This window comes from Podarcis erhardii, assembly GCF_964252035.2.
Source record: "Podarcis erhardii genome assembly, chromosome: 5".
NCBI lineage: Eukaryota > Metazoa > Chordata > Lepidosauria > Squamata > Lacertidae > Podarcis > Podarcis erhardii.
In genome coordinates, this window is record NC_138509.1 from 27,045,093 (window position 1) to 27,117,181 (window position 72,089).

The 72,089-nt window shown below is 41.4% G+C and overlaps 1 protein-coding gene across 2 annotated transcripts; it reads left to right on the top strand.

Moving 5' to 3' along the window:
- The first annotated feature begins 3,110 nt into the window (after positions 1 to 3,110).
- On the top strand, positions 3,111 to 57,786 carry CABCOCO1 (ciliary associated calcium binding coiled-coil 1). Of its 2 annotated transcripts, none has more exons than XM_081861265.1 (8): positions 3,111 to 3,369; positions 14,882 to 14,982; positions 15,552 to 15,721; positions 17,623 to 17,767; positions 23,865 to 23,937; positions 52,005 to 52,127; positions 53,230 to 53,364; positions 57,494 to 57,786. In XM_081861265.1, the coding sequence occupies exons 1-8, from the start codon at positions 3,196 to 3,198 to the stop codon at positions 57,566 to 57,568; spliced, it is 996 nt and encodes a 331-aa protein (XP_081717391.1). In that variant the 5' UTR covers positions 3,111 to 3,195; the 3' UTR covers positions 57,569 to 57,786. The 2 variants fall into 2 exon arrangements, with proteins under 2 accessions (XP_081717391.1, XP_081717390.1); XM_081861264.1 differs by lacking the exon at positions 3,111 to 3,369 and adding an exon at positions 9,577 to 9,753.
- The last annotated feature ends 14,303 nt before the right edge of the window (positions 57,787 to 72,089 follow it).

Below are 72,089 nucleotides of genomic sequence, written 5' to 3' on the forward strand. Positions count from 1 at the left end.
TGGGAAATTCTCAATGGCAGACAGCTCATGGGTGACCGTTGAAGAGGCCATGGGGAGCCTCTAAAGCAGGAGTGGATAACCCCCAGTTTGGGGGCCTGATATTCCCACCAGCACCAAAGAATCTTTCTACCCCCACCACACAGATTTTGGCGCAAGCAACAAAAAGGGGAAGGGAAGAAATCAAAGTAGAAACAATGTTCAGATTGGTGGAGCCCAGCACCCTGATGGGGATGCAAATTGGCTTTTCCCCAGTCATCAGATCAATCATTTGAGTGGAAACAGAACAAAAATCCACTCTCTTCAACTGATCAGTACGGACCTGTGTGTGTGTTTTCTGTGTAAACATGCAGTATGAGGTAGCCATATCCAGTTTTGGTCATACCCACCACTGGTATAAGATTCCATAGAGGGTTGGCTAAGGGCAAACAAAGCCCTTAGCCAAGAAAATGGTGAGTCATCCCTACTCTAAAGCAGGTAGACCCACCAGGGGAGGGTGCAGAGCAGGGTCAATGAAAAATGTGGGTTGGGTAGGGGCCCAAGGGCTGGATAGGTAGGCCTGGATTTGGCCCCCAGAGGCTGAGTTTTTCCACATGATCGGCATTGGGATTGTGTATGGGAATTAAAGAAGCCAGACAGAGGATCAATAAGCAAATGGGGAGTAGCAGAAGAAGGCAGCATCAGGCCAGGAGTGTTGAACAGAGTCAATAAAGAAATGCCTCATACTTCTGGAACAATTCAGCCCTCAGCCACGCAATTTTTAACTAAGAAAGACTACCTTTTTTTCTTCTCAAAGGTGAGAGTCATCGTCTGCAATTTTGTCTAACAAAAAATATATCCCGCAGCCACACTGGATAGACTTCTCAGGATCTCTGCAACTCCTTCAATAGCTGCCATTGTTTCTGAACAGTGGGCCACTTTCTGAAGGTTGTCATCAGAGGCTCCATCCTGTGCAAAATGCAAGAACTGTACGCAGAGCCCTCCATCCCCTCAAATCCTTGTCACAACAAATGAGCAAAACCCCATTTCCTTACTAGCAAAGGCTGTGATTTAAGGTTTGAGAATCACTGTGTGCGTTGTATCATCTCTTCTTCCGCTGCTCCAGAGCTTCTTTGACCTATCTGCATCCCTAACCACCAATCAGATTTCCCCCAAACTAAGTTTGTCCATTAGAACAGGACACAGGGTACCAGATCCTGCGGTGTTTTGTAGAATTAGTTATAGCATTTTCGAGAACTGTTTAGACGGTGCAGATGAAACCCCTGTGAATTTTTATATAAATTCCCTGCAATGCTTTTACAGCTGATGCTGGCAAAGCTGCAGTTATTTCCTCTTCTACTAAATACACATATATTATTGTCAATTAAAGTTACTATTTTGAGCTGCAGACGCAGCTAGCTGTAAGACGGAAGAAGCATGTGAGGAATTAGATGTAACTGTTGGAGGATCTCCCAACATTCTCTGTATCCTTCTGCTGCTAACTATGTATGAATATAGTTGAGTATATCTGTGGATGTTTCTAGATTTCAGCAAAATATTCTTGATGTGCATTGTGTGAACTTGAGAGCATATGGTCGAGCTGATTATTAAACAGCCCTGTGGGCATAAACTGTGTGATTACTAGTAAATTTAAATTGCCCTTGAAGAATTTTCTCACCACCCGTTCATACAACCAAGATAGTTAAAGGTAATTTATAACACAAAGAAATATTAGTTAAAAGTGTGTGATCATGTACAAAAGATTGATATTACATGATAGAGCAATGGGAGGGGGGTTGGTAAAAGACACCTGGGGGACACATTTAACACGCATGACATAGATAACATAGCTTTCCCTTCTTGAGCCGCCCTCATAGTCACAGAGAGGATGTTTAGTGAGTGGTTCCTTTTCCTTTACCTTTCGCTCCCATTTTACCCTTGACTGTGTGTATGGAACCAAGAAGTGATAGTTATTCTGATCAGCAGCAGACTAGTTTTATGTTGTACCACTGGAGCAACATGATTATCACAGGAAGAAGGCTCTACTCTTCACAATATTGTCTAATTTGGATTTACTTTTGAATAAGGTGGAAGAGCCTGGCTAGGAAGTGCCTGCCAGAAGTACAGCTGTTTCAAAACACAGCCGTGCCATCCAAACTAAAACAGAAATCACACCTGCTGCATAAAATTATTTACACCTTAACCACCGTGGGGGTCTTTTCTTATTCTCTTTGTCCTGCCTTTTCAATATGCACACTCTGCATAATCGATCACAAAACACGGCACATGTGCATCATTTGAATGACAATACCCAGGACTGCCAACTTGAATAAAATATTGGGGGGCAGGTAAGCCCCACCCCCACATAATTGAGGTGGCCCACAGACACCATCTGAATGGGAATTCCCCTCAACTATAGGAGGCAGCCCCCTGCAAATATTTTATTGGGGGGAAGCAGGCGGCGAAGGGACCTGACCCATTAGGAGTTGGCTCCTAATGCCTGGCCCTTGCATCCCCACTCCCAGGGCCGGATTTAGGTTTGATGAGGCTCTAAGCTATTGAAGGTAATGGGGCCCTTTATATGGGATATTTTAGGGAGCAAGCTAGCAAGTGGGGCCCATTACTTACACCATAGGAGCCTAGACAACACAAAACACTGTTGCCGTATGTAGGTTGTATTTTATTTGTCCCCCTCCCCCCTTATATTTTGGAAATGTACATCCAGTGGTTTTTTTCCTTTAAATTTTTTTGGGGCCCCCAAGAGAGTGGGGCCCTAAGCTATAGCTTGTTTAGCTTATACGTAAACCCGGCACTGCCCCACCTAGAAACGTGCCCCCCCCCCTTTATGACAAGGCTATAGGCTATAGGATGGGCGCTGCTCTTGTCACCTGTGAACAGGAGCGCAAAAGCATCCGGAGTGCGCCACGTTGGGGAAAGGCAGGTTGAAGCAGCCCACGTCTAAACCCACCACCAAGGGGTTGCGCCCCAACTTCGGATCAGATTCTTCCCCGGGTCGAAGTGAGTTCGCTTTCCCCTTCGCGAAGCGGAGGCGTAGCCCCAAGAGGTAAAGGAAGAAGACCACGTTGGAGGAGGAGGAAGGAGAAGCGGATCAAGGGCCGCCGCCTCCGGGCGGAAGGGGCTCCGTCGCCCTCGGAACCCGGCGCGCTCCGCTTGGAACGCGGCCGGCCTGGAGGAGGAGGAGGAGGGCGGGACGGAGACATGTCGGGCTCGGCCCGCCCCTCGCACCCCAAGGGGCATCCCGGCTCGTCGCCTAGGTCTCACCATGTCCCCGCCCGCAAGATTTCCACGGGCAGCGCCGACATGCTCAGGGCAGTCGTTATGGCAGCCAAGAAAAACAAGGCGAAGGAGAAAGAGAAGGGAGCCAGCCGGCAGGTAGGAAGAGGCGAGCCAGCAAATAAAAAAAAGCCTGCCTCTCGGCCCCAGGGCCCCGGCCGGGCCCCCTACGCGAGCCCCGCCGCCGCCCTGAGGCCTCGCCAGCCTTCGCTCAGCCACCCTCCTGGGTTCATTCCTCCTCCCCAGTCTGGCTTTTTCCCCTTTTCCCACCTAAGGGCGAAATGCTCTGTTCTCCCCATTCCCTAAAATATTCTCTACCCTTCCAGTGTATTGAGGGGCTGTGGGAAGGCTCAAATCCTTATATTTATTCTAATGGTCTGTAGTAGTAGTAGTAGTTATTTTATTTTTATTATTTATACCCCCCCCCCACTCTGGACGGCTTCCAACACTTATGGCTCTAATTAATAATAATTTTATTAGTGTTGTTCCAAAGGGTGGTCATATGTTACATTTGCCTTTTGAAATAATAACAATAACATTTCAAATTATTGTTTTATTTATTTATTATTTATTGAATTTATATACCTGCCGCTCTATACCCGAAGGTCTCGGGGCGGTTAACACAGAACAAAATCAAAATATAAAACCACTCTGTGTGTGTGTGTATTCAAAATGCAAACAACAACCCAATGACTACAAAATTGTTTTGTAGAAATATATTGTAGAGTTTGAAGGGGTCCCGAGGGTCATCTAAGCCAACCCCCTGCAACGCAGGAAACTCAGCTAAAGCACTGATGGCCATCCAACCTCTGCTTAAAAACGTCCGAGGAAGGAGAGTCCACAAGCTCCCAAGGGAGACCATTCCACTGTTGAACAGCTCTTGCAGTCGGAAAGTTTTTCCCCCAAATGTTTAGTCAGAATCTTCTTTCTTGTTCGAGTCCCACCCTCCGGAGCAGGAGAAAACATAGCATACACATACATTATAACTGTTATTATTATCACCCTTAAAATTGTGCATATCAGGGCACATTAAAAATAAAAGAAGAGCCTGCTGGATCAGGCCAGCGACCCACCTAGTCCACCATCTTGTTCTCGCGGTTGTCACACAGGTGTCCGTGGGAGCAGAATCCAAGCACAAGACTACTATCCCCTCCTGTGGCTTCCAGCAATTGGTATTCAAAAGCATTACCACCTCCAACCATGGGGCAAAGCCAACAGTCATGCACACTTACCTGGGAGTAAGTCCTGCAGAGCTCAGTGGGACTTCCATCCAGCGCATGTGTAAAAATCCTTGCACCTGTGTCATGTCTCTGTCTGTCTCTTCAGCATCCAGCCCGCTTTCTTCTGTTTTGCTTACAGTGCAGTCCTATGCATGTCTACTCAGAAGTAAGTCCCACTAAGTTCATTGGGGCTTACTCCCTGCATAGCACTGCAGTCTTAGGTACATATAACATGTAAATGAGCCTTTTATTCATTATGGAATGCTATGTTCTGTATTCTTCGTTATATAAACAAATATTTCTTAAAGCATAAAAGGAATTTTAAAAAACCAGAATGAAAATACAATAATTTCAGCAAAATCTCTAGAACAGCAGGGTAAAAACAGCATGATTTGAAACTCCCTCAGATGGCAAAAAACTACAAGAATAAGAAAGGCCTTGCCTATCAATGAAAATATCTTGAAGTAAATAGATGTTATTTCGCACCTGCTTTACCTGATATGGCAGAGGTACCCTGAAGATGACCTGAGTACATGGCCAGGTCGGTGAGGAATAATAATGGTTAGCATTCATATGGCCCTTCAGAGTCGTGGCTTGTCCTGCTGCTGCTAAAGGAGCCCTGCTAGCAAAAGAATGGCAACCAAGATTCAGATGTGATTCACATTGTGACATAGCTGATGACAGTGGCATCAGCTATGTCATAAGGGGATGTAGCTCCATTATGACATAACTGATGACATAGCTCTCCTTCAGCCTTCCACACTGTTATTTCCTTCACTGTGCTACCTCTCCACTCTATACAAACATGAGATTTTCACCAAGATGCGCCTCTCTGGATTCTGGTAGGGAAACCATAAGTTTTGTCAGTATATACATGTTTGCATTAGCACTGATTTACATAGTGGTTTTTAGATTAAAACAAATTGCCATGCTTTTCTCCCACCTTGTTAATTTCCCTGAACTTCAGAGGCAGTGGAATAGAGAAAAGGAAATTCGCATCTACAAAATTGCTAATGATTTCCCTATCTCTTATTAATTTTATGAGAGGCCAGGGGATGGGAACAGTAAAGAAAATGGCTGTGTGGCAGATGTCTTCTGCCATAGTAAAAGAGGAGGAATCTGGGGTCCATCCTTTACCAGTTGTGATCAAAGAGATTTACATAGACAAAGACCGTGAAAATGTGACAAAGCCACTCCCAAATTGGAATGATTCTGTGGGGGGAGATGGTGTGTTGAGAATTAAACATTCCCTCCAGATAGAAAGCATTTGTATACAGGTGATGCAAAAATGCAGAAAGATTGAATGAATAAATACATATTGCTAGATGACCATAAAAACTGATGCAAGCACATTTAGTATTGCATCTTTATGTTTTATGCGTGCATACCAAGAATGGGAAAGAAACTCGAAAGCACTTCAAGCGGATAATGTGAAATGAGTGAAAAGGGCAGAGTTAGCGTGGTGGAAGTGTTTGAAGTAAGCTTTAATTGTGAAGGAGAAGGAGAATGAGAAGAACAGAAGTTGTGGAGTGCCAAGCTAGTTGCTAAAAATAGTGTACAGGCAATGCCAAAGAACTTTAGCTAAACGCGTGTCAAATGCGGAAGTTCCCAGGCTCATACCTTGGGTTAACTGCCTGAAAACATGGAGAAGTTCTTACAGTCAGCTTAGAGACAATAGCAACCTAAACGGACAGGTGATCTAACTTGGTATAAGGCAACTTCCTATGGTCCTGTAGATTGGTAATTGACATGTTTTAATGGTATAAATGCCAAGAGACTTGTGCAGCTATTTAAAACCTTTTGACCAGCCAGTCACTTTAATGATCACTCTGTTCTGTTTTTAATTGTGTTTATATTTTATAGTATACATAATGTACACCACCCTGATATTTTATGAGAGGGTGGTATATAAATACTTTTATAAATAAATAAATAAAAGACACAAACTTTTTTTAAAAAAAACCCAAAACCCTTGATGTCAGTGTTTTGAAGCAATGTTTGGGCCATGACTTGGAAATCTGACAACCTGATCCTATGCATGTTAATTTTGGTGTCTGAGACAGTTCAGTAGGGTTTTACTCTTTAGTAAGCATGTGTAGGACTGAAGACTGAGTAAAGCTGGCTTGCTTTTTAATATAATTTATTTGGCAGTGTACAAAAATCAAGAAGAAAACAGGCAGTGTCCAAAGGCTTACAATCTGAAGTTAGACAGAGCACAATGGGGAGAAAACCAAAAGGGAAGGAAGGGCAGTTAGGAGAAGCCTGCGTGAATCATGTGTATGAAGAGCTTTAATTCAGAAAATAGAAGGGCATGAGATGTAAAGGAAATCACTTTTCTGTTGCTGCTGGTAGCTGGGATTAAACCAGAAAGATGTATGTGTGTGAGATAGATTTTAATAGTCTGTGTTTTATCTAGAAGTTCAATTACACCTCTCACTAATGATTTTTTATTTTAATTTTTTTATTAAATTTGTATACAACTCATTATTTGTAGATCTTGGGGAGGCTCACAACATAAAAATACATTGGAAAATACAATGGGAAAACATTGCATCTAATAGTACAGATGTGACATTTTTATTCTGCCAGGCTTTCGGTTAATTTTAATTCATACCTGCCTGTGGCATGAATTTGTTGGTTTGTTTTAATGCTCTCTGGTTTTATAACTTTTTAAATTGGCACTTTAATGAGGACCAAAGTGTGGTATAGAAATTATGTTATGAATAAATGGATAAGTACATATGGGAAAGAGTTAAGAATCTGATTTTTTGTGATAACCGAACCTTGGCTTCTGATTTGTTATCCCCCAAGAAAAGTAAGCCAAGAACAAACCTTTGTTACTACTTACGGTTTATTGGGAGAGAAATGAATCACAAGCTAGGATTTGAACATTAAAACAAAACAAACTCTGACTTGTTTTCTGGCAGTGTGGCAGAAGCAGAGAAGTAGTAAGGCACCAGCATGCTGCCCATTCACATTAAACCATAGTTTGTTTTTAACTATGGTTTATAATGTTTGAACCAGACCAATGGTTGTGAGATGGTGAAGTGCATTAATTCAGATTGTGTAAGAATTAAAATTGTAATTCATTGGAGTATGGTCAGGTAAAGATTGGACTTGCATTTCCTTGCATTCAAATGCTCTCTTTTGTCAAAGATGGGAAAGATGGGTCCATTTATCGTTACCTGGGTTTCCATCATTTTCGCAACAGTGTTGTAGAAAAGGGTCAGTTGCATTTACAGGTCAATATCCAGATGTGGCATCCCACTTGTGCAGCAGACTTCCTCTTGCAGGCCTTCCCCTTTCTCCTCTCTCTGCAGCTCCCTCCTGTGTACCCCCAAAATCAGCTGTAGGGGGTTTGGGGATCCCTTGGAAACAGGTTGGGGCCATGGGTGGGCTGCAAGGGGCAGGAGGAAAAGGAACACTGTGTCTGCTGGTGCAACATTGGATCTCACCCATAATACTAAGATTGGCTCTGTCTATAGACATCTGTACACTTAAAAACTGGGGCAAAATCTTTACCATATTTTCTTTCCTTCTGAGATGGATTTGCTTTTTTTTTTTATGAAACACAGTATTTTTCAAAAGATGGCTTCAGAAAATCACCTCAAAGTAGGAAAGCAGTATTGTGACTGTACCTAAATGACATGTCTATTTTTCCTGGATTTTTTTTCTCTTCCACAAGATTTGTGATATGACCATTATACCTATGTTCTCTCTTAACAGTGTGTCTCTATCTTGAATTGTTCTAGTACTAGCCTGTAAGTACCTTTACTCTGTGCCCCTCTCAAAATTGTCTCTTTGTGTGCAAAGTTCTCTTTGGCCTCTTCAAACAGCTGTCATTTCTCCCCCTCCCCTGTATGTTCATTGTCAAGTTTTACCCTATTGCCACTTTGATGACTAGAAATATTTACACCATCATCCCTAAAGGATGAATTGTCCTGAACCCAATGTTCCACAGCTCCTGTCAGCTTTCCCCCAGAAATAGGTTTAAAAGTTGCTCTGCGGCCTTTTTGATGTTAAGCACCAATAGTCTGCTTAACGAGCAGAGTCAAGGAAGCTATAAAAGGCAAGAAGTTTTCATTTAAAAAGTGGGAGTTTTGTTGAAATGGGGGAAATAAAAAGGAGTGCATACTTTGGCAATAAGGCAAGGGAAAAAGAACTTGGGGAGTTTGTTGCTGAAAACATTAAGACAAAATTAAATAGTCTAAATATATCAGAATCCAGAAACCAGCCCTGGAGGTGGTTGAATTGTTAAATGATCTACGTACAAAAGGATGACTGAATTAGGATTGGTAGATTTCCATAGAGCCCTGCCGAGGATACTACTTTGAAAACTAAGTCAAATAAAGGTGACAAGTTTAATTATCTGAGGTAATCAACAAATAAAAAATTAATGCATGGCTGGGTCCACATGGGTTAGGAATGAGAGTTCCTAAAAGTGAAATTTCTGATACTTTATTTAAAAAAATATATTTTATTAATACTTATATCCTACTTCATAGTCTCAAAAGGCAATCAAAGTGACCTACAAAAGATTCAAGCCTGTTACTAGGATAAGAGAGCACATGGTTAATCCTTTAAGCTGTATTTCAGTCAATTGCTGAATTTTATATTTTAATGTACCGTATTTTTCGCTCTATAAGATGCACCAGACCACAAGACGCACCTAGTTTTTGGAGGAGGAAAACAAGAAAAAAAATATTCTGAATCTCAGAAGCCAGAACAGCAAGAGGGATCACCGTGCAGTGAAAGCAGCAATCCCTCTTGCTGTTCTGGCTTCTGGGATAGCTGCGCAGCCTGCATTCGCTCCATAAGACGCACACACATTTCCCCTTACTTTTTAGGAGGGAAAAAGTGAGTCTTATAGAGCAAAAACTTTTATTTATATTTTGATACTAGCCGCCTTGAGCCCGGTTATGATTGGGGAGGGCGGAATATAAATAAATTATTATTATTATTATTATTATTATTATTATTATTATTATTATTATTAGCCCTATGGCACCAGGATTATTCAGGAGGTATTTCCTACCTTCATCCCTAGTTGTTTGTGGTGTTGCACTTCCATCTGCTGCCTACTGAGCAGCAGAGCCTACTGATGTCCTCGTTGGATCTCACTCAGACCATGATGGAGAGAATCTTCCTTTGTTGCCTGTTGGCAGTTGCCAAGCAACAGTTCCTATTGAGATCTTTGAGACAAAGGAATGAGACTGAGGAGCTGGGTCTTGTCCAGGTGATGATGGAGGCAGGCATGATGGAGGCAAGTGTTCCCTTGATAACAGTTGGCAGGCAACAGCTTACAGTAGGCAAGGGAGTGGGTCTAAGCAGCTGGGTCTTGCTCATTTCAGTCTTTGTGAGTAGTTGCCACGCAGCAGCTCCCACTGTGTGTTCTGAGGCAAGGGAGTGCGGATGAGTGGTTCTACTTTACTCAGACCTTGATTGATCTTTGCACTGAAATTGGCCTTCATGTTGGGGAATTTGAAAGCTGCTAATCTTATACCAGTTTTTAAGAAGAGGTCTTGTATCCTACTATCTGTTCCAGGTAAATTGATGGGAAGCAGAATTAAACATATGAAATAACAAGCTCTGCTGAGGAAGAATCAATGTGGCTTCTGAAAAAAGTTCTGTCTTACCAACCCCTAGGAGTTCTTTAGAAGTGTCAACAAACACAAAAATATGGGTGTAGGCATTATATGTTTGAGTTTCCACAAAGCTTTTGGCAAAGGTCCTCATCAAAGGCTCTTGAGTAAACTTAGCTGCCCTGGATTGGTAACTGGTTAAAGAACAGGAAGCAAAGATTAGGAGTATGCAGACATTTCTCACAATGAAGAGCAGTAAGAAGTGAGGTTCCCCAAAGATTTGGTTTGTTGCTATTGGATAGAAAATGCTGGCTTTTATAGGAACTAAGTCTTCTCCGGCAGAACCTCACATTGCTTTCCACCAATTTGCTGAGGGGATATTAGGTTAATTGTAGTTGCTGCTTCAGAAGTTGCTGCCAGATGATACTAAAACCTCAGAAGTCCAAAATACGGCAGCAATTTCTCCCAATACAGTGATTGCTTATGAACATATCTCCAATGAGACCATTGGGAATCTTTAGGTAAGGAAGATGCCAGTTCACACATTTCAGTGTTGCGGGCAAGCCACTGCAGTTGATAAACCAGCAGTAAAACTATGGAACCCTCTGCCACAGAAAGCAAAGATGATCCAACAGGCCATTATGTTCTTATACATGTACAGCCGAAGCAAGGGGGCGGGGGGACTTTTCACTTCTTGTTGGTAATAAGAAATGAATTGGTAAATAGTGGTATTTGGTGTTTGGTACAAGTAAACAGGTGAACATTTAATAAATTGCTAATAATTCCTATAGTACTACAGTGTGATTTACAAGCCATGGTTTATTTTCCCTTTCCTTTTTTTAAATTGCTTTTAACTATTAAGCACTGGTGGGGTCGGGGAGGGGGCTCCCTCCTTGCACTGACTTTGTCTTCTAGGACATGACTTGCTTCTATTTTGAGTGGGATTGTAAATCAACATGGCTATTTTTGGTGTGCTTCCTTGCTTAAGAAATAGAACAGCTCAAAAATAGATGCTATTGCACTTTACCTGCCTGGTGATAGCATGGATAATTTGAGACTTTCAGAAATTTATGTATATTTAGAAACAGTGAGTCTGTGTGCTTGAAGACTATGTCAGTTATGTGCAGGACGAGTTTGGGGTCTAAGACACTGGCCAGCTTCTCTGCCAGTGAATGTTATGTAAACCCTCCCCCCAAAGCCTGATGTGGTATCTGGTGAAGCACGTGAATGTAAGCAGGTACTCGCTTGGTGTTAAATAAGGATCAGGCAGACTCAGCAATGGAGAATAAGAAGGTGAAGTTTATTGCCAGGCAATAAGGACCCAGTTTGGAATCTCTTCCAAAAGGAACTGGGACCCCGATTGACAGAAATCCAGAGGTCCCTTCCAGTCGGGATTCAGGCCTCATCATGGGACTGAAACTGCCTTGGTCGCACTGGTTGATGATCTCCGGCGGGCTAGGGACAAAGGTGAGAGCTGTTTCCTAGTTCTGCTGGATCTCTCAGCGGCGTTTGATACCATCGACCATGACATCCTTCTGGACCGTCTTGAGGGGCTGGGAGCTGGGGGCACTGTCATACAGTGGTTCCGCTCCTTCCTCCTGGGCCGTGTTCAGAAAGTGGTGGTGGGGGATGAGTGTTCAGACCCCTGGCCGCTCACTTGTGGGGTGCCTCAGGGTTCTGTCCTCTCCCCCATGCTTTTCAACATCTACATGCAGCCGCTGGGAGCGATCATCAGGAGGTTTGGGCTGGGTGTTCATCAGTATGCAGATGATACCCAGCTCTACCTCTCTTTTAAATCAGAACCAGTGAAGGCAGTAAAGGTCCTGTGTGAGTGTCTGGAGGCGGTTGGAGGATGGATGGCGGCTAACAGATTGAGGTTGAATCCTGACAAGACAGAAGTACTGTTTTTGGGGGACAGGAGGCGGGCAGGTGTGGAGGATTCCCTGGTCCTGAATGCGGTAACTGTGCCCCTGAAGGACCAGGTGTGCAGCCTGGGAGTCATTTTGGACTCACAGCTGTCCATGGAGGCACAGGTCAAATCTGTATCCAGGGCAGCTGTTTACCAGCTCCATCTGGTACGTAGGCTGAGACCCTATCTGCCTGCGGACTGTCTCGCCAGAGTGGTACATGCTCTGGTTATCTCCCGCTTGGACTACTGCAATGCGCTCTACGTGGGGCTACCTTTGAAGGTGACCCGGAAACTACAACTAATACAGAATGCGGCAGCTAGACTGGTGACTGGGAGCGGCCGCCGAGACCATATAACACCGGTCTTGAAAGACCTACATTGGCTCCCAGTACGTTTCCGAGCACAATTCAAAGTGTTGGTGCTGACCTTTAAAGCCCTAAATGGCCTCGGTCCAGTATATCTGAAGGAGCGTCTCCTTCCCCATCGTTCTGCCCGGACACTGAGGTCCAGCTCCGAGGGCCTTCTGGCGGTTCCCTCACTGCGAGAGGCCAAGTTGCAGGGAACCAGGCAGAGGGCCTTCTCGGTGGTGGCGCCCGCCCTGTGGAATGCCCTCCCATCGGATGTCAAGGCGATGGACAACTACCTGACATTCAGAAGACATCTGAAGGCAGCCCTGTTCAGGGAAGTTTTTAATATGTGATATTTTAGTGTATTTTTTATCTCTGTTGGAAGCCGCCCAGAGTGGCTGGGGAAACCCAGCCAGATGGGCGGGGTACAAATAATAAATTATAATTATTATTATTATTACCTGAGCAGATCACAGCAAATCATAGATCATGAGGCAACCATGAGGCAGTCACGATATTGCCAGCGAAAATTAGCCAGTTAGCAAGCTTCTTGCCATGCTACCAGCTCCTGGTCAAGCACTGGTCAAGCACGGACTTCTAGTTCTGCTTTCCGCTGCTTGCAGTGATGCTCTGTCTAACCTCTCCCCTAGTTATGACAGGACAGGGAGTTTGGAGATTTTGTGGTTTTCTCTTCCTGTTCTGTGGATTAATTTAGCCTGTATCTGAGGGGATTATAAAATACTGTAAGCCTTGATTATGTGTGATCATATATGAATATATTGATTACTGATAACTGATTATATGGATAGCATAGGGGTAGCCCTTCTTCCTTGCCTCACTGGTACATAAAGATTGTCCAGCTACAGAAGTACTTACTCATCCCTAGCCATTGCTTTCTTTTGAAAGGCAGTCTGCTTCCTCCTTGGGAAGACATTTACTTGTGCAGTGGAACTTCCTCTTCCTCTCCTACTCATGCCCCGCATCTGTTCTGGGGGTTCCCCCTCCTTGAGCAGATTTGGGAGGGGCGTAGAGAGTGGAGGTTCCACCATGGAAGCAGACGTCTTTGCACTAACGGGGTGATTCCATTGAATACAACCAATTATTTTGAACATTGATGCCTGTTTTCCTTTATAGCTCGGGAGCCAAATGTGGTCATCCAGGCCACTCTATCCACTCCTCAGGACTTTGCCCAAGCCAATTCCCAGGCCACTCCCCCTTATTTTTATTCATTTATTAAATTTATATACCGCCCTTCATCAAAAGACCATTGGCCATGCTCCATACCCTTTTATGTGTCAGGAGTGTGCTGTTGAACCATGATAATCTCTCTTGCTTGCCTTCATGGAGGTTGTAGAAATGTGTTTGGGTGCAGAAATGTTTGCATGCTGGGATGTTGGAATTACATTATGTTGCTCTACCACTCTTACCCTGGCCCAACCAACTTTTTGTTTCTGGCCACACCTACTTCTCTCTGACCCTACCTACCACAGGCACCTGGTCTAGGGTTGCCAAAACTCCAGGTCTCCAGTTTTGCTCGGCCCCCTACAGGGGCCAGGTGGAGACCTGCATCTCCAAGTGGGCAAGAGTGCCTTTAATAAATAAAGATTGCAAGCTTCAGCCTGGCAGCAGTTCACTGCAAATTATAGCATAGACAGTCAGGGTGGGGAGGGGCTTCTCCCTCCCCCCTCCCCTTTCTCAGTTAAGTTCCATCTTCAGGACCTGCCCCCATGACATCATCAGGGGCCGTCCCCTAGGTCTTGGGTTAGGGCCCTGATATCACAGGGTCTCCTGATCTGTCAACCCTAATGTGCTCCTCTGCAGGTTTCCCACAGGAAAATGCTGGCCTAGGGCTGAAAAGGGTTCCTCCGCCTTTGCTTAATCAATATCTATATAATCAAATTTGGGTGATGCATTTTGAAACTAGGCAAAATATTTCAATGGTTTTTTTCAAGAAGGAAAAAAAAGAAGTTGGAGGGGGAAAGATAAGAGGAGACACCTTATAGGAATTGGATAGGTCAGGCATCCCCAACTTGTGGCCCTCCAGATGTTTTGGCCTACAACCCTATGCTAACAGGACCAGTGGTCAGGGATGATGGGAATTGTAATCCAAAACATCTGGAGGGCCGAAGGTTGGGGATGCCTGGGATAGGTTATTATTTCAGTATGTGAAAGAAGCTTCAGGGACGTTCAGCATTTATTGTCTATTTTCATTACCGTCTTGGTGAAGTCCCTGAAAGGGTGGTTTGTGTTGAACCTCTTGTGGTCCTTGGACCATAGTTTAATAACCTCTGGGATAAGAGTTTCATTCAAATTTAGCTTGTTAACTAGTATGAACTTGAATTTCTGCTTTGCAATGTTGCGTTCTCTGAGAAGTATTTCATTTACAAATGTAAGACAAATTAATTTCCACTTATCTGTCTATTCCCAAATCAGCTAAGTTAGCATTGGCAGCTGCCATTGTTTCTTTTTATGCATTGATGAAGAGAGATCCTTGAAATAAATAAGTTGTGTGTGTGGCTGCTATTGTAATGTAATGTAATTTGCTTTCTACAGGATGAGGATGCTGTTAAAGAAGAAGAGGCAATGGCTTGGAAATTGCTTTCCCTTACGCAGATTAATATTTTGTTGGAACAAGATATAGCAGGAGTTCAAAGGTAAGTCTGTTGAACTTAACCATAAGTATAGATTGATATTGTTCTTATTTTTATTCTCTGTTGAGTTGAATAGCTTATACCAGTTTTTGCCAGATTCTTTCCAAAGGACAGAGCAATGGAATCCTATACTGATTTAGGATCTTTTGACTAGTAGTTATCCACACACTCATGCTTTCTTGTGTTTGATTGCCATTGTAAGGGAATTTATCTTGTGTTACTCCACTTGTGGGTTTATTTAAAGTGACTACATAATCAAAGTGAGTTAATTACATTTATTAATTTATGCCCTGTCTTTCCAAAGCTCTGGATAGCTGACAACATGAAAATGTTATCGTAATTAATTAACGCTTACTTGCACTAAATTAGGCCTGAGCTCATGGTACAGTGCTTACAGTGAGGAATCACATGATAATGGTTTTCTATCAGGTCAACAGGATTTACGCAGATTACTAAAGTCTGGTTAAACTGCTCTTTTAAAAGGAGGATATGGGAAGCGAGATTGTTGTAGCTACATGTCCTAGCTTGGTCTTAATGCTCCAGTTTTGGATAACCACAATTTTTAATTGCAGTTATATGGAAATGTTCCTAAATCTGAAAGAACCTTTGACATCTTTGAAACAAGCTGCATTACTGGATTATTATGTCTCTGGATTTTGGTGGGCTAAAGCATTAGACTTCACACCTGTGCAACTTGGAGGACTCCTGACTCTGTTAAATATGCTGATGAATAACATTGAGAGTAAGTTTTGTTGTATTTTGCATTTTGGGTTTTCCGTTTGAGCACTTTAATAAATTAATTTACTTTTTGTTAGAAGTAGTTGTTTTCTCAACCCTGTTTTGTTTTTGAGCAAGAATGAGTTGCAAAAGCATGATTTTTGAGCATCCCAAGTTTCAGCAGGTAGTAAGTTTATTTTTGATACAACTCACTAGCCATTGTTATTTTGCTTAGTAAATTGAAAAGATGCATGGAAGCCAGAAATTGCAGAGTTAAAGGCAGTGACATACTGTGTAGGCCTGACCATGGTTTCATGTTGTTTGAAGCCTTCTGCACACCTTCTCACTAATCAAATACAGTTGATGTATTTTGTAATTAATTTATTTGAAAGGATCTGAAAATAGAATTAATTTATATGTAAACCAGATAACGACCATGATCATCATATTGTAAACTTGCTGCACTTTTAGACGTGTGTGTGTGTGTGTGTGTGTGTGTGTGTGTGTGTGTGTGACTGCACCCCTACTTGCTCCAATCACCAACTCCCCTGTCATTCTGTTCACATTAACCCCTGGAGCTTCCCCTTCCCACCTCATGCAACTATTACATTCACTTTTCACCCTCCCAACTCAATTTCTGAAGTCACTGCTTTGCACACGTTTTCGCTTTCACCCATGTCTATGTGCTCCTGCTTTTGTGTAATCCACCTTGAGCACAAACCATTCCCATGATGACCTTCTGCATCTTCCTCCTGCCACACAGTGCAACTACCAAGCATCCTTTCCACGTTCTGCCCAGTTATGAAGCCACCATCCTTTCCTATTCTTCAGACCCTTTCATGTCCCAGGTTTCAAGCTCAACCCTATTTACATGCCACCTACTCCCCACTTTTTTTTGGAACCTCCTTTGCACCCTTATTTTCACATTTACTCACTTTTTTCCTCCACCACTCTTCATATTTTTCTCAACTCTCATTTGCACACAGATTATCCCCCATTTCCATACCTTCTCCTTTCATTCTGAATCCCCCCTTGCACATACCATGATTACCTTTTCCCCCTTTTCCCTGCCACCTCCTTCATTTTTTTCAACTTCCCCTTGCACACAGAAACACCCCCCACCCCACATTTCTTTGCTTCCTCCTCTCTCCTTTTCTATAGCCACCTTTGTGCATAAAAACTAATCTTGACATGGGAGTATTTGAAAGCCAAAGCTTTGCAGATCTGTTTGCAATATGAAACAGTTCTCTGAAAAAGAGCTTGACATTCTTTTCAGTAGACTCAGTCCAAAGGTACAATCTGCTCTTTTGTGGGAATATTTTCCCAGTTGGTTCTTCCTGGTGTTCTTCCAGAGTTAGCTGCCTCATAATTGCTTTTCTGAATCAGCCACCTTGTTTACATTAACGAGGAATTCCATCCTGTTTGGGGCTGGCATAGTTATTTATTTATTTTTAGATGTATATGACTTCCATCAAAGACTATGCTCTGGGATAGCAGTATTGTTCACTGTCTTTGGTAGTTCGAACTAGAGTGCATTCTTACAGGGCAATTCACTCATCCCCACTTTAACATCCTGAAGAAAATGGCCATTATCTGATTTTGCCTTGGTTATTTTTTTGCCTTCTCTTAGTTCAGTATTTGATTCATCTCTTGAACACCAATCAAGTGAATTTAGGAGTGATTATGCCCAGAGAATTGCTTGTGCAATTTATTTCTTAATGTGGCAAATACATTGAGCTTTGAAAGCCATGAGATCCGGGTGAAATCTAGCTGAATTATCTAGTTGTTTGTATGTAAAAGATTTGCGACATAATGCCTTTCCAGCTAATAACTGGTTGTCAGATCTTATTTTCCATACTTGATTTAAAACCTTCAAAGTGTTAAAAATGAGGGTGGGTTGTGTGTGTTTTCTGGTATGCATTGCAGCTCAGCATATGACACTGGAAGATAACATCCAAGAACTCAGAAATGCAATGGCTGGAATTGGGCGACGTAATTCGGAGAAAAGCGGTGGCTTTGAGTTCTTCACAGTAGACCAAGCCAAAGCCATAATCAATTATTTGAAGATCAGGTATTTATCTTACATGTTCATTGTTAAGAAGCACTCTGTGATGCGCTGTACCAAATGCACGCAATATTCGGATGTCATAGATGTCTCTTATGAATAAGTATAGCTTCTTATGGATAAGAGAAACAGAGTGGTGTTGAATTAGGACTTAGGAGACCAGGGTTCAAATAGCAGCTCAACCATGTAGTTCAGTGAGCAACCTTGGGCCAGTTAATCTCGCAGTACAACCTACCTCACAGGCTTGTCGCAGCATAACCTACACCAGAGGACTGTGGTGTTGATAAAATGGGGAGAGCCATCCATGCCACCTTCAGCTCCTTAGAGGAAAGGTGGGATATAAAAGAAATGTAGTAATAATAATAGTAATTTATAATAATAAGCCCTCACACCACAGCAGCTAATAAACCATGAGCTCAGCGCGTCCAGGCTTCGCGGACCTCTCAGCAAGCAGCGGGAGCCAGCGCTGGGCTCCCACAGCTTGCAGAGAGCTTCCTGTTTGGGGGCTGGGGTTGGAGGAAGCTCGGGCGGGCCTCCCCCGCCCCAGCCCCGCGCCTGGGGGGGGGGAATAATTTTTTTCCCTTTATTTCCCCCCCAAAAAACTAGGTGTGCCTTATGGGACGGTGCGTCCTATAGGGCGAAAAATACGGTACATCTGTATTTTCTGAGGATCCTGATAGGTATCATACAGCCATTAAAATATAAAACCAAGTTAAATGGGAAAAAGAGGTCCTTTTAAAAATAAAAACGAATTTACTTCAAAATATCATATTCACAGGATAACAAAATATGATATGGGTACATATAACAGTGACAAAAAAGAACAAAGTCAAGGAGGTCTTGATGGGAAGAACCTCACATACAATTTCTCTCTGATATTTATATCCTTATTCACATTGATCAGTAGCAATGTCCAATTTTAAAAAATGTCTTGAATCATGGTGAGCTGTCTGAAGCTCAGTTTTGGCGTCTACATTTCAGCATTTCCCAGATGATGTGTTCCCACTACAGTTCAAAACAAAATGCTTGACTTTAGGCCAGGCATGAGTTCCCTGCCTGTGAACCCCAATATAAATGTTTGAAGCTTCAAAAATATTTCCACTGTATGTTCATCTTGCCACACTAGTAAGCAGCATTAACAATATTAGTTTGACCCAGGTTCCTTCAAAGTCTTTCTTTGCTCTTCCAGAGATAGGAATAAAGTTGGTGAACAGATATCTAATCACACTGGCAGATGCTGGTTAGAAAATACTGAGCTAAGAGGAAATACAGTAACTACCTGAAGAGGGCAGAGTGGAGAAAGTAAAAAACTACAAGTTAGCTCTATCAAGGTTACTATTACAGTGAATATAACACTCCCCCCCTCCCAATATTTTTGTGAGATAATAGACAGCAATCTCACCAGAAGGCAAAAGTCAATAAGCAAGCTATTTGTAAAGTTCATCTTAAACTAAATGAAATATCTTAAGAGACTTCTGGGATCGCCATCTAGTTAATACCTCTTATGCAGATTCTTGCCACAGTTTCTGGCAACAAAACATGGGGGGACTTTACACATTTTAAATTCAGTCTATGTTTAAGGATGACAAAGAAGAAGAGACAGGGACAAGGAGACAAGAGTGTATACAGTTTTACTTATTTTGTGCATTGGATTAGATGGAGATACCCAACCTTTGTAGTAGTAAACCTCCCTGAATCAACTCTGAACTTCTGGGAGGTTCACAACTAAAGAGTAAAGATTGGGAACTCAGACATTAATTCTTATAGTACAAGCAGTGGCAGCATCAGATTTTTTTTTCCTTTGGAAGGGCACAGAAGGGGCAAAGTTTATTTCTAGGTGGGAGAGTGGTGTAATCTTAATCAGTTTCTTACATTTTTGTTGTTACATTTTTGTTGTTACATTTTGTTCAGATTATTACATTTTTGATTCCTTGTTTTCTTTTATTGTTACATTTGCACTTTTTGTTAAAAAAATAACATGTTAATCATCAGGTTGTTTTTTTAATTGATTGGCTTTTTAATTATATTTGCATGTGTCTTAAATTAATATTTTCAGGGGTGTGGGGGGGGAATGTCCCTTTTTATTTTTTACTTAACTGCCCACTTGGGGTTGCAGTCCTCTTTTGTGAAATCAAATGTCATTAACAGTTGCAATTAACAAAGTCTTCAGTTTCTACCAAGAAGCATCTAATCAGAGGTATACTAGCATTGGTGCAGGGCAACTAATGCAAATACAAAATAAATGTCTGGGTGGATCACAACTGTAATAGTCCCGCTCTATTCCGCCTTGGTCAAACTGCAACTAGAGTACTGTGTCTGGTTCTGGGCACCACTAAAAAGGATATTGACAAACTGGAATATGTGCAGAGGAGGGCAACCAAGATGATACAGGATCTGGGAAGCAAATTTTATGAGGAATGGTTGATGAAATTATGTTTAGCCTGGTAAAGAGGAGACTGAGAGGGAAATACAATAGCCATCTTCAAATCTCTAAAAGGCTGTCACATGCAGGATGGAGCAACCTTGTTTTCTCCTGCTAGGACCCAAACCAATGACTTCAAGTTACGAGAAAGTAGATTCTGGCTAAATATCAGGATGAACTTTTTGATAGTAAGAGTTGTTCAACAGTGGAACAGACTCCCATGAGAGGTGGTGAACTCTCCTTCCTTGGAGGTTTTTAAGCACAGATTGGGTGGCCATCTTCATGTTAAGATTTCTGCATTGCAGGGGGGTTGGACTAGATGATCCCCTGGGTCCCTTCCAACTCAACAGTTCTGTCATTCTCTGAAAGACAAATGCTCCCAGGAACGTCACATGCAAAGGCAACAACCTCTCCCAGGTATTTGGAGGTATGCTGCTTTTGAGCACGAAGCCTCCAATCAGCTGCCACATTTTATTTATATATAGGCCACCTTTCGCAGTTTCCTTCACACAAAGTGGCTCACAACCTGTTAAAGCACAATTTACGACATATTACAAGCCATAAAAAAATGAAAACATAACATGAAACATAATCACGCATTGCCACAACAATACTGGCAAAATAAATGTGTTTGATGTAAACGGACATCGAAACTAGCAATTTGAAAAACAAACCAACAGAACATAAATGCCTAACATAAATATCAGGGTGAAAGCTGTTTGGAATTGTAAAAGAACAATGAAACGGGGAACTGCATACAACAGCAGACTTGATAGACGCATTTTTCCAGTCAGGAAAACTGGTCAAGAGCTACCTCCTGAGGGAGAAAAGGGGTGGACCACTCCCACCAGCTCCCTCACTTTGCATCCTTCTATTTGTTGCTTGCTTGCTGGCCAAACTGCAGGAAAATTATCCCATATACAAACAGCAGAATGTATCATTTGATGTAATAAACCAGAAATGGAAGCTGAGGGAAGTCGGGGGGGGGGGGTTGAAAAATGAATGTTTAGTATCGATATTGGAAATTTGTTTTGGAAATGTAAAATCAATTAGAAAATTAACCAAAAAACCCCAGAAACTGCAGGCCAGTCCCTGATCTGGCTTGGGACTAGATGTTTCTTGAAAGACAGCATGCCTTCCTTCACTAGAAGTTGCATCTGGATCACCAGGGCAGTGGAGTAGCACCTGTTCTGGTCCTGACATGGATGCTTTAGTGGAGATTCCTGTACTGCAGGGGGTTGGACTAGATGACCCTCTGCCCCCTTCCAACTCTACAATTCTGCGATTCTATTCCACCTCTGCATCTCTAACAGTAAGGTGGCTATGGTCTGTTTTAACCTTCCTGTTCCTTCTCATTGCATTTGTGCTCAGGAAGGTTAAAACAGGTCATAGCCACCTTACTGTTAGAGCTGCAGAAGTGGCATAGAATCACAGAATTCCTGGTCTGGGGTCCATCATTTTAATTTCCTACAGTGGCCTGGCCTGCTGCTGTTTTGGGGTAATAATGTGCTCTTAGAATGGAGTCCCTAATGCTGAACAGAATGTCAGAAATGAGTTTAAGGTCAACATTGGGTTCTGCCAGGACACTTAAGTCATCAACAGCTGCCAGGGATATTGGATGCAAAGGCTGTACTTCTGTATATATTTTCAGTGATGGAGCTAAGGTGTTTTTCCTTCCTCAAAATGAGTATTTGGTGCTTCAGCTCTTAAAACCTTTTTTCCCCCCTGGAGGAAGCTTTGTTATAAACATCTGAGAACTGTAATAAAAACAAGGAGAAATGCCTGAATATAGAGGCACAATCCACACAGAAGCTCTGATGATGCCTTCACGTCTGCTAAAAGATGACAGTGTTTCCCCCCCCCTTTTTGTTTTTTTCATCTTGTCTCCGGAGGCAGGCAAGCAAGCATCAACATATCTCTTGACATTTTCTTTCAGGAAACAGTTAAGCTGGGGAAATATGTTGGCATTAATCACTTTCAGATCCTTGCAAGGTGTCATAAAAAGCCCTACCCTGTAACTTCATTCACATGTGTAATCATTTGTCTTGTTGTGCCAAAAGTCTAACCATCAGTAACGGCAGAAAGGAATGCCAAGTGTATTCCATTGTGTCCCTTTAAAAAAGAAAGGAAAGGAAATTTTTTACTGTTTTGGAGGAGAAATATGTATGTTGTCCAAGCTACATAATTTGATAGAAATGTGGCTCAATGAAGCTCCTTGAGAACCAGGACAGTAATAATTTGGCCTACGTATATGCATTCTCCTTGCCTCCCTGAATCCAAAAGGGTGTATTCAGTTACACAAATGAGCATGTCTTCGGTCTGAGAGACGTGGCCAAGGTATAAAGTATTTCTGTAGCAGTAATTTTCAAAAAACAAAAAACTAGGACCAGGAGTTCATGAGGGGTTTTAATATATATACATGGAAGTTCTTGTTATAATAATAAAAAACTTAATAAAAAAAAGCAGTTCTCTCCTACCTTTTGGGACGCGGGTGGTGCTGTGGGTTAAACCACAGAGCCTAGGACTTGCCGATCAGAAGGTCAGCGGTTCAAATCCCCGCGGCGGGGTGAGCTCCCGTTGCTCTGTCCCAGCTCCTGCCAGCCTAGCAGTTCGAAAGCACGTCCAAGTGCAAGTAGATAAATAGGAACTGTTTCTTTAGAACTCTGCTGTACGTTCCATTCTCTGACTTAGAGGTACGAGCTATTTCCAACTACACTGCAGTGTCCCTGATGCCCGCTATCGATGCGCACTATTGAAAAGTTTGCCCATCAAACTTTTCTTTAAGTCGTGCTTGAGGGAAAGCATTCACAGGTGGCGTTGTGTTATATCATCCAGAGAGAGCAGTGATAAGGATTGCAGAAACGCACTGTGACTGCTGCTGACTGCATGGCTTCCATCAGTACGTCCAAGTGAGTCTTCTGGCCATGCATCTGCTGCAACTATTTTCACACTCTCTGATGTCATAATGTTTTCATGTTGCTATGGCCGTGAGTCACCTTTTCTTAGCATTGTGATCTCTCCAGAATAAGTCCCCTACCCACAAACAGATGGGCTATAATACAAAAAGACAATTTGTACCACTTGCAAAGACTAAAAAAAAAAAATAATGTTTGAAAGTGAGGTATGTCTCTCAGCATCAGAATTAATTTAAAATAACACTTGTGCTAACATTCCAAATTTCAGTATATTGGAGACTATGACCTTTCATACATTCTTTGATCTCCTTGTTAGGTTTGTATAGAAGAATCTATCTAAATAAAGTTGGAAATATGTCCTATCTTGAGTTCTGATATTCATTGTTGTTGTTGCTATTGCTGTTGTTCTTTAGTTGTTTTACTTACGGAAGTGACCCAGAGCAACGTACAGCACAGCATATACAGTAAAGCCAATTACAAAAACCATAAGAAATCTATTTTTTTAAAAACCCACACACATCTTTACAAATCAAAGACAGAACCTGCCCCACAAAAATTTTGTAAAGCAGGAATATGGCGGGACAATGGAAATGTAAGGGGGGGGGAACCAGATATACTTCCCAAAAATCTAGCTAGAAGAGTACAGTCTTGCTAGGGCAATGTTTTCCTTGTGAATCAAAATGGCCCTAGTTTCCTCCCAAAATATATTTTCTAAATGGATTCCCTATCCCCCGCATAATGAAGTGTCAATGTTCTTGTCTTCCAGCATATTCCAACATTATACACTATATGAATTTCTTTTCTACACTCCCAGGGAAGAAATTGTGTTGGGAGATGAGGTAAGTAATTTGTATGACTGGAACTGATTAAGTGGAATGTTTTAATGCATGTTCGCTGGCATCTGTTTTCTATAGCTCAAAGCAACTTTGTGTCACAATAGCTCAAGTGTTAACAGCATAGAATTGCAGATGAAAGAATAAAAGAGAAATGCAGTAATGCCTGTCTCCTCAGAAATTTGAAATTTAGAAGACTAAATACGCCATTGTTGGCTAGACTTCTTGCTGTCTTGTCAATAATATCTTCACTGACATCATTTATAAGGGAGATGTATGGAATTTTAGATACAGCTTATGGCTGAGGGCTGCTCTGTAGAGGTTTAAAGCTAATGTGTATGTGACTGTTTTCATGGATAAATCAGCATGTGGAAGGGGGTCAATAATAATAGTGGTTAATTTCTAATTCCTTACTATTCCTGATATGCCACTCTTCCACTCTTGTCTGTCCATATCCCTTTCAGTTACCCACATCTTTTGTCTGTTCATTTCAGCAGTTTGATCACTGCCTTAGTGTGGTTAGTCACAAGACTGACCACAATCGAAATGGGAAAGTAGAATTTGCACAGCTTGCCTTTTCTGCCACAGGTGCTCCCACTGCTTAGGAGGCAATCCATTTCTTAAGAGCAGCTAATATCTTTGGCAGTGGGAACTGATATGACAGAAATTGCAAAGAGAGCTCCAACTGCATACATGGGTCTGTCCTGTTCACATATCACACCTTTGGACCGCACTTCTATTTTTAAATGATAAAGCTGCATATATTTTAAATATGTGAAACACATGATTCCCCCTCCACCACAGAGACTTTTAAAATGATTTCTTCCTAAAAATTATGGCTTGAACTATTTTTTAGCCAATGAGAAGGCAGCTTTAAAGGGAGCGGGCAAATAATAAATGTCACTACTACTCTGCTGAGTGCTAACCATCATAATTCAGTTTGTCTAACGAGAAAAAAAGCCATTGCAAAAGAAAACTGTCAGACTATGAATGTCAAACTCTTGTGAGAAGGTATAACTTGGCATTTAGCTAGCAACAGGTAGCATTTGTCCAGTAACAGTCAAGTTTCTTTAATGGTTTAGCAGGGAATGCTTTATAGAAATAATTTGCCATTGAAATAAATCCAGTGGGGTTTTTTTTGCGGGCGGGGACCCGAAATCCAATCTGGACGGTGTCTCTTATTTGGCTAATTTTACTAAAGAGCAGCTAGGGCTTTGAGGGGAACACCTGCCATATCAGGCAGAAAATCCTCCAGAATCCTCAGGAATCCATCAGATTCCATTAACCTCTATGGCAAACCATTTCAGTAGCTTCAACACCCATGGATAAAGTCACTAAAATACTGATCCTCAGCTGGAAATTATCTGAGCTGTACAAGGGAATATAGCCCCCACTTCAAATTGTCAACATCCTGTACAGTTGAGAAAAGCACGTTCAAGAATGTGGTCTGGTACATGTACTCAGCTGATGGCATGTTATGGTAGTGATGAAGTCATGAGCTCTCACCCCACCCCATAAACAAGGTGGCCTAAGCATGAATTTTGTAGTCCACAGAACCAGCATTCTGGGAGTCTACAGCATCAAATCAAAGATGACCTTCATTAGATCAGTCAGGACAGTGGGGTGGCAGAATTCCCAGTTTCTGTCCCAAGTGCTCAACACAAGGCACAAATACTCTGGATTAGTACAGTTGTACCTCGGAAGTCAAACGTTTAAATAACTTAAGTAATTATGTGACACATGTAACTCACATTCATTTCCATGCAAATGAAACTTCTAAACAATGTAAAGAAAGTCATTAATGACATTTCATTTACGGACTTAAAACAACAATGGACACCAGTCATAGTGATTTGACTGATTTCCATTCTGGACCACAGACAAACACGCCAACTGTAGCAGTTTCCACTTCCTTTTCCATTTTCACTGGAATTCCCTGACACCCCTGTCTCCCAGTGCCTTACAACCTTTTAAGCAGGTGTAATTTAACATCGCTACAGATATTTTTTGTCTCTGGACCAAATTCTAGTTCTTGGAGAGGGGGGACTAACATTTGACAATCTCATAAATTGTCGGGGCAGGTTGACTGCAGGAACAAAATGGTTCATCTTCACATTTTCTGGGACATTTTAAGCATGTAAATACAGAAGACCTCTGGGGATCCAAAGAGCCCATGGATTGTAAATGTAGGCCGTAGTCCTAATCACACAGTGGGACTTACTTCTGAGTAAACATACATAGGATTGCACTGCACACGGAGAATAACTGTTCCGCCTCTACCCCAGGAAATGGTTGCTTCGAGCCTTGGCATTCATTTCTGTCTCAGGTACAGAATTTGCTTATTTAATATAACATTGGCTTAGCCTACTTATTCACAGAGCACAAATGGAGGAATGCTGAATGCAGAAATTCAGCAAAGCAATTTCCATTAACATATGTCAGATCTCATAACAAATGTTTACATTGCTAAGACATTAATTGCATACAAGCTTTTATTATTTTCTGTTTGGGGGGGCTCTGCTAATTTATTTTACTTAGGGTGATGTATTACTGCGTGCCTGGGGCGGGGGGAGTTTTGGGAACATTTACAAATGCAGCCTTGATGGTTACATGTTCATGCTGTTCTTGAATGGAACAAGCCTTAAAAAAAAATTGGAATGGTGTTTGCTTTGAAACATTTCCTAATAAAAAATAATGTGGTTGGTAAATGTAGTTTTATCCCTTCTTGCTTCAATCAGTGTGATGGAATAATCAACCTTTTACAGCCCAGCTGACTGGATTTCTGAAGGAATTTCATACCTTGGACACAGTCCACAGAAACCTCTGTGCACAAGTTCCAATGATATGAGTTTATTTTCAAACTCTCGAGAGCAGAAAAAGTTTCCAGAGCATTCTGCCCAGGGCTTAGAGATGTCATAGAGTCAGATTGCAAGGGGTGTGTGTAATTTTTTATATATAATATTACATGTGCTCTGTCATTAAATTTATAGTCACCCGATATCATACGCTGGAGTTACCTTCGCAAAATAGTAACTATTTACATTAACTTATTTCTGTCTTGAGTATAACCATACTTGGACTCTCTCCAACCCTGATTTTATTTCATTTGGAATATATCACTTGTTCATGTGAATTTGTTACAGGAAAAGTTGTTCCCCCTTGTTCCCCAAATTGGCTGATTAGAAAGCCTTACTTAAATGGAGTTAGTTTGAAAAATTAGAAGCTGAAGCTGGGTTGTTGTGGGTATTATCAGTGTGTTGCTTTCAACAAGTCTTCATCTGGTACTATTTTCTTGTGCAAGAACTCTTCATTTAATTTTTTTTAATCCCAATGTCTGAACTGGGTTGTTGACTGATGTGCCTAGCATGCAGCTGGAAATATGCATACTTAACATTGTTTGGACGAACAAAAACAATATGGCTAGGTTGTGTTTAGTTGGGAAGTAAATGAAAGTTGGAGTGTGATGATAAACACCTCCCAGGGAACACCCACGTAATAAGCTACCTGCCCTCCAAATATTCTAACTGATTTCCACACCAGCAAAGACTATGGAAATACAATGGTTCGTTTTTACTTAAATGATTATATGTGATAAGAGTAAACCCTGATTTAATGTAAAAACAAATACATTTTGACATTTTGATGATGAGATCTGCAGAGTGCAAAAACAAACAAGCTTGTGTACATGAGCTGTGCTAATTCTACAATAAAGCCACATCTTGGGATCACCCTAATTTCACCCCCCCAAAAAAAAAAACTTCTGATATACACACATTGTTCTGTATTGATATTCACAACCTTTGTGAAATATTCACTTCAGCATATACATTATCTTTACAAACTAGAAAATACATTTTTTATCTTTATATATCAGAAATCTCTGCATTGTTCTCATAACAAAGTCTCACTTCTAAGCTATATTTACCTACAGCTGTGGGTGATTCCAGAGTAAGCTAGCTGGTATTGTGCTATCTAATTACGTGCAAGTCAATGGGCATTTTCCCATATTAGCTGAAAATTATTGTACCAGCAATGAGTTATATTTAATGTGAAAATAGAGGTCATACCCACTGAATAACTACAGCTGGGAAATGAGTGTGTGTTACTATTTAAATTGCTACCATATGGCTAGCCCTGTAATATACATCTGTATATTTATGAAACTCTACCTAAGGAATTATTTATATTTCAATAAAAAAGATAAGATATATACAATGAGAACACAGACTATTAATATGAGCTCGCTCTTTGAAACGAAAGAAATATTCAGAGTTAAATATTTGTGGTTTGTTAATCCGGGTACATTTGGCATAGGGTTTGGACTGACTGAATAATCAAAACATAAGACAATGGAAACATTTAGCTAAGAGAAGGAGGGGCATGTAGAAACCGATGAGTTTCAAACCCGCTTTGAGCATGCTCTTAAATCTCAGACCAGAAACTCTCCTCCATGTTTGTCTTCTAATTAAAGAAATGAATTTTATAGAAAGGTCAGTGAGTTCAGAATTTGAGCTGACTTTTCCTGTGTTTGTAGTTGACACAGTCTGGGAGAGAAACAAGAGACCATGATATTGCCAGTGTCCTAGTTTTGAACTGCCCATCCTGAAGCAGAAAGGATGCTAATAACACTGTGCTATTTTGTCTTCACCTCTGCTCACCAAGGGCAAGATGGTTTGAGCAGATAATGCCAATCCTATCCCGACTGCACTGGCAGTTTCTGGGTCCAATTCAAAGTGCTGGCATTGACCTATTAAGCCTTAAATGGCTTGGGACTATAACACCTCAAGGACTGTGTCTTCCCATATGAACTGACTCAGACCCTGTGATCAACATCTGAAGCCCTTCTTCATGTACTTCCTCCATGAGAAGCTGGCAACACGAGAACGGGCCTTTTCTGTGGTGGCTCCCCATTTGTGGAATGCTCTCCCCAGGGAGGCTCGCCTGGTACCTTTGTTGCATATCTTTAGGTGCCAGGCAAAAACATTCCTCTTCTCCCAAGACTTCAGCTAATTAAATAATCTATGACATTTTAAATTGGGGGGTATTGTTTTTGTTGAAGGGTTGTGTAGAAATTGAATAAATAATAATGTCTTTATTGAGAGATGTGTCTGTCAATGAGAATGGAGCATGTTAATTTAAGTAGTTTTGGGGCACTAGATGTATGGCAGTGGGGAAACATGCAATCAAATGGGTTGGGAAGACCACCTAGAGCTCTCCTTGCTCCCGATTTCTTTCCCAACTTGAATGATGTGGCCTCCACATCTGTCAGCTCCTCTGTCTTGGCCTTGCTGCTGGTGAACTAGAGGTTGACCAAAAAAGAAAGACTGCTTTCTTCCATGACTTGATTCTGATGAAGCACACAGACTTGGCCTGCACTACCAAAAATTGGCCAATACGCAGGCCTGTACTGATCAGCTGGGTTTGTCACCCAAAAGCCATCCTACATACAGTGGCGTAGTGTGGGGGGTGCAGGGGGGGCCGGGCGCAACATCTGGGGGTTAGGGTTAGGGGGCACAAATCCACGGGTTAGGGGGCGCAAATCCATGGGTTAGGGGGCGCAAATTACTTGCCTTGCCCCGGGTGCTGACAACCCACGCTACGCCACTGCTTGCATAAGTAATTGGGCAGTTGACAGGGGAAATTCTTCTGTATTGAGTCTCTTGGCTTTCTTAGCACATTTGGTACAGTGGACTGTGTTCGAGGAAAGCTGAGCTGCGGAACTCCTTGCAATATGGAGAACTCTGTGGCAAAGAATTTAGCAATTTTGAAAGGTGGATTAATTAGTAGAAATGTGATATATGTAATTGCCAGCTGCTGCCATTTTGTGACGGGCTCTTCCCCTGCACCACCATTTTGTGACTGGTAGTCTTCTTTAATTTACAGCTCTCTCAGGTGAACTCTGAGTAGAGAGGAACCCTAAGGTAGGTAGAATGCTGCTGCTGTGCATTTTTAATTTAAAATAATGAATTTGATGGTGCAAGTATTGCTTTTGTACTTGTACATATTCTTCAGGTCTCCTTCTTTATACAAACGGGGGAAATGCAGGTGAAGAGGTCACTTGTCCAAAGTTCTTCAAATTCCTGTTTAACATTTTCACACAGTTTTCCTCACTGCATTATTCATGGTGTCCATTTATCATTGTAATTCTTCAATGTTATTCATGCAGTTCCCTTAATGGTCCTTCATTTGTTCTAATAGAAACCACTTGTTAGCTTTTGAATCTCTACAGGATTTTGGATTCCTATTTCAAGAGTTTACATAGAGGAAAGACTAAATTAACCCATAATGATTGTTCTTCAAAGAGAATATTTAATGGAATTATTCTTTCACCTGCCTCTGTTATTGGAGATCTGTAGGTGTGTGTACGTGCTCATTTAAATTTTGAGTACAGTCAAAATTGGTTTAAAAAGGGATATTGCATAAAGATTAAGTTGCTCTTCAGAAATTTCTTACCAGAGGGCACTAGAGTGCCCTCATGTGGGAGTTTCAGAAACATCTTTCCCATTGCTCTCTCTGGAAATGCTTTTCCGTCAAAATGCCTGTCAGATACGTGCCTTGAGGATATTGTATTTGTTTAGAAATTTACTCTTTGGAAAAAGACAAAGCGTTCATTCCAGAGCAATGGGTCAGAAATCTTACTTTGCTTATAATTCTGTTTCTTAAAACTCTTCTATCTGGGTATTATAATTCCTTCTGAATCAGAAAATCACCCTCCTTTCAGAGATGCTCAGGATGAATTAATTGCATGGGGGGAACAATCAAAGGCATGCTTCAGTCTTCTATCTGCTTTTCCTAGCTACTATTTAATACAACTCATGGCACTAAAGTGGCAAAAAGGACAGGTTAAATTTGACTTGGCATTCCAAACGAAGAATTTCTGTTGTTTGGGAATAATCCTCGTTGGGACAGGTAACTAATAAAGGAAGTAACGATTGCATGAATAAAAATAATTTTTCAATAATAAAATGGGCTTAGGATTGTTTTGATTTCATTTATTAGACTCGCAGATCACTTTAATATAGTCTCAAAGACTATATATGTATACTATGATAAAAACATATTATACAGTGTATAGTATCTGTACAGTAACTGTTTTAAAACACACACTAAAACCCAGATTGAGGAACTGTAGCAACAATGTAAATAAGCCCGCCCTAGAAGGATACCACAGTCAACAGTATCAAAAACCAGAATGTTGTCAATTAATACAAACAGGGACACAGGTTATCCCTGACGCAGGTTATCTCACTACTAAAGTCCTGTTGCCATGAATCTAGAAATACTGAAATGTTGATGTTGTAGAGGTGGTTGAAAATGGGTTAATGCTGTGTTCGTAGAGATTGTGAGGGAAAAGCCAACTAAAGTTGCTTGTGACAACTGAAAACAATAGGATTCCAGTCAGTTATGGTCCACAAGCTTCACTGACTAATAATAATAATAATAAGCCATTGGTAAATTTTATTAATTTCAGCTTCAGGCAGTTTATATTAAGCAAGCTTATAAGCACTAAGGGAATAATCATGTTTGACAAATGCAACCTGAATGCATTTTTTAAAAATATTTTAAATCTGAAGTGCAGTACAATGGAAAATAGTATCATTGCCTGGAGTGATTTATGTTGTCGTGTCTCTCTCCCCCGCCCCCCCCCCCTCGGCCCAACTTGCAGGATACAAAGCAAAATACAATGAAGGTAATAAATGTCAAGGGCATTCAATAGAATCGTAGAGTTGGAAGGGACCCTGAGGGTCATCTGGTCCAACAACCTGCAATGCAGGCATTTGAGTCTGGACAGTCCGAGTGGGCCGTGCTTGGGAGAGGACTGAAGTGGAGCAGGCTTCATTCCAGTCCGTCCCTAGCCTATAAAGGGCTGGCTGCACCAAACCTCTGGACCACAGTTGGCCAAAGAACAACCTGCCCTTCCCACCTTTTTTATGCTGTGGTTTTTGTATACTAACCATCCTTCCCAGTGCATTGTGTTTCTTGGCCTTGCTGTAGCTTAACAATGGTTGCCGTTTTCTGAGCTCCGTCCCAGCTTCTGCCAACCTAGCAGTTTGAAAGTGTACGAGTGCAAGTAGATAAATAGGTACTGGGAAAGATTTCTGCCTGAAACCCTGGATAGTCTTCCAGTCAGTGTTGGCAATACTGAGCTAGATGGGCCAATGTGTCTGACTTGGTATATACCAGTTTTGCGGGAAGGTAAACGGCATTTCCGTGCGCTCTGGCTTCCGTGATGGTGTTCCGTTGCTCCAGAAGCAGTTTAGTCATTCTGGCCACATGACCCGGAAAGCTGTCTGTGGACAAATGCCGGCTCCCTCGCCCTGAAAAGTGAGATGAGTGCCGCAACCCCATAGTCGCCTTTGACTGAACTTAACTGTCCAGGGGTCCTTTACTGAAGGAATGGGTTTCCCACACCCAAAACTGACTGTGCAGGCAGTTTGAAACTGCACCAAAATCCCTATTTTTCCTTAGCTAAAATCAATTAACTTGAGCTCTGAGTCAATGTATAAACAAAAACCCAGCTGTGCTCAAAGCTCTCTCCTTTATCAGTTTGTGACGGCAAGTATGGCCTTCACTGTACCAGTAGAACAGAGAAGACACGTCTGTGCCTTATCTTATGTCCTGACCACAAAGACCACAGACCCAGTCTGGGAACAGCGCCAGAGTGTGTTCTCGGAGATGGTGACCTCCTGCTCCAAGATAAGAGTAGGAACAGGAAGATCCTTTTATGGTCAGAAGTACAGGAAGGAAGATCCTTCTATGGTCAGAAGCATAGGAAGGAATACCCTTTTCTGGTTAAGAGTGCTGGAGCAGGAACATCTGTGATGTCAACCTGCGTACGTAGGCTGATGTGGTTGGATTCCTGGGGAAGGAGGGAGAGGGTGCCTGGAGGATATATATACTGCATGAAACTTCTCATTTCTTTGGACTTGCTGTGGACTAATCACGCAAGTGCCTTCTGCTATCCAGAGAGCAGAATAAACTCTTTCTTTGAACCAACCTCGGTGTCATTTGACTTCCTTCCTCCTGTCCAGGAGCAATGCAGACCCAATCGGTGAACTCCAATAAGGCTACATTACCTTTACCTTTTTTTACCCCAGATGCAATGTTACCTTTTCCCATTGGGTTGTATGTCAGTACACCAAGAGGCATGATTCATGGAGAATGCAAATTCCGTCTAGAAAATCTGCTCCTTTGTAAAAGCTGGATAAAAGGGAGGAAGTAATCGGTGATTAAATTTGAGAAGAGAGTAGAATGTTTCAGTCTTAAGCATTTACATTGTTTCGCAGCGTAGAGTCCCTCACGAGGTCAAGAACAGAAGATGGAGCTGAATTGTTTTGGTTGCTAGCTTCTGTCTGATAAAGGCAAGAGTGATGCCTTGAAAAACATTTCTAAAGGCGAAATGTAGGGATAAAAGTTATTTAGTAGCCTGTTAATGCCTGCTCTGCATATCGGCCCCTTTTCACAGAAAAGAGGATGGGGCACCAGCAATTTCAGTTGTTCAAGTTTAACAAGAAGTTTAATCTCTCTCTCAAAAAAAATGCTTTGTTAGGCTACATTCATTTGCTACATTTTGGATTCAGTATGAAAATTCCGTTCAGAGGGTATGCTTTTATGTTTTCCCGTGAATATTCATGAAGCGTACGTGTGAGTATTTTGGATTCTTCAATAAAGGGATTTCATTTAGAGGAAAGGGCTTCTGATCTTTAGAAACAAAATAAACTTGAGAAGATGTAATATTGGGATGGCAGCTGGGTTTCTCAGTTAACAGTACAATTATACATGTCTGAAATAAGACTCTTCGAGTTCAACAGGACTTATTCCCAGGTCAGTAGGTATAGGATTGCAGCAAATATTGTCACTGACTTGCAACTATTTCCAAAAATGACTGATTCAACAAAACGAGTGGTAGAATTATGTTGCTTGGGGAATTATGTTGTTTGGGGAATTGGTACAAGGGCACAGGATTTGAGGTCATCCATAAAATTATATTATGCATTGATTAATTGATTATTTTTCCCTTGCTTAATATACTAAAAATATCTCTAAGCAGTGTACTGAAGCAACAATAGACAACTTACAGTATTACAAAAATGCACAGTTACATATAAAAACGTTACATCAATACAAAGTTACTAATATATATAAATCAGTATCAATCCATTTGCCTTCTTACACACCCTCCCTCTTGTCCTCTGGGTCCAACTCTCAGCTCAACCACAAAAGTCTCGCAACAAGAAGAGTTCCTGGAAATAGCATCACTCTAGTCTCTCAATCTAGATTTGTTTTTTATGGGCAGGCCCAAGGTGGAAGGTACTTCCTCATACTTCCCACAGCTATGTCCCATTCAGCTGCAGTCTCCGCTCTCGGTTCCAGGTATAGCAGGTTTGTTGAGTTTCCCATGGGCTCCACAGGATGGGGAAAGGGGCACTGCTCCACCTGCTCCACTCGCAACTCTTCCTTCACACTCTGTCCTTTTCTCCTCCAGATGCTTAGATAAGGGAGGCATCAAGATTATGACAAAATATTGGGTATTAGCTAAAACTAAGCATAAGATGACAAGGGGTTGGAGGTGCTGTTTAAAAGAGCTTCAGTGTGTGATAACGTTTTATGGATGATCTCATTTCACTGTTAGGACCTCGTTTTGAATTTCTCCTATTTCGGTTGATTTCAAGGGGGTGGGGGTGGCAGACAGAAGACAGCTTGCTAGCTATGCTAAATGACTACAGATGCCAAGCAGGGTCATTTTGGGAACAGTTCAACTCCCATAAGCACTAATCTGTGAGCTGTCTGCAAAAATAGGAAACAATAGAATTGGTGAGTTTTAAATAACTTCCGGGTAAGGGATCTGTCCTGAAAATTTTCGTTTTGAGTGTTTCCAAAGCCCCTTTTACAGTTTGGATGTCTTGTACAGGGGATGTCTTGTACAGGGGAAGATGTGAAAAAGAAGCTAAAAAAGGTTAAGTTCACGCTGGGCGGATTCCAACATTGCCAGTTTTTTCTCCCCCACTCCGCTGTTCTGTTTTGCTCAGCATCCATCCTGAAGAATTGTTCTGGGGAACATGGAAGTTTGCTCACTATTTTGTGACATTTTTGTTTATCCTACTAACGATGTTATCCTACAGTCGCTTTTGGATTTTTCCAAAGAGGAATCTAGGTAGCTGCAATGGAGCTAGGTAGCTGCAATGGAGCTAGACCATTGGTCCATCTAACTCAATATTATCTGCACTGACTTGTAGCTGCTCCCCCACGGTTTCAGTTAGGGGACATTCCCAGCCTACCTACCTGGACCTGTGGGCGACTGAACCTTCTGTATGCAGAGCAGATGTTCCCCCACTTTGCAACAGTCCAAATGGATCAAAGCAGTTTCCCATGTCTCATAATTTTTGCAAAGGAACCACATTGTGTGAGACTCAGTAGCCCTCACAGTGTAGCTCTAGTGGTATACAGTGGTACCTCAGGTTACATACACTTCAGGTTACATACGCTTCAGGTTACAGACTCTGCTAACCCAGAAATAGTGCTTCAGGTTAAGAACTTTGCTTCAGGATGAGAACAGAAATCGTGCTCTGGCGGCGCGGCAGCAGCAGGAGGCCCCATTAGCTAAAGTGGTGCTTCAGGTTAAGAACAGTTTCAGGTTAAGTACAGACCTCCGGAACGAATTAAGTACTTAACCCGAGGTACCACTGTATCTGTAAAGGGGCAAGTCTCAGTCTGTACTGCAGTCCTTGGTGAGCAAAATAGAGACAAGAAACAGTAGTTGTGCTCATTACTGTAACTACGGTTAACTTTTTCACAAAGTTCCAGTTTATTTTCACTTTGGCTTTAAGACTGTATGAAGGATGTGTGCTTGATCATGTAGTTTTTACAGTTCAAAAAGTAACATGAGCCTCAATACTATGGGCCCAGTTTTGTGTAACTTCCTTCAAGTTGAGGTCCGGCAGGCCCCCTCCCTGTTGAATGCCTGGCACTTACTGAAGACTTGTTTTTATTCCAGTAGGCCATTTTTAATTGAATTCTGATTTTGAGTTTTAACTCGTTTTAGCCTTATTGTTTTGGGTCTTCTGTACACCACTTAGAGATGATTGTGATCAAGTACACAAACTCATGAAATAAAATTATTAACCGTGGAATGAAAACTAGCATCCATATGGTACAATAGTTCTCTATGCTTTGGTACGATATATTTCAAATAAGTCGGCAGTAAAACTTTAGGTTGTAAGGAAAGGGAACATTTCAAAATATTATATACAATACTTTGCCAATACTTTTTTGCTTCTGGGCACATCCACCAACAGTGAATGAAGTTTGCCTTCCACATTCCCCAATTCCATCCTCTTATCATCAATCAAATCTTAATCGCATCCATGATTTTGCAGAATTCTCACAATGATACAGAACAAACTGCATAATTGTTCAGATTTGCCCAGATACAATTCCAAACTTCTTGTGGCAGCTTTCCCCTCTACCCCCAACATTTCTTCCCATTCACAAACACCTTCAGCTTGTCTATTTTGCCTCTTATCACATAGCATTTGATAGATCTTAAGATGGCATAGTTCTTGGTTTTCTCCTATGTTTGTTTAAGTAGCAAAAAGAGAGTAAAACTATTCCTCATACAGCAAGGTTTGCTTTCCATCACTAGCACCCTTTCATGGAAGCAGGATAAGATGATGTAGCTAGCACTGAAACACTAAGAACAAGGACAAAATCACAGCAAGTCTCTTTGGAGCGTTCTGCATTCTTACTTCTTCTAAGTTATTTCAACATCACTTATCCTTATTTAGAGAGAATTAAAATTAGCCCAAAGCTACACTTACCCATTATTACTTCTTCCACAAAAAAGGATTCATAATTTATAATAAATTAGCACAATTGCTGTTGGTACACATCAACTCTTATTTTTTCCCTGTTCTCACAGCTGAGCATCTCACTGGGCTGTCACATTTTCCATAAAAGCAGCCTTTATGCAGTAGATCTGCTTCTGATTAAATCTGACATTTTGTTGGTGCACTAGTTGAGGTCATACTGCATGTATAACAATTGCAATTACACCAGAGTCCCTTTAGCTGAACTTCTTACAAAGTAGTAAATGTCTTTTTCCAAGTACAACAAAGAATTGGATATGGAAACCCACTCTCATACTAAAAAAAAATCAGTTACAGTGATTCATTTTTTTGTAGTAAATCAAAATAAATGTCTTATTTAAAAGATATCGGGTTGGTGGGGCTTACTGCATGCGTGAATCATAGGGTTCTCATAGACATTCATAAGAAAACATTATGTTCACTTTTTTCAGCAGCCACAACATTTCTTTTAAATGATATGTCTACAATTTACTTTGAAGATGGACAGGGAAAACTTCAATTAAAAGCTTAACACAGATTGCAGAGATAACTTGCTACATGGTCTAGATCAGGGTTTCCCAAACTTGGGTCTCCAACTGGTTTTGGACTACAATTCTCATCATGCTGACCACTGGTCCTGCAAGCTAGGGAGAATGGGAGTTATAGTCCGAAAACAGCTGGAGACCTAAGTTTGGGAAACCCTGGTCTAGATTCTTCTTCAGACATTGTATCTGGGTCATTCCAGCCAAATTACCTAATTTTAATACTCGAGTGTGCTCTCACGTCTCAGATTTTGTTCAGAATTTTTGTGTTTGTACATACCTGCAAGATAACATCAAATTAATTTTTAAAGTTTTTTTGGGTCCAAAATTGGGCTCAGGAGAATTTTTTTAAAAATTCCAAATTTCGTGCTATTTAGGCTAATGCAATTTCTGCATCAGTTTAGAAAAAACCTCCTGTTCCACATATTTTTCAACCAATTGGGCTTATTTGGGTCTCAAAATAAAGCTAGTTTTGGTCTCTTTCAAAATAAGGTATAAAAATGGCATTAAGTGTCACAGAAAAGGGTCGCCGACCATTCAAAGTGAATTTTAGTCATTTTCTACCTTGGTAGGTTCGATAAGCCATAGCGCGCAAACCACAGCTAACACATGTATCATGCTTTTTTTTGTAGAATGGGCTAACCATGAACTGGTTGTGTTTTAAAAATAAGGGGTGTTTTTGGTGGTTATAAGATATTTAAAAATTAAGTTTTATTAATTATTTAATAAAAATAAAATACGTCTTGGAACCTTTGTTCATTTTCTTGTGTAAAACACTTCTCCTAGACAGCTGTGTAGAGGAAAGGGATGCTAAAGTTCAGTTCATGCATCCTCCTGGTCCTTCACCGACATATTTTTGGCTAGCTAAGAATGACTACTGCTGGGTGCCCTGTGAAAATATAATCAGAGATGTTCCAGTTCCTTCATCATCAACTGTAAGCAAATTATGCTTCAAGATGTGTTGAAGTGTCAACACTGGAGCCAGGAACACCCAACCCAGGATTAAAGCAGTGGAGATAGAGACCCCAACCCAACAGAAACTCCTCATGCCTGATGATTAAAAGGCATATTTACTGAGAGACCCGTCCTACTTTATCAGCTGAGCTATTGAAGTGAAGTAACTCCATTCCTGTGGGCTGTCAGTCCATAGCTGTTATGGAGGAAACACTCTTGGGTGATGAGCTCATCAGTATCTGACTTTTAGGACTCAGCACCTAGGCCTTGTGGGTCAGATTTGAGCTCTGAGGCATGTATGCTGTTCCCTGACTACTCCAAACATCAAGATTCCTAGGCAGGCCCATTCTTACTCGCAAGAATTCCTACATCCAAGTTTGCACATAACCTTCTTGAAAGTAGAGTAGGAGGTCTATAAGGAAAACTTATTGTGACGAGAAGAAAATAAGGACAATCTAGCATGTCACTCTTATAGTTGCTCGGGTTATTTGGTCCTCTGTTTGATACGTCTGAGTGAAACCTGACAGGGCCTTGGTGGAAGGAAAAAGCGTTACACTTTTTTCATGAAATTTAAGGTTAAAATGCCTTAAATTCAACTCAGGGAACATTCCCAGTGACCATAGGGATGCACCCTGGTCTCCAATAACTTTGGGACAAAGTGTTCCCCATTCACGGTTTGCTGTGCGTTGTGTTCTAATGTGCTGAAATTGAAATAAATGCAAGCTTATGAAATCTGGTTAATACCCTTTATATTGAAGACTTGGCTCACACTTGCTTAAAGCCATCCTTTTAAAGTCCGTGTCATACGTAAAGTTGTTGTTTTCCTAGAACACATATTTCAGTCAAGATGCTTGAGTTATTCCCCAATAGATATTCCCCAATTATTAGTATTTTAAAATTCCACTCAGCTTTTCTCCTAAATGCGATTGATCACTAGATGGAGACAAAACAATTTACCTTTACACATTAGAAGATTTACAGATGGTAATCAAATCCACCAGCTGCTGCCCACTTTTTTTCTGGGCAATTTGCCAACTTTATTGGCAGCATGTTGACTTGGAAGCTGATAGTGTGACTCAGTTTGATTGAGATCTTATGTGATGATTTTTATTATAAATTTTGGTTGTAATGTTACTGGGTTGGGTGGGTGTTTTTTTTGGTTTTTAAAAAATCATAAAGTAGATCCAATATACATATAATGATCAAAGGGGGCTGCTGCTTTCCTGTAGGAAATGTCTAATTTAAAGATACATGGAATGTCATCAGCAATTGTTGGAGTCTGCTCTGACCTGTCCTGTTCTTATCAAGCTGGAATATTGAGGAAAAAATCAGCGGGAGAGGAAGGGTTGGGAGAGTCAATGGAAAAAGATTCTTAAAATCAGCAGCTCTGAGTAAATTAGAATATTGGTGGCTGGGTGGCTGTTCATTTTAAACATACATGCATTCAAGTGATGCGATGTTCCAGGAGTTAAGGGACAGGATAAGGCGTTACTTTGGTGTCTATAACTCATTTCCATGAGGAAGGAACTCATTTATCATCTTTAAATACAAAGCAGAGCAGGGGTTCTACTGGACATGATCTCAGGCATAGGGAGCTCAGCATCCGGTTTCATTTACAAGATACCGTACTTTTCCATCTATAAGATGCCCCCATGTATAAGATGCCCCCCTATTTTGGGGGGCTCAAATTTAAGAAATTGAGCAATTGGGGGTGGAATGCCAAACCAAATACCACTCACCCAACTGGCAAGCGCTAACAATCACAAGCAACGCAAGCCAAATTGCCGAAGCAGCAGCCAATCCAAAGCAGCCCTTGATGCATCCTCTAATAACCCACCCATTTGACAAAGCAGCCCTTGCAGCAGACACCATTCACCCACCCAGTTGCTAGATTCTTCTTGCGGATGCAACCAATCACTCATCCCCACACTGCACTATCCAGGTATAAGATGACCCCCATTTTTTACTTTATTTTGGAGTAAAAAAACCTTGTCTAATACATGGAAAAGTACGGTAATTTATTGGCAGAGTATACCTATAGGTGTAAATAACACAGAAGATAATATTTGCACAATCAGATGGGCAAGGTTTTTTTCTTTAAGGAAAGCTTTCTGTCAGTTGAAGCATTTTTGTTGCTCATTTAGTTCTGCATGAACCATGTATAAGAGTGGGACCCATAAATTTTGCTCCTGTTAGGGAGACTCAGAGCGAAGCTCCCGTTTTATTGTTTGTATGGTGGTGATGTGGCATGTACTGGGGTTGCATCCAATAAATCAGGCCAATGTAAAGTGGAAATTGCATAGCGGAGCACTTGCCAAGCTGGTGTTTTTGCATGTTCTCTTGCTCGGTTCTTGTACCTTCTTTGCTGTCCCTTCCTTGTTGGCTCTTTCTTCCATATTCAGTGTTGCCCCTGCTTACAGGTTCACAATTGCTGATTGATGGTTGGGCAGTTCCAGATGTCCTTGGAGAGCAATGCCAGTGCAATTTCAGATCTGTGTTTGACACCCAAACCGCTTTAATTTCTTTTGCCTGGCTCACAGTTTTTAAATGCACAATCCCTTAGATACAAGTCCCATTGAAATGTTGGATTATTTCAGTGCTAACTACTTCTTCATCTCACCATGTCTCCTTTTCTTCACACTTGTAGATCTTGATGGGCATACCTGGCATACCTGAACAGTGTAGCTGTAGCTGTAGCTGTAGCTGTAGCTGTAGCTAGCCTCATGCAACTTCCTGTTGTTTCACCAAGAGAACACAGTAACTATTTTTGTCAGGCTAGCATACAGCACTCTATTCATGATCTTTATCCAGTTCATATAGTCCTCAATAGTAGGACTGGTTTCCTGAATTACATATTTTTTTGAAGGACAAGTGAGACCTGCAACAAAATGTTAAATGTGCGGAACATCCCTGTTTAGGACTCTAACCAACCAGCCATTCCCTTTTCCTTGGATATCCCATTCCTATCCCATTCACCTGCTTTTCTGTCTCCCTGCCCTCCTGGTCAGATTTGGCTTCTGAGCATGCTTAGTCCTCACTGGATTATGTTTGAAGCTTTTTCTTCCTTAGGATTTTCTCCCAGAGCTGTGTTTTCTTCTGGTCCTTCTGAAAAGCCTAGGGTGCTGTCAAGCCTCCCTCTTCAGCCTGGATTGTACCATTTTGGCTACATAAGAATCAGCAAACACTAGAAGAATAGCCTCTCTTTCATTCAGACATCCATATGAATGTAAAATTTCTTAAAAAATTAAAATCACAACTCCTGTCTTAATGTCATCCATGGTGTTGGTCAACGTAAATCTTAAATCCTTATCCTATTTGCTATGGAGGTGAAACTTGAAACATTGAGACTCATAACAGGCCTGCAGAGATTAGTCCGAATTAGTGAACATTTGGCTCCAAACAAAATGTCAAACAGAAAAATCTTTCAGCTGATGTTCCCTCCGGAAGAATGGGAAAAGAGTCACAAAGCAGAGAAGGTTGGACACAAGCATTCAAACTCTCTGTTTCCTCACCCATTCCCAATTGTATCTGAAGCTTCATACTGTTTTTCTGCAGCACAGAACCTTTTCTCATGAATCTCAGCTTGAGGTTAAACCCTTCATGATTATGGGGCTCTTGTTTAAACAAATGTCATCTCTCACGCTTTTAAGAAATGGAAATTAAATTACAGATGGCGAGGGATAAGGAGTAAAATGGCTGTGTTATGTAACAATTCACTTCAGGGGAAAACTGTTTGGTTGAAGATGGTTATTGTTTCTTCCCACTCTTAGTTAAACACATTTTAAACACCCTGATTTAATAACATGATTTGCTGGCAGTTTTCAAAGCAAGTCACAGTAGAAACTATTTCAAGCCCAACAACGCTTGGAAATAACACTTTCCGATGCTGTCTAAGGCCTAATAAAAACAACACTTCTGGCTTCTGAATATATCACAGTTCCCATTTTCCCAGTTTTGCAGCTTCTATGGCTTGCCTGGTCTGGGGAGTTAGTTTGATAAGTTTTCTGTTGTCCTGCCTTGTTTAGCACCATTTAACTGAATTTCATCCAACTCACATGTTGGTCTTGTTTGATCTAAAATTGTTTATAATAGAACACACAGCTGGTTTGATTCATGTGTTACACTGGAGGCCACTAGTTCCTTGAGAAAAGTGGTTCATTTTAGATCTTCAACTGTGATACGGCGCTAAGGCTTTCAAACATTTTGTTAGCGAGCTGGTTGGTTTTTAGAAAGAACCCCCACCCGGCCCCAGATGAGCTTATATTTCCCTTACTGTGATTTTACAAACACAAGTAACACATAATTGGTATAACAATGCAATGTGAATTTATGCCGTATTGCAGTAATTTTACCCTGGAGTTTATGGTTGCCAGATTCCCCCAGTGCTTTCACATTCATTGATGAATCGGGGTTGAGGCCATTGTGGTTTCTCCTGCCTGCCTTCCCCTTACCTGCTGTAATGAACAGGATTGCACATAACTTCTGACCAAGAATCTTGGGAACTGTAGTTTTCCCTACAGTTCCCAACACCCTTAACAGATTACAGTTCTCAGAATTATTTAGTGGAAGTAATGTGCTTTAAATGGACGGTGTGTATGTAGCTTCTATCTTCCAATGTTGTGTCCCTTGACTATTCCTGCTCTTGGTTTAAGGCACATTAAAATCTTCTTAAATATGAGGGAATAAATGGAGAATCCTGCCTGAATGCACAGCTTAGAGTACATTTAATTTACCTTTACTGTATTGATTTTTATTCTTTGGTAGTGGGGGTTCCCTTGACCTTTAAACCACACCACAGAAAATGTACAGTTTTTCAGCCTAGGCCTAGCCATGTTTATTCAGAAGTAAGTCCCATTTATTTCATTATCTTAATTCATTGGACCACAGAGATGTTCAGAGCCCTGTCAGCCTTATGATCCTATGATTATGTTTTTTGAAAAACTAGAGCAAGCGTCGTATCAGTCAACAGCTTGTCCTCTGTATTTTCCTTCAAGTGACTAATGAGCAAAATCCCATGTTATATATAAAGGGGATAAGAGACACAGCGGGAATAAACATATCAATCATGGGCAGCTTGTTCAGTCCTAAAAGCTACAGTGAGAAATCAGTCGAAAGAGAGGAGGACCTTGGTTAACTTTCATATTTTCTTTTCTTTTCTTTTTTTCCTTGCATGGACTACATCATCAAAGTAGATTCTAAGCTGCTGTTAAAAGGCATGTGACAATTACAGGTTTCCCAGAGAGGAATTGCCTGTTTGTAAGAAACATGAAAAACTTGCTACCTATGTCCAAGTATCATTATACATTGCAGGAGGGGAGAATTGAACCTGGCACAGGGCTGTATAGTTTTGCTATACAGTGGTACCTCAGGTTAAGTACTTAATACGTTCCGGAGGTCCGTACTTAACCTGAAACTGTTCTTAACCTGAAGCACCACTTTAGCTAATGGGGCCTCCTGTTGCTGCCGTGCCGCCTGAGCACAATTTCTGTTCTCATCCTGAAGCAAAGTTCTTAACCTGAAGCACTATTTCTGGGTTAGCGGAGTCTGTAACCTGAAGCGTATGTAACCCGAGGTACCACTGTAGTTTGAATTGTTAACCACCAATTTGGGCAAGGAAGGAGCAACTCAGTGCCTCAACAGTCCTGAAATGAATACAGTGATACCTCTGGTTACGTACTTAATTCATTCCGGAGGTCCGTTCTTAACCTGAAACTGTTCTTAACCTGAAGCACCACTTTAGCTAATGGGGCCTCCCGCTGCTGCCACGCCACCGGAGCACGATTTCTGTTCTCATCCTGAAGCAAAGTTCTTAATCCGAGGTAATATTTCTGGGTTAGCAGAGTCTGTAACCTGAAGCGTATGTAACCCGAGGTACCACTGTATAGATATTCTAAGCCTCCATCACACATTGTTGATGTACTTTAGTTGTGCAACCCTGGGGACCAAAAATAAGTATAAATTTGGAACATGGCTTTTTAAAAAAGACCCACCTAGCTCACAACAATGTTGTTGAAGAGGAAAGAAAGTGCAACTACATACAACTTATGTTCTCCTAAGTTTGGAATAACGTTCTTCAACCTTGGCTCCCCAGATGTTGTTGGACTCCTGGCAACATTCCCAGGCAGATTTGTTTAGCCATTGATCAGGGATTCCAGCAGACACTTGGGGCCCAGAGTTGAAGAACACTGATTCATGTGATAAGAAGCTTCCTTAAAGCTTTCCCCCTCACCTAATCACTGTAGATGCCACTGTAGAACCTGGGACCTGCAGAGAGCATGTCGTACCTCTGAGCTATGGCCCCATCCCAGATAGAACCATGAGTGTGCGGGCTGCAGTGGATGCTGTGTGGATACTTCTGGAGCACCTCCACCTGAGTGTTTGTTTGAATGAGGAGAAGGCGTTGGAATGCAGTGGCAGGAAGGAAGTCACATGGGATGGGGGATATTAGGGCAAATAATCCCTGTCCTGCTCATGCCATTGACTTCACTTCTCCACAGCTTGAGGCACAAGGTGTGGGGATTTAGACCATTTAGAAGGGTGCTGTTTCACTTTCAACATTCCAGAGCAGGGAAAGTGCATGCTAATAACCTAATTCTAATGATGCAGGCATGAAAACTAACAGTCGCTCAAACAATATCTAGTCAATTTTCTGATAAAGTGAATTTAGTGTTTCCTCCATTTTATGATTAAAGTGAGCTATGGTACGAGTTTATTTTTAAGTAGGTGTTAATTAAAAATATGGAAATAGGTTGGAACACATTGCTTTTCACAGGCAAGGAATAATCACAACCAATTTGTTCACACAATCGTGCCTGTTTGGGAATGTTTTTAAAAACGGCTTGAGTTTCCGCTTGGTTCTCTGTGTGCTTGTTTCCGCAGCGGAATATGATTCCAATAAAATCAGTAATTGAATTTGCAGTCCAAAGAATAAATGGTTATTTTAACAGAAAGTTGCACGCTTTGTGGAAAAGACTTAAGCTCTTTGTATATTGTATCTAATGGCAGAGGACACAACATTACTGCCTTTACGTCTCCTTACAACCCACACATTTAACTAAATGCATAGTATTTATAAAAGAAACTAGTACGGTTTTTGTATCTTTGAACAACTTTGTGTCCTGCTGTTTCTGGATTAAGACAAGTTTATTTTTAAATGCCAGTTACTTTGAACTAAAAAAAAAAGTGGTTCATACATAAGCTGGAAATGAGTTGGGTTTTGGCAGCCTTAGTATATGCCTGCAAGGACTCAAAAGAACTTTGATACACATTCTTCAATGGCCTCCACACTGTTAGCTGTTGTGCAGTATTTTGTCTCTGATGCATTCACTCTGTGACAGCTCTTCCACAAAGAGAGATGAGGTAACTGGAAATGACTTTTGAAACACGGGGTGATGGAGAAAGATGGGTTTTATAGAGTATTGTAGGGCAACACTAAGTATTTTTTCACACTGTTAGTCATTTAGGCTACCTTGGCGCTGTACATTTAAAGCAGTATGATACCAATTAAACAGCCATAGCTCCCTGCCCACCCCCTTGCAAAATATCCTTGGTCATAGGTGCCAAGAGTTTTTAGGAGATCCTTATTCTCATCACAGAGCTACAATCCCCAGAGTTCCCTGGGAAGGGGCAGGTGGCCCTATTTTCAGAAAGTTGGTTTGCCGTTCTGTTCTCCCTCAACAAAAATCTACAACTTGTCAGTCTGTCCCCCTCCTACCAACATCCCATCTAGTATTGTGGAGGGGGCTGGTTTATCTGGATAGGGGTCCAGTCTGTTTTCTGCTCCTTGGGGAGTGCTTTGTTATACTTGACAGCCAGTCATTGGGTACTCTAATGAAGTACTCGCTTCTCTGTGTTTACTTGCCACGCTTAGTCATGCTGGCCACATGACCTGAAAGCTGTACGCCGGCTCCCTCAGCCAATAAAGTGAGATGAGTGCCACAACCCCAGAGTCGGCCACAACTGGACCTAATGGTCAGGGGTCCCTTTACCTTTTTTATTGTGTTTTTTAAAAAGGAAAAAATACTTGTGGCCTCCATCTTTTTATGGCTACATGTGCCTGGTCAGAGATTTTGCTTTATTCCACATCAGCTGCCAGTGCTGAGATTAGCACGTATGCCTCTTGCAGAGATCCCTGCATGCTCACCTGTAGAGCATATGGCTGATGCTGGATTGGGAGGCCCTAGAAGGTAGAATATTCTTCAGGGGAAAGTGAGATGAAAAACGCTAGCATAAGGCAGCCATGGTGTTGATCTACATGGGATAAGGGTTGTGAAATTTGATGAGTCAGGAGGGAACTGATAACTGACGTATCTCAGTTATTTGGACCTTATTTTATGTTGCGTCATGCATTTTTAAAAACTGAGGTGTCAATATGTTGATGGGAATTGGTTGTTTTCTGCCAATAGTACTCTGACTGGTTGACTAAGTAGACAAATCAGCAGCATTCATTGGTGTAACAAGAAAATTATCTATGTTGACCTGCGGGAGAGTGTTTCAAAACTGTTTAATAGCTTGAATCTAACGGGAAATATTTGTGTGTTTTCTGTCAGCAATTTGTGGATTAAATGTAGAGGAGCTGAAACCATAAAGCATTGTGCTGCTGCTAAACATCACTTAAAAATTCCATGTTGATATTCATTAGTATAGATTACTGCGTTTCAGATGAATCTCATGTCCTTGAGGCCAAGTTGCTGCTAAAGTGATGCACAGCTTCCTAGATTGTCAGTATAATTCTGCCATTAAAATGTTTTGCTGTCCAATATATGCTGCATACTTGTAAAGTAGCTTTATGCAGATATTTTCATATTTATTAGAAGGACAGGGAAAGCCAGGGTGCACTGTATATAAAACACCATCCCAGGAGGAATAACAGATGGCCCATAGGCCCCACAGCTGGATGAAGGGGATGGTGTCTTCCAGATGTGTCCATTAGGTTCCCAGGCAACCCCACCACATGTGAAGCAGTGTCCCTTCTGCCTGTTTACACCTCCAGCAAGTGTTAGATCTCGTTTTATACATTTTGGATAGTTTGGTCCCGTGCCTCATTCTCTGTTTTTAAATGAACCCTAAAGACCTGGATACTTTATTCTGTTTTTAATTGAATAATGCTGCCCATCTACATTTTATGAACTGTAGTTTTAACTTTGGCTGATTTTTTTTTAATATTGAAATAAGAAGGTTTTGGCCTGTTCTTTTAATTAATAGTGTTTGATGTTTTTATTGTTTTGTGGCTTTTACTTGCAAACTGCCTTATTAAAAGTATTTTTGTACTGAAAGGCCCTATAAAAATGTTTTTTTAATCAATACAAAACATGGCTCAGTCATATTTTTTGTGGCCTCACAAGCTATCACCTAAGTCCTGGAGATCTCATTTTCCCTTTTTACAAGTTTCTTGCTTTCACTGTTTTGAAAGCAGCTTCAAAACATGATGGCGATGTGTTTGGAAGGCTCAAGTTATGCAATTATTTGGACCTCAGCCAAGGAGTACCATCTGGAGTCAATCGATAGGAGGCAAAATTTGGACATGAATCTAAGATACAGTTCAATTCAGGGAATAACATGCTTTCTGTCTACAGAACAAGAGCAGATTTTAATATTACACAAACAACTCCTTTGTAACCTATTAGTCATAGCACTTTACTCTTCAGTTAAACAAGCACAGGCACATCTAATGTGTGCTCTTTTTATTCCCCAAACCTGAAATGCACAGCTAAAGATGAGAGTATTGAGCGAGCTTTAGGCTTCCTTAATTTAGCTAAGTGATTCAGTTTACAAGCTTGCCTGTGTCAGTTCTGAGAAATGAGACATGTTTGGATATGCCTATGGTATGTTTGTGTCCCATACATGGTAGAGAATTTTGTGGACATGGCAAGCAAAAAAAGAGAGGAGGAATAGAAATTCAGTGTGATTCTGGTTTGGCCCAAACTCTAAGACAAGGATATAACTCCTAAAATGTGATTAAATATTTGGAGAGGTATGGCTAGATTTTATCACCACAGTTCTAATGTCATCCCTGCTGTTTGAACATTTCATTAATAACGTGTTCACAATATGGATGTAAACATGGGTGGGGGGGATTGAGGAGAGAGGAATGAGGGGAGCTTGTGCTGCAAATATCCACTCTTTTTAATGAAAAATTAAGCAGTATTAGATGATAGATTCAGATTTTCTGGAGGCATATTAGTAAAACATTCTGCCCTTGCTCTCACTCTTCATTTCCAGTTATTGCTCAAGTAGAATAGGTAGCTTTTTCTTCTTCTGCAAAGAAAAATGCTGCTGGAGTCTCCTGCGGTTGGAGTTAACTGTCAGAAATAAATAGCTGACTTTCATCTCTGTAATATTACATGAGCAGGCATTCTGTGCCGTGGCTAATGCTATGGAGCCATTTGTATGTTTTTCCACCAATCAGCTCTCCATTTATACAGCAGTAACTGTACCTTATGTATAGATAAAGGGTGCAATAATTTTCATATTAAGAGAACTTAAGTAGCAAAGCATCTGGGGGGACGTGGAGTTTTATACTGGTAGATTGCACAATGTTAATTTTGTAATAACTACCACATCTGCGCAACTCATTCCTTAGGCCTTCTTAGCAACCCCTTTCCATTCATTCTCCAGAATATTTGTTATTATTTATGCTGTTTTAATGTTGCCGTCTTGCACACTTTTGTTTAAAAAAAACAAAACAGCAAAGCTGCTGGACGTCAACCACAAACAGCATATGGCAAACACATGGTGGGAAGTGGATCTGTTGTACCACTTCCTATTCCCCCCCCCCCAATGAAAATTGAAAGCATATCTGGAGGCCAACTTTTAGACTGCAAGGCTGCACGCTAAAGAACCCACTTTAGGCACACGCCAGGGTTCTCGGCAGCAACTCGACTGCTGTTCTGCTTTGAAAGGTTCTTCAGACGTTTTCCCAGATTTTCGCTCTATAAGACGCACCTATAAGACCATAAGATGCACCTAGTTTTTGGAAGAGGAAAACAAGAAAAACAAAATTTTGAATCCCAGAAGCCAGGACAGCTAGTGGGATCACAGCGCAGCGATCCCGCTGGCTGTCCTGGCTTATGGGATAGCCGCGTGCAGCCTCTCTCTGGCAAGGGAAGCCTTCATCCCCTGCCCGGAAGAGGCTGCACACTGCTAAGGCTCCCCCAAGAGCCGCGCTCCATTTCAAGAGCGCACAGAGTGTGTGTGCGGCTCTTGGGGGCTTTTCCCCAAGCAGGGAGAAGGGCAGCTCCACACGGCTCTTTAAAGGGAACGCTGAGCAGAGCCTCCCGCCTGCATTTGCTCCATAAGACGCACACACATTTCCCCTTACTTTTTAGAGTACTTTTACTCTTTATAGAGCGAAAAATACGGTACATGACGAGGGAGGGCACTTCTAGAAAAGTTGGGTTGCACACACAGCGTTCTTCATGCGGTTTTCATAGCCTACCTCAAGGTAACAGGTGGGTAATAAATTGAGATGGTGAGAAACACTCTTGTGTGATGGACTTTCCTTCAAACCAGCTTCCATCCAATTAGAAAACAGAAGCCTCAATTAAGCAGAGGTGTGCACATTTCAGGCAGCCAGTGCGCATGTGCAGTTAACAGCCGTAGTGAAGTTCAGTGTGGGAAACAAATCATGTTTGGGGCATCGGGTGAAGACATCCCTGCCCCCTCTCTGGTCCATATAGCAATATAAAAAAGTGTCTTGGGCTGCAGGGGCTACCTCACCATGTTTCAAGCCGTTAATATGTACCTAGCCAGAGTGCCTTATAGAGTCCTGGTTCAAAATCCTTTTGCATCACTGCAGCCAAACTGCTGAGGATCTGACTTTGTAGAATGCCAAATCGTTACAAGACATAGGTTTGCATAATCACTACTTTATTCTTTTTAAACTTTTTTGTAATTCAAAGATGACACATTGCATAGGGAAGTGAAAAACATTCTAAGAAAATGTAAATGTTTTGTAACTTAGAAAAAATAACAATCCGGTTTTTTAAAATTTAAATTCATTTGTGGACCTAATTCCCTTGAAGCTTGTAGAAGCAAAACACCTTTATTCTACATTCTTAAGAAAGCTGTAAATTTTTTCCTTGGAAAAATTGCAACTTTAAAAAGAGGATTATAGTGCTGACCTTGTCTGCTCTATTTTTAAATAGATTTTACTGCATAATCATTGGTAATCGTATACATGAGGTTTTGTTTAAAAGAAACACAAAGGCTTAATTGTATTTTTTTAAAGGAAAGTATTGCATCAGAAGGATTCATTTAAATACATTTGGCTCTGGGCTCTCTTCACAATTCATTCATTCTGATTTTCCCCTGGACTTGTTAAGAATGCAAAATTTAGGAAGGACTGAGCCAAATAACGCTTTTTAGATCACTACATTCTGGCTTCAAAGCATAGTTCAGCTCAAAAACCTCTGTTACTAAAGAAAATACTTCATTTTAATTCTCTGTTTGCAGTTGCATTTTTTTAAAAAAGCTATTGTCTAAATGTTAGGGCTGTTGTGACTCACAAAAGCAGCTAGTTCTGGGATAATGTCAGTATAATTGGCTGTTTGAAAGGGCGACAGCAGCAGAGAAAATGCAGGGAGAGCCACTGTAGGTATACAGGTCACTGTAAAGACATGTGTATACATGCAAACATCTTAATGGCTAAGGCTTGAATAATTTTGAAATTCTGAATGGCCAGTAATGCATTTGTAGTGCGTCGTAAAGGCATTCAATAATATAGCCTGGGAGTCCCAACCCTTTTGATCCTAGGAGCAGATCTGAAAACTTAAGAAACTGCCATGGGCACCACAAAATGCCCATTTCGCAAAAGAAAAATTGGGAGTGCTCAGAACCCCCTCCCTGCAAACAGCAGGCAAAACACTGCACAAACTCCCCAAACAAAACATAAGAAAATAAAGTAGGCCAGTTGCACAAACAGACCAAAAATGCAATCCTACCCATCCAACAGTCTCAAGCCCCCTAATATAAAAAAGAATTGGGGGGCTAGGAGCCTGAGGCCCCCAAAGCACCACATTGGGGACCCTTGTCTAGCCAGCTTTTTCCAGCCCAGCAGCAAGTGATTGGAAAGGCTGTTTTTTTGCCCTTATAGCCAGTCAGCTTTTCTTTGCTTTACAGGAGAGAATCTTTCAGGTTTTCTTTTTTCCTTTATTTTATTTTTTTTAATCTTCCTTCCGTGTACAGGGAAAGATTGTTGGCCACAAATCACTGGCCTGGCAATGAAAGGGCAACTATCTTGTGCTACAAGAGCAGCACAGTAGTAGCAAAAAAGTTGTGTTGGTTTATGTACTGCACGCCAGCAGTTTGGGCTCTAGCATCATTCTGCAGACCAGGAATTGAAAACCACTCTTTTATAAACTAATAAAACTATGCCCTGATAAGGGCAGTCCTTTTCTATAATGTATATATATTAAACGGTAGTGATATCCATAATCACAGGTCCTTCTAATGGTGTAATATTCCATGCTAAGTAATTGAACAGAATTCAGCATCTGCTGACAGATGAATGCTTTTTCAGCTTTAAGGAGGACCCCTGGAAAAAACATACGACTAGAAATTAAATACAGATCCGGAAAGGATGACAGGAAACTGCCCAGTTCAGAGTACTTGGGAGAGTAACAAAAAGTGTTTTTGGTTAACAGCCTAAAGTGTGTTGAAAAACCCATCAGCGTATTATGAGCATTAAATACATCTTTGTTGTATAAGCTTTTTCGTTTTGTTTTCCAAACAGAATGTTGTAGAACTGGTCAAGCCCGCCGATAGCCCTTTCCCTGCTCCTTTGGAAGAAGGTTTGGCGAACGATATATATTCCAAATTTATAGCGCAGATCCCAGGTGAAGAGGATGCAACTAAGGTAAAGGAGAATTTTCCCATTAAAGCTATCTTGGTCAAGGAAATGATATGCTCCTTAATTATCCATCAAGGTGAGGCTTTTGGGAACTGCCGCCATATAAATTTTGCTGGTCTTCTAACACAGAAGCATAGAATTATAGAACTGGAAAGACCTTGAGGATCATTTAGTCCAAGTTCCTGTAATGCAGGAATATGCAACTGTCAAACCTGCAATCTTGGTGTTACCAGCACCATGTTCTAATCCAGTGTTTCCCAACCTTGTGCCTCCAGCTGTTTTTGGACTACAATTCCCATCATCCCTTGCCACTGGTCTTGCTAGTCAGGGATGATGGGAGTTGTAGTTCAAAAACAGCTGGAGGCACAAGGTTGGGAAACACTGTTCTAATCAACTGAGCTATCAAAAAAATTCAAGAGGAGCTGGTGTATTGCATATATTTTACTTTCTCTGCAGAAGCAGGCATAATTAAATGCAGTTTATAATTACACCCACTTTAAGATGAGAATTTGTTTCCTCTGTTACAGAGGTCCCCAGTGTGGTTCCCATGGAAACCCAGCACCCACAGAGTCCCCCCCCCCCAGCTGAAATCAGACTTGGAAGTAGTATTCTGCTTTTGGGTTGTGTTTGTGGCACTCCTCTAAGAAAGCAGTACTGCAAATAAATCTGTTTTCATTGATGAAATGTTGGGCACTGCGTTTGTTGAGTTTGTGCGCGCCATGATTTTGCAGGATGAGAGCAAATGCTTTGCAGGGTCACCAGTTTACAAGGACATGGCTAAGATTATCAGCTGCACATTTTGTGTCCAACTGCACACTAAAAAAAACAACCTGGTAGATAATAGAAAAGGTGGTGTGTGATGGTGCTCATCACAATTTCTCATGGGCCCAAAATATACTATACCAGCTGGTAGCAAGGTACTTGCTAGCTTTGAGGCTCTGCTCTTCTGCTCAGTTTCTTAAGTAATGTGACACCCTTCCGTCCACTGTCTAGGCCAAAACAAACTCCCAAGTTACCTCTTTTACGCCAATACTGTACAGCAATGCCGCTTTTGCATATGGTGCCGAAACGAACACCTTTCATCTAAGATTTCCTTCCACCCTGTTAGGAAATGGAGGGAGGCGTTCCTCTGGAAGAGGAGGCTGAAGCCGAAACCATTGTGGATCCTTTGACAGGTTACACCATCGAGGACGTTCAGATGGTACTGGGCCAGATCACCGGTGAAATGCTCAGCGGTATTCAGGTATTTCCGGAGGGGTGGCGATAGCACTCTGTTGCAGCAAAACACAACAAAGGATCTTGTGACTTTAAAAGTTTCTTACTGCAAAGAATTTTGTGGACTACAGTCCATTGGTTTGTGAAAACCTTATGCCGTAATAAATGTGTTAGTCTTCAGGGTGCCACAAGATTCTTTGCTGCTTTTATTCTGTATGCATGATGCATACAGAAATGTGCATTGATGCAGGATCCTGCACACAGCTCATTATAGACTCAAGTACAATACAGTGGTACCTTGGTTCTCAATCCGTTCTGGAAGTCCGTTCCAAAACCAAAGCATTTTTTGTTCATATTATTTAGTCCCTGCCCATTGACCTTAGAAATATACTATTTCTGTAATCCAAGCAATGCCTAAATTATTTGGAATTGCTTCTGCACTCAAGCCCTTTTGGATTGCTGGGACGTTTCTTTTCCGTAATTAGCTGGAAGCAGAATTAAAATAGAGGTCCTATATTATGATCCTTGTATAACGCTTACCCACAAGTTAGCCACATTCATCAGAGACACTTTCTAACATTAGAAATCCTGTCTGCAGGATTTGGCCTTTTCATTGTTTTGTGCTGATGGCTTCTGGGGATTAGTCTCTTAATTGCTCCAATATCAGTTCCTGTTCATGCCATAGGCAGAGTTTTAGTGACTTGTTGACCTGAATTTTTGGAAAAAATAATGCTGCCATTTTACTATTAAACATGAAAAGAAAAAATTAACATGAGAAACTCAGTAATTAAAGCCTTCAGATAATACTCTGCATGGAAACAGAAACTGAAAATGGAGCAATTAAAGACAGGCATTTCCCAGGGCCATTAAGAGCCTGTTAATCACTAATCCCTAGCTGTGATCAACAGGAAGTGACACAACAGGCAAGTCCTACAAACTTGAAACCTTTAATTAAAGGCACAGGAACTCAGGAAAGCTGGAATAGTGCTTTGTCTGTCCCCAGTGGGCAGGCTGGTGCTGCAGTTGCATTTTATTGCTAAAAACGTTTTCAAAAGTTACAAATCATAAAATATGCTGGAGGACAATACATAACAGCGAGGATTTGGCAGTGGTGTCCCCTGGATTCTTTACAAAAAGTAAGTGAACAAAGAATAGCAATTCCAGAAGAAAGGGCTGGAGTGGAATGCTAGATAATAATGCATAGGGTGAAAAGTATGTTTCATGCAGCAGCATACAATTTTCCAATATAGAAAATAAACAGGACTAAAGGTTGGTGTGTGGTTTGTTTCAGTCGTTAGTTTATTGTTTGGCAGATGCAAGGACAGAAGAACAAGGCAAATCAGGACTGCGCAGAGTAGGACCTACAAAGCTTTAACAAACCCCACCAGCCATGTGTTGTGGCCTACCAAGTACACAACAGCTCACCCACTGCTATTTTTTTGTCCTAGCTGGGCAGGAAAAACAGACAAGCCTATATATGGAGAAGTGCCCTCCATAGCTAGCAGGCAGCATCCAACATGATACATTGTAAGGTGTGTAGGTCTAGGTTAGATAGTACCATTCTGCGAGAGTCTGCATATTCAGCTTCAGGAATAACCATCATATGACTTCCTTGGTTTGTAAGTCTACTGTGTCATATAAAGACATTTGCATTCTTGCCCTCTCATGCAGCACTAGGAAGCAGTTGAAGGACAGTCAAGCTAACCTCACGTTTGTCCTCTTTTTCAATAATTGTATAGAAGAAACACAGTTCTCTTCAGTGGATTTGCAACCAACAGTTCCCCCTAATGCAAATCAGGGGTACTTAATAAAATCACTATAAACACATGCCTTTAGGATGGGCCTCTTCTTTCTCCCTTCCTCCCCATCTTTTGCCCCCGGCACTATTGTGAAAAGTCAGACAGCCCCCCCAAAAGTTACATTTAAAATAAAGCAATGTAGGTATTTTTATTTGCATGTCGGCAATTTGCAAAAATGTGTCAGTGGGCAAAATAAGATTTGGTTATTTTGATGTGTATCTATATAGTGCCTGCCATTACTTGAATATCTTGTGGTTTAATCCCAATACAAGGACTCTGACACTCTCTCTCTCTCTCTCTCTCTCTCTCTTTGCCCCACCCCCACCTTGGAACCAGTTTTAGACTTGGAACAATTAAGCTGCTATCCTGTTTGCACTTACTGGGGAGTGGTAGCATTGAACTCAGTGGTGCTTAGCCATGCATAGGATTGCAGTATTTTAAAAATGTTAAGTGTAAGACTCTCTGCTTCTATGGCCCAGCTATAGCTCTTTTCTCATCTCCCCTTCTCCCTGCTCTCTTCATCCTGTGTGAGCCATTTGCTTTTTGCCCTGTTTCTGGAGCTGCTGTCTTTCTCAGCATCCCCACATACGATAAGGAGAAGGAGAAGTTCATCCTGTGATCGCTATAAAAGTGAATCTCTGGAAATCCATCTGTATTGTTGTCTATAGCCGTGAACCATTTCATTGTAGTGGGTCTTTGTCCGATTGAACAGATAACCCTCCTGTCAAAATCAAGGAGAATACTCATCAAGCCTCAGGGATTTTGGATGTCGTCTTAGGGGCAAATTCAAGGTGCCCTTTTGTCTTTATGTTCCACTGTCTAACTCCCCCACTCCCTCCCTTCCTTTTTTATTCTGGAGGATTTTATTAATCTGGGCCACGTATGAGGAACATGATATGATTCTAATCTGTATTCCTTTTATTTAAGATGCATCTTCTGCCACCAAAAAGGGACCCAGAGCAGGGTGCAAACATTACACAGTCCATAAAGCCAACGATTAAAACAATTTTACAACCTAGTTTACATCTTTTGTTGAGGTTTGCTATTAACACTGTCTCTGAAACAAATCGTTTCAAATTTGGCTTATAAAAATACTGTGTGGTTTTAACTAGGATCCCTAGGGACCACCAATGGGGCTTCAAACTTAAATATCAGAAGAGCACCCTGAGGATCTCTTAACAGTGAAGGCATAACTAATCTGTGTTAAATTATTCTGTTCTTATGCACTCATGTTCAGAGACATGACAAGTATTTAACTGGGTGAGTACAAGGTCCTTTTTCGTCCATCATTTTTGTCAGAATCTCAGCAACCATTATACATGAGGCCTTCCACCAGAAATTGGCTAAAATGGGCCACAATATGCCTGTGCCATATTTAAAACACTGCCTACTAGTTCTCTTTCACAAAGTGATTTTTGAGCTAAATTCCGTTCCAGTTCACCAAGACTTCAACAACATCATTTTGAATTCAGCAGAGAATTTGGTATTAACTCTTAGATGCATTTAAACTATGTCTGAAGCAGCAGAGAGAGAAAACTGTTCTTTTTCTCTTGTATTCTGCCGCTTTGGGGGCTGCTTTTCTCAACCATATTCCCTCCACAAAAACAGGAAATTACAGAATGCACAAAAGTATACATTTCCTACAAAAGAGATACCCACATCCACCTATGTAAAAGGTTACATAAATTCCAAGGCCACTGATACATTCAGCCAGCATTTGTACAAAGTTGCAGAAACAAAAGAAAACGAAAGTGGCAGAAACATACGATCACTGTCAAGGAATATTTGTTGCCATCCTTGTGACATTGTTCTGAATACTGCAACGAAATCCAAGCATTCTGATGCTTGTTTGTATGATGTTCATTTGCAATGAAGCTTTAGTTGAGAGAGACAAGCAACATCTAGTAAAGTAGTTCTGGCTTCTTGTTGTGCACATTGCTTCATTACATTTCCAGTAATGCACTCTTAAGTGCAATAGATCTGCTCTAAAGATTAAACATCTGCTGTGAAGGGAGGGGAGAATGGAAAATAACTCAAATGCCAGAGGATTCCACCTCCTCTCACCAATTTAGATTTATTGGTAAAATTCATCTGAGAAGGCAAGGTTACTGGTGGGGTGAATTGAGAGATGGTGGTCACTTCCTGTTCATGACAAGCATATATAGTGCATTGAACTATGCACACAGTAATGAAATAAAGTATTGTTGTGCAAGTGCAGGCTGGGGCATTGTAACATCTGCAAAACAGGAAGATGTCCAAAGAATAATGTCTGCCTTTGCTATAGTGAAACCATGAAGACAATGTGCAGTAGCTGATAGCTCAGTTACATCTACTTCTTCTTTAAAATTGTCTTTACAGACTGAGATTAATGAAAGGCTACAGACGCAGCAAGAGGCCTATTCTGCAAGAATAGAAAAGCTGAAGAAGGCCTGAAAGAACTGAGCAAGCAGAGGGATGGTGGTGTCTTACACTTGCTATATAAAACACAGGACAGCAAGCCCTGTGATGTGTTTCTATTACCTACAGTCAGCATAATTGGGACGCTGTTTCATCATCCAGAAAGCACTGTTCTTTACCATAGCACATCTATTTTTATATTATTTGAGTGTTCTATGAAAAGATAAATAAAATTAAACTTTAATTTTCCTCTATTGAAGGTTGTGTTTGTTTGTTTGAATCTGAGAGTCATCAGGGTTGTGAAATTTTCCCCTATATGTGCTGGTGGAAGATATTCAGAACATCCAAGGGCATAAAAATATTGTAACCTTTCAGGGGATCATAAACAAGCAGCCTCTTACCTAGAATAGTTACGTCATCCCTTAGGGATGGATTGATCGGTCTGTTTCAGGCCCATGTAAGTTTTGCATGTAGCCAGTCATAAATCCATTCTGTCCCATTTTTCATTTATCTGTTTTAAAAAGAATGAGAACATGTTATTTAGAGCCATACTTTATGTCATTGGGTGCATTTCTAAACATTTTTTAAAATAAAATATGCTTTTTTAGTATTGTTTTTTGAGATAAGCACCCTATCATAAAATTCAGAGAAATCTGAAGGATAGTTAAGTTCCAGTGTTTGTACTAGTCTGGGAGGTACAAACAAGGTCAGTTAGGGCAATGAAGCAATATTGCAAATGTAGCCATAGCCTAGATCTGTATACAGTGGTGCCTCGCAAGACGAAATTAATCCGTTCCGTGAGGCTCTTTGTATAGCGGTTTTTTCTTCTTGCGAAGCAACCCCATTGACAGCTTAGCGGATTAGCACTATTAGCGGTTTAGCGGCTTTTAGCGGATCAGCTGATAAGCAGCTTATCAGCGGATCAGCTGATAAGCGGCTTAGGGCTTAGGAAAAGGGGGGGGAGGGAAAAAACCCCGCAGTCTTGCGAAGCAAGCCCATAGGGAAATTCGTTTTGCGAAGCGCCTCCAAAATGGAAAACCCTTTCGTCTAGCGGGTTTTCCGTCTTGCGAGGCGTTCGTCTTGCGGGGCACCACTGTAATAGTATTATGTTGTTGGCAAGTTTAATTTTCGGTCCTTTTCTTAATATTTCTTAGCATTTCTATTGCCAAACTCTCCTAAATCAATATTACCAGCTATTCAGACCGTTATGCACTATGCTTGAGATCATAATGCAAAGCCCATGTTTGTCTTTTTATGGACTAGGCCTGACTTTGATTTACTTTAGCGTACTCTGAAGATCAACTGATACCCCCTGCCACCTCCCAGGTTTTATGGAGGCCCTGGGAGCTCTATAAAACACTTTGAAGATGAAAAAAGTGCTATATAAGTGTGCAACGATGCTGATTTGTTCGAATTCACACATATGCTGGACATCTGTGCACTTAAAAATCGGCTAAGTGGAGCCCAAGTCCTGTATGATAAGAGGCCCACTGAAGTGAATAAAATTTAATTGTGTTGATTATATTAAGCACACTTGGGACTTGATTAGGGTCTTAATGGGAAATGGAAACAAGGGACAAAAACCAGCTGGAAAGAAAATGAGAATGCATTATAAATACACACGTAACGTTGAAGAGAAGGGTACCTTCTGGTTCATTGATATGTAGGTAGACTCAATTTGGCTGCTCTTTTAATGGCTTGCCACAAATGAGACACTTTTGAAAAGTTGTGTCAAGGGTAGTTGGTGCCTAATGACTCATTCAGACTTGCCAGTCACCGCCTGGTGTTGCAGCTTCACTGGTAAGTAAGATTAGGCATTCGCCAGGGTCCCAAGGTTTGTGAGGGACCACCACCCTGAAAGAGCCATCATTTGGACTTTGTATGGAGCACCCAAGAAAGCCTGAGGCAACATGAGAGAATTCCCCATCTGCATGTCCTACGTCTTCCAAGTTAAGGAGGCTGGGGTAAGGGTGGGGAGATCAATGAGGTTGCCCTGCTTGAAGAACTGGAGCCAGCACAAATCCCAGTGCAGTCACCTTGTCATAAACCTGCCAATATGAACTAACTTTTCCAAATGATCCAAGACTATTAAGACTATTAAGAGCTACAGTGGTCCATTGGCTCTCAAACTTAATCCATTCCAAGGTGCGGCTTCCGATTGGGTGCAGAAGCTTCCTGGACTCAATCAGAAGCTGCGGAAGCCATGTCGGACGTTTGGCTTCTGAAAAACGTTTGCAAGCCAGAACACACACTCCCGGGTTTGCGGCGTTCAGGAGCCAAGCCGTTCAACAACCAGGGTACCACTGTACTCTCTGAATTTCCTAACTTATCAGGTTGTTCCCTACCCCAACCTGCTATGTCAGGTTGATGGGGCAGGGGGATATCAAATATGCGTAATCCATATGTATTTCTTAATGAAGCAAAAGACTGTCCTGTATACAGCTAACAGAAATTCCACACTTCTTGTGCCACTGTCGTTCCCTTGAAGGCCATACTACTCTTAAAAGGAACAAGGTTTGTTTTGTTTTTTAAGGCTTGCAACCATAGTCTCCCAGTTCATGGTTTGTGAGTGTTTTGATTTGGTCCATTGGTTTGACCCCAAGCCCATGCAGCCTTAATCTGGTCAGTGTGAAGATTGATTGGGCTGAGACTGCAGGAAGCCTGCCATTTCCATTGCCTTATTATGCTTCCTTGAATACCTTCCTTGTGCCCCATTTGAGTTTCCCATCCCAAGAATGAACATGCTCAGTTGACTCATCTGGTGAGATTTAATCATGTTTTCTGTATCCACACCAAGAATTGGAGAAGTTGTCTTGACCAAGCTTAAAAACTCCTGCCCACACTTCTGATAGGCTAAGACTTATTATTATTATTATTATTATTATTATTATTATTATTTATTAGCAAATTTTCATTATTTTTGGGGAAAGTAACCAGCTAATGTGGAGAACGGAGCTTACAACTAGAAACAGAGAAACTAAGAAAAGCAAAAGTTGATGGATATTTCAGTGGTCTAGGTAATATTTGCCCAATTATACTAATTGTTCCAGTTTTGCCCAATTTGAGTTTCATCAACTTGTTTAGATAATTTTTATTTTGATCATTTATTAACTGAATGCAGTGAGTTTATTAGCAAAAGTTGCTTTGAGCTCTCTGTGACCTTTCTGGCATGCGCAATGTTGCAGACTCCCAAGGGATATAAGTGTATAACAATTTTTTACATCCAAGCAACATTTACAATCAGTCGGCCAAAGCAGCTTCTTTCTACTGCATAAAAGAACCTGTGTGACACTAGGAATCAGACACCACTTGCTCTTTTTGTTTGTAAATTCAGCGTTTAAAAAAAATATGTCTGTACACCAAACTAACCTGATTTTCCCCTTCTTCTCACTAGTACACAGATTCTTTGTTAATATTATATTTTTAATACATTTTTTTCACGTTAAAAGCAGGAAAAGTTTGCATTCACTTAACTTTAAAATTCAGTGATTGCCAAGAATGTCCCAGACAGTAAAGTCTGCTTTCAGGTTACTAGAATATTTTTTAATAGTTTGCTGCACATTGCTGCCTGCGCATGGTCAATTCACACATGATGTTTCTTTGGTGTGCACGTAAGGTTTTGTAAACTATCCCACCCCTCGCAAAAATAAATAAATGATGGTACATTCACCAGAGAGCCAAGTTTGACTGCAGTTCCCTATCAAGAGCATTTTGAGTTGCAAGCCTACGTTTGCCCTCCATAATGTGTGAATGGGCTTCTCAAAAGACTTACTTTAAATGAAGGTTCAAATTAAGTTGGAGTGGGGGGAGAAAAGGCAGGAGCCACTGCTGGTTTTCCCAGAAACCAATTTGTCTTTTAACAGCTGGCAACTTTCAGTGTTCCATCATGTCTGCCCAATAGTGCCCTCTTGTTGTTACTATTTGCATACCAAGGCAGGACAGGACAGCTCAAGACTGGGAATTAACACTAGATTATTTTTTTCCCCATTCCAGAGAGCTAAAAGCAGTATGTGTAGACTTGTGATGCTCCCCCAACCCCCGTCCCAATAACATCTTTTCACCAGATATCAATAACGAGTCCCATTATTTCTAGGGGGTTGGATAGGGTTGTGGAAAGAATAATGCTGGAAATCATACATTAAACCACAGATAGCAAATATGTGTCATTTCCACCATCTGTACTCTGATGCACCAACACTGTACCACATGAAACTATTATAATACCTTATTTCGTTGTTTGTGAGAAAGGCAGCAAGGTTAAGATAATAAGACGGTTGTGAGCTTTAAGAGGTGCCGCGTCTGCTGCATTTAAGCTACCTTGAATTTTCATCTGGATATTTTACAGCACTTTTGGGGTCCACAATGCTGCCCTCCATACATAAGGATTGTTTTGCTGAATTAGACCAAAGCGCCATCTAATCTACCGTGCCATTTCCACTACTAGCTGCCGACAAGTTGCCTCTGGGCACTTGCAAGCATAGCCTCTCCAGCATGTTGTATTTAAGGGAAAGCCACCCTTTATATGTAGTAATTCTATTTAGAAGTCATGATTGATAGCCATTGGAAGAGCTGCTTGAGATGGGAGAGGCTGTAAAATCAATACCGTCAAAATTGGAATGAAATCTCTGCGGAGCAAGGCTTTTATATTGTGCAACTTGCCATAAAAGATCTATGTATGCAAACATGAGAATTCTGCCTTCTAATCCTCTCCTTTGTACTATCTGGTAGACATCAACTCCAAATGTTCCAGTCTGCCTCATGCTCAGATTCATAATCTTCCCCAGAGCATAATATTCAAGAATTATCAAGACTACTCACAGGGAATGATTTTGTCCCTTGATTGAGTTCCAGCGAAATGTTCTCAGTTCTCCCCCTTGCCAAATGCATGGTGTGGATCATACAAACCATTTTTTCCCAAGCCTTATTGACCCCCCCACCCCAATCCTCGCCATAATAAACGCATTTCTGCTAATGGGTCGGGGGAGGGAGGAGGGATTTGGCAGATGTTTGCAAACGAAGGTCTACCACAAACTATGTTTCTGCATTGCAAAACATTCCTGTTTCTAGGAAGTGGTTGCTTATTTTTATAATTCAAGGAATACAGTCAAAATACCATGCATAACATTCCTTAATATAATACCAAGCAGCATTGTTTGCAATATCTCCTTGTAACCACTGTAGTTTTGACAGATCAGATTGAAACATACAGCACCAAGTTTGGAACCCGGGCCTTTGCTTTGGAATCATATTTCAGAGCTGGAACAAATCTGCCCAGGGTTTTGGTAGGAGGGAGCTATTCATTTGTGTTGGAAATTAGCTCTGTGGGTAGTGTTAGAATCACATCATGCAACAGCAAATGTAGACGAAAGATTGTAAACGCTGTCATAAGGGGATTCTCATCTGTAATACAAACCTGGCTTCCCTACCTGCATTATTAGGATTATTTTCAGCTTATTAGTTGCTTGCCACATTAGGAGTCTCTAAGCAACTTGCAAGAGCGGGATGCAGGTGGCGCTGTGGGTAAAACCTCAGTGCCTAGGACTTGCTGATCGTATGGTCGGCGGTTCGAATCCCCGCGGCGGGGTGAGCTCCCGTCGTTCGGTCCCAGCTCCTGCCCACCTAGCAGTTCGAAAGCACCCCTAAGTGCAAGTAGATAAATAGGTACCGATTTATAGCGAGAGGGTAAACGGCGTTTCCGTGTGCTGCGCTGGTGCTGGCTCACCAGCTACAGCTTCGTCACGCTGGCCACGTGACCCGGAAGTGTCCTCGGATGGCGCCGGCTCACGGCCTCTAGAGCAAGATGAGCACACAACCCTAGAGTCGGACACAACTGGCCCGTACGGGCAGGGGTACCTTTACCTTTACCTAAGCAACTTGCAAAAATTTAAAAGCAAAAAGTAAAGCATTGGGGGGGGGGAGCACATTACAATAGAAAACAATAGAAAACATACCAAAATCCATCAAAGAGACCTAGTGAAACAGCAGCAAAATAAATGTTGGATATAAGCCACCAGTTCCCCCACCCCAACCATCATGTGGACTATTCACCAGATGGCAGCTTCCAATGGGATCCTTGCTGTGGAATCATCTCCCCGTTCTGATGCCTCTTAAAAGTGACTTTCTGTTTTCAGGCCTTTCACTGGCATTTAATTTCAGTGGGTTATTTAATTTCACCTTATTTTAACACCGCCTGGGCAATCAGCTACAAGTGATCTTTAAATGGTTGTACACAGCCTCGAGACTCAAGTAACAGGCAGAAGAAAAGAATTATGTTGGGACTAGGTCAATGTTTCTTCACATTTATGCTCCATCATAATAAGGAGCAGGATTTGCAAACTGTTTAAAATTGCAAATCTGTGCTGTTGGTGGTAATGTTACAGGCACTAGCCAGTCGGTGCCTTCTACAGCCATTCGTTCCTCCATTCAAGCTAAAACATGCCCCAAAGGATCCCCACCTCATGAATTCACCAGAAGAGCACACATGTATCTGTTTACTCAGTAAACTTCTCAGAGTATCAGGGGTGTCCTTAATCAATCTCCGCCACTTTTAACATGTTAAATATCTTGACATACTCTGCATAAGGTGCTGCATAAGACAATTTTTTGGCTATGATGCACTTTGTGACATAATTGAGGAAGCACATATCTGCATGCACCATATCCTTATTTAAGTCCCTGACATCTCCAGGTAGGTCTGGGAAATAGCCCTTCCTGAAACCCTGGAAGGCTGCTGCTGCCAATCAGTGTAGGCAATGCTGAACTAGATGGACCAATATCTGACTTGTTATAAATAGGCTTCCTGTGTCCTAACTGCATCCCACTGCATTATGGACAGTAGAAAAGGTAAAAAGGTAAAGGACCCCTGGACAGTTAAGTCCAGTCAAAGGTGATTTGGGGGTTGCGACACTCATCTTGTTTTCAGGCCGAGGGAGCCAGCATTTGTCCACAGACAGTTTTCCGGGTCATGTGGCCAGCATGACTAAACCGCTTCTGCTGCAATGGAAGCCAGAGTGCACGGAAATGCTGTTTACCTTCCCGCCACAGTGTTATCTATTTATCTACTTGCACTGGTGTGCTTTTGAACTGTTAGGTTGGCAGGAGCTGGGACAGAGCCATGGGAGCTCACCCCATCGCGGGGATTCGAACCACCAACCTTCTGATCAGCAAGTCCAAGGGGCTCTGTGGTTTAGACCACAGTGCCGGACAGAGCTAAAGCTGGGCCTAAACCTTGCAGTGCATGTCCTGCATCTCCTCCCCTCGCCAAGCATCCCTGCAATGTCCGGGTGTCCAAAATAACACCGACACCCCACACTTTCTTCTAATAACTTGAGCAGCAAGATGTTTGTGTTATTTGAAAAAAATATCATGCCTGCTTTCTGGGTGCACAAGATGACATTCAGATACCGAGCGTTGATTGCTCATGGTTTATTCAGTTCCTTTAATAAAGTCTGAAGAGGTTTTCTTCTATGAGAAAATGTCTCTTTTGATTAATCAATTAAACTTGATGTTCCCCCTCTCCTCCCCAACAGTAAACACACTGGAAAAAGTATGCCCTTTGCCACCTGCCGACGAGCAGCACCTTCTTGCAACAGAGCAGAGCAAATTTTCTTCCAAGGGAAAGAGATGCGATTAGAAATGGTAATAACAGGGCTTTAGGGCTTTAATCGATTTTGTTGGTAGATTAATCAACTAAAGGTTTGGCCTAGTATTGACAAGTACATATAGGTGATGGGCACTTGCTGTTGTTTAGCTGTGGTATTCTACCGTAACAGAACCAGAATGCACCTCCTTCAATCCCAGGAATCCCAACTAAGCCCATCTCTGAGAGATGGCCATCCAATCTCTGCTCAAAATCCTCCAAGGGGAGGAGAGCCCACCACCTTCTGAGGGAGCCAGATCCACTGTTGAACAGCTATTGCCACCAGGAACTTCCTGATGTTTAGTTTGAATGAATCTCCTTTCTTGTAACTTCAAGTCATTAGCCTCCACAGCAGGAGAAACAAGCTTTCTCCATCTTCTATATGACAGCCTGTTATTATTATTAACTATTATTATTATTATTATTAACCATCCTTTATCAAAAGATTCCAGGGCAGTGTACAACATTAAGGACACATTTTATGGAGCACAATAACAAGAACATAATAAAAGGCATAAAAATAGACAGCATCATTATAAAATAATCATAATAAAAGTCTCCCATCAACACCCGCCAGCTGACTATTTAACAGCCAAAGGCCTAGGTTAAAAGGAATGTTTTTGCCCAGCACCTATAGACATGTAATGATGGTGCCAGACAAGCCTCTCTTAGATATTCAAAGATACCACAGAACTAAGGTTAAGACTCTTGGAAATTTAGGCTGCAATCCTACACCCAGTTTCCTGGGAGTAAGCCCCATAGAACACAATGGGATTGACCTTTGATAATAATTTTTATGAGGCTATTATTGGACTGTAATTGAGAACAATGGGATTTACTTTTGACTAGAACCATATACAATTGTGCCATTAATCATGGGCTTAAATTTCTTGCATTTGAATGAATTGGGATTTTAATGCCTCTGTCTTCCATGGGATTGTCCTTTCTGGTTGGAACCCAACATGAAGCAAAGCACTTCTCAAGCCCAACAAAATAAATGGGCTGATGTTGTTCTAACTCATATATTGGCTCATGGGGACACTCATATTTTCTTTTTTGTCCATATGGGTTCTTTTGCCTGTGACTCGCTTTCCAAAGCATCACTGAATCTATTTGGTCGTTTAAGCGTGGCTAAGTTCCATTGAGCCCCTATTATGATTTCTTAAATTTTTCTGTAGAACCTGCCGCTCATTTGTTAACCCCTTGCTATTGTTACAGATCTCATTCACACAAAGGCCTTTCTTCTGTTTGAATGCTGAAGTTTTGTAAGGAAGTCATTCCAGTGGAAAGAAGTTTACAAGATCCTCAGACAAACGGTTTTAACAAAGATCAAACTCCCTCTTTTTTTAACATTGCCAGTTGAATTTAAAGATGGAATGGCCTAGATATAAATCATGAATAATTTGAAAAGACTTCTCTCTTTTCTCTCTCTCTCTCTGAAAGCTTCTCCACACCCCCTTCTCAAGGCATTGAAAGCTGAGGATTTTAGAAAAAGAGACTGAGGTGAGAAAAGGCAGTTTAATTTTGAAGATGATTATATAGGGTGTGAGTTTCCAACCCGAAGGATTTCATGACATGTTTTATTATTATTATTATCACACATACCACAATATTCCTGCAAGGTGCTCAGTGGGACGTAAAGATGGTTTCCAGGTGCCCCCATCCCTTCAAGCAGAGTACAGGATCAGGCCTGATTCAGGAATAGAACTGTATGGCGATGCTTTTAATTGAGACTTTTCCCTGGGCCAATTGAGAAATATGGGTATGTAGGTCAAAACAAGCAGAGAAAGAAAATGTGTGGATTGTCACTTTTCATATGTATGACTGCTCTTTTCCTGTGCGCAGTGCTTTTTTTTGGGGGGGGGGTAACTTTTTAATATTGTGTTGTAGTGTTGAGTTTTGTTGGAGTGTCCTGCCCCGGGACGTTGGGGTGAAGGGTGGAATAAGAGTAAGAGTAAGAGTAAGAGTAAGAGTAAGAGTAAGATAAGAATAAGAATAAGAATAAGAATAAGAATAAGAATAAGAATAAGAATATCAGTGCTTTTTTCTGGGGGGATGGGACGTGGGGGGTGTGCATACCCCTAAACATTTTGTGAATCTAAGTTTGGCCTCATTGAGAGGCAGTATTTCAATATGAGTAGGAAAATGAGAGAACCCCTAGACATTTTTTTAGGGGGGGGGAAACACTGCCCGTGTATATTAAGAAAAAGACACACTAGAAATTTACAGTTTCAAAAATCATACATGCAACATTCTCCCATCCTGCAGTCCGAAGCAGTACAATCCAGGAACATGCCTGCTCTGCTGTGTAGGCTGGGCCCCTTGATCATAATGGCGGGTTATACTACATTGGCTTCTTCTACTGGCACTTCCAATGGTCTTCAAATAAAAACATCTTGAAGGTCCCAGGCCACAGAGAAGTTACGCTGGCCTCAACTAGAGCCAGGGCTTTTTCGGCTGTGGCTCCGACCTGGTGGAACACTCTGTCACAAGAGACTAGGGCCCTGCGGGACTTGACATATTTCCGCAGGGCCTGCAAGACAGAGCTGTTCCACCAGGCCTTTGGTCAGGGCGCAGCCTGACTCCCTCCCTTGGCAATCTTCGCGGAGCTCTGGCCCAATGGTGGCCAGTGGCTTGAATTTAATTAATTTTATAATGAATGATTTTAGAGTGTTGTTTTGCTGTACTTTTGTACTGTTTTATTGCTGTTAGCCGCCTGAGCCCGGCTTCGGCTGGGGAGGGCGGGATATAAATAAAAATAATTATTATTATTATTATTATTATTATTATTATTATTATTATTATTCTACTGGCACTTCCAATGTAGTGACGCATCACAAATTTGGCAAGGATTCCCTACATCTCTTCATCTGACAAGTCACTGATAAAAAGGTTGGCATGTACTGGGCCTGGGACAGAGCCCTTCAGCATCCTCACTCAAAGCATCCCTCCTGTTTGTTGAGGAAACATTGAAGAACACTCTTTAAGTATGTCTCCCCAACAAATTCTGAATTCACCTGATCCATATTTAACAAAAATAAAAAAATAAAAAAATGTCTAGTAGCACCTTATAGACCAACACACTTCAGCACACTTCTTCAGGTTATCTGGAGAAGTGTGCATGCACACGAAAGCTTATACCAGAACAAACTTAGTTGGTCTCTACAGGGGCGCCGACTTATAAAAAATATTGGGGGGGCCCATACCGGGGTCCTGCCCCGGGAAGTTTTCTAAATTTTAGATGAAAATTAGTGAGTTTTAAAGTTTTTTAAAAGTATTTTAGAGTCATATGATCAACATTAGAACCCCGAAAACTCGACTCTCTATAACTCCACACTCCGGGAAACTCGACAAGCCTGAAACACTTTTTGGCTTTGAAAAAAGAAACAAAACATAAACACGCACGGTATTTTCGTAAAAAGCTAATTTAATTTACAGTAACAATTATGCTTATAGACTATTACAGAGCAGTGAATATATAGCTCTGAAAAGACTGAAATGATATTTAAATAAATCCTAAACTATCATTAAAAGAATAAAACATAAAATATTGCTGTTGCACAGTAATAGCACTTTGATTAATAAGTGAAATAGCTAATTTAAGCTTACTTTGAATAAGGCTGAGGGTTCATTAAATAAAAATAATATATCAAAGTTAATGCTTTAATACAGTTAATAAAGTTAATACAGTATGCCTAATACTGCATGTAAATACTGTAATACTGTATGTAAATAACGGGCTTTAATTGGGTCTTACACCCTAAAAATATTTAAGTATTTGAAAATAACAATTACAGTACTATAGTAATATAGAAATACAGTACTAAACTAGTACTAATATTTCGAAACTGAAAATTTAACATTCTGTATGTATTTAATTCTCTATTTTATAAAGATTTTCAATATCTGACAGTGAGTTTGGAGTAGCCCAATGCAAAAATCCTGAGGATCCATGTGGATCCATGCTTTCTAACCACGTTTTTGCACCACTGTGACCCTAGGCAACAGTGGGTACGTGATTTTTTTGGTGCAAGATGTAGCCATGGACATGCTATGTGATCTGATGGTGAATTTGGGGTGACCCAATGCAAAAATCCTGAGGATCCATGTGGATCCGTGCTTTGTAACCACGTTTTTGCACCACTGTGACCCTAGGCAACGGTGGATGCGTGATTTTTTTGGTGCAAGATGTAGCCATGAACATGCTATGTGATCTGATGGTGAATTTGGGGTGACCCAATGCAAAAATCCTGAGGATCCATGTGGATCCGTGCTTTGTAACCACGTTTTTGCACCATTGTGGCCCCAGGCCACAGTGGGTGCGTGATTTTTTTGGTGCAGGCTGTAGCCATGGACATGTAATGTGATCTGATGGTGAATTTGGGGTGACCCAATGCAAAAATCCTGAGGATCCGTGCTTTGTCACCACGTTTTAAATGGGGAGGGAAGGAAAAACACAGAAGGGACAAGAAGCACAAGAGGGGTGTGTGGAGAAGCAGCTGGCTAAGAATGCAGGGAAGGAGTTTAACGGGGTGGGGGGGAGGAAAGGAAGGCAAAAGTCCCCGTCCCCCCAAGCCAGCCCCCCCCCTCTCTCTCCCACCTGCGAGTCCCTAGAGCACGGAGAGGAGGAGGAGGTGGGCTGGAGCCTGCGCGCAGTGTGACTAGGAAAGAATTAGAAGGAAGGACTCGATCCTTTCCTTAACCCTCTGCTTGCCAGGAGGGCAGGGGATTCCCTGCTCTTTGTTGAGTTTGAGCAAACGCAGCAACAGAAGCGGGTGGGCAGTAAGACCCTGAGGCAGAATGCAGGAAAGCAGCAGCTTCCGCCTTCCCTCCGCCCGCCCACCCGATCTTATTTTTGCCTGATTTTTGCCTATTTTTGCCCCTGCGCTCCGGAGTCAGCTCCAGGGACCACACATTCGCTCAATAACACGCACAGACATTTCCCCTTACTTTTTAGGAGAAAAAATCTGCGTGTTAGAGAGCGAAATTTACGGTAATAATTTTCTTAAATTATTGGGGGGGCTGAGCCCCCCCAAACGAATTTTTGAGGGGGCTCGGGCCCCCTCAGGCCCCATGGAGTCGGCGCCTATGGGTCTCTATAAGGTGCTACTAGACAATTTTTAATTTTTTTAATTGTTATTTTGACTGCGTCAGACCAACAACACTACCTACCCATATTTAACCAGATTGCTAATGCAAATATCATGGGGAACACTGTCAAATGCTTCGCCTGAAATCAAGATCTATTATGTCCATAGAATTCTCCCCATCCTCTAAGCCAATAACCATGTGTGTGTATGTGTGGACAACTTAAGTTATTCAAATGCTAAATTTCATTTTATTTATTTTAAACTTGAAAATATGGCGGTATGGTAAAACAAATAGGTAAAGGACCCCTGGACAGTTAAGTCCAGTCAAAGGTGACTATGGGGTGATGCACTCATCTCGCTTTTCAGGCCGAGGGAGCCAGCATTTGTCCACAGACAGCTTTCCAGGTCATGTGGCCAGCATGACTAAACCGCTTCTGGCACAACAGAACACCATGATGAGTGCCAGAGTGCATGGAAATGCCATTTGTCTTCCCGCTGCAGCAGTACCTATTTATCTACCTGCACTGGTGTGCTTTTGAACTGCTAGGTTGGCAGAAGCTGGGACAGAGCAACGGGAGCTAACCTTGTCACATGGATTTGAACAGCCAACCTTCCGATCGGCAAGCCCAAGAGGCTCGGTGGTTTAGACCACAGTGCCACCCGCTCCCCTTGGTAAAGCAAATATCAGGATATTAAAATGTGTGTTTTAGGTAATGAATTAGGGTTTTTTAAAATTCTTTTTTGTACTTGAAAAATAAATACAATTTTTAATAAAATAAACAAGATTAGTCATTAATCAGTCTTGGCAAATCCATGTTGGCCTCTTACTGATCACCACAGATTGATTCCTTTATAATCTGTTTTAGTATTTTTCCAGGTATCAATCTGTCTTCAATCCTCAAACAACTTTGTTTTTTGGAGTGGAAGAGCAAACTTGTCCCCTTGTCTGTACAGATGGTTTTATTTTATTAACATATTTTCATCCCGCTTTTCAATTTAAACTATCACACATATCAATTTATGACAAATAAATTGCAATAACAAAAAATGCAAATTAATACAAATAAAGCAGGCGAAAATATGTACACCAGATAAACTAAAAAGACGTACATGATAACGTCACCTGTGCACACCTAAGTCACCATCTGTAAGCCTAACCTACTTTGCAGGGTTGTTGTGAAATGGGGTGGAGGAAAAATAAGTACACCACCTCAAGTTCATTGGAAGATGAAGGTGGTCTATAGATGTAATAAATAAATACAAATAAATAAAATCCTAAGCACACTGACTTACCAGTGGTGGTTGTTGCCCATTTGGACTAGTAGCGTGAAAGGCAGGGAGGTCAACAGTAGGTGGCGGCAGAGCCAACTGCTTCTCTTCTCCTCGCTGATACATTCTAGAAGGGCACACCTGAGGCTAAAGAGGAGGAAGCAGACATCCAGGGCTCCTTCTGGACTAGTTGTAAGAGAGCAAGCAGGTGGACTGTGGTGGGCAGACACAGGTTGGTGGGCCTTGTTTGCCCTCCATTGACATCTGTGAGCAAGTCCCAACTGAACACAGTTGGCTTCTCTTCTGAGTCCCAACTGCCCTGTTGCCGTCACCAAGCATGGCAGGGCTTACTTCTCAACATGTGTCAGCATGTTTTGGATTGTGTGGCACATGTAGCTGCTTGGAGGGAGATTCAGACTGTGATGACATTGCGTCTACCACTGGGCTGGGGAAGGAAATGCTTCTGTGGCTCTGTCTGCAATGCAGTTCTACAGCCACACAGCAGTAATTGCTGCAAGAGAAGGAGAAGGAATTCTGCTTTTCCTGAGAGGAGAGAGAA

Bases quoted from the DNA above. Each gene is read 5' to 3' on its own strand.
- CABCOCO1 (XM_081861265.1), top strand. From the start codon at position 3,196: ATGTCGGGCTCGGCCCGCCCCTCGCACCCCAAGGGGCATCCCGGCTCG. The intron at 17,768-23,864 runs GTATTTATCTTA...CTTGTCTTCCAG, and splicing joins ATCAATTATTTGAAGATCAG to CATATTCCAACATTATACAC. The intron at 53,365-57,493 runs GTATTTCCGGAG...TTGTCTTTACAG, and splicing joins AAATGCTCAGCGGTATTCAG to ACTGAGATTAATGAAAGGCT.